General features: G+C 42.7%; 1 protein-coding gene across 1 annotated transcript; it reads left to right on the top strand.

The window, feature by feature from the left end:
- The first annotated feature begins 14,247 nt into the window (after positions 1–14,247).
- Positions 14,248–60,257, top strand: LOC130473314 (polymeric immunoglobulin receptor-like). The gene is made up of 16 exons (XM_056844837.1): positions 14,248–14,314; positions 14,453–14,794; positions 15,816–16,121; positions 18,391–18,496; positions 20,524–20,642; positions 21,631–21,762; positions 22,203–22,334; positions 48,952–49,287; positions 49,871–50,200; positions 50,424–50,756; positions 52,018–52,332; positions 53,616–53,736; positions 54,148–54,263; positions 56,366–56,494; positions 58,112–58,164; positions 60,168–60,257. Exons 1-16 carry the CDS (start codon positions 14,248–14,250, stop codon positions 60,255–60,257), a joined length of 3,027 nt encoding a protein of 1,008 aa, XP_056700815.1.
- Positions 60,258–72,089: the final 11,832 nt, after the last annotated feature.

Below are 72,089 nucleotides of genomic sequence, written 5' to 3'. Positions count from 1 at the left end.
GCCCTCCAACCTCGAGACTCTCATTCTCCACAACAGCAGAAGAGCTGTCAGCATGGGAGTGGGACTGGCAAGTCCCTGGAAGTCTCGTTCCCGTCCCAAACCTCTTTCTCTGCCTCAGGTTCTCCACGTTGACAACCTTAGCCTCAAGAGAATGAATCTGCTCCCTGAGAGCCCAGAGATCCATGCATGAAGCACACACCCATGATTTCTGCCCAGTGGGTAGGTAATCATACATGCTGCACTCCCTGCAAAACATTCGATAGCCCCCACTCCCCTGCTGGCTTTCTAAGTCACACTCTCTCAGCCTAACCCACCTCACACAATTGTGAGGATAAAATGGAGGAGAGGAGAATAATGTGAGCTGCCTTGGGTCCCCATTGTGGAGAAAGGCAGGGTATAAATGAAGTAAGTTAGTGAGTGAGTAAGTAAGGAAATAAATAAATAAATGGTTTCTCTTCAAAATGTTTGAGAACTACTGACTTATGCTGTACAACATTTTTTAAGAAAGGAAGAAGGGGGAACTTTCCTTTTTCTTTGTCCCTTCCCTTCCTTTTCTGGCAACTGGCTCTAGGTCTAAAGCCGCCTGTTATTTCAAAGACTAAATTATTTTTTGTGTCACGCATAAGACAAGATTTTGGTACATGTTACTGTAAAATGTTGTCTGCTGTAAAGCTGAATCTGGGAACTGAACTAAAAAAACCAACCCATGTACAAGATGAAAAGGGAACCACACATCCTTTCTAACTTCTCCTTTTCTTTGGTTATTTTCCCTCATTTGCAGTATTTAAAAAAGATGAATGTCAGAATTTGGTCACTTGGTATTTTGTGGGTTTTCCCACCCCAACAAGCCAACTGTCTTTGGAACTATGGAGAAACCTGTGTGACTTGTCAGGAACTGCTTAAGGCATGGGCAAATAGGGTTGGCAACAGGCCTGGATTAAAATGTCTTTCCTTTTTAATAAAAGCTTAATATGCGGAAATAGGTAGCTGAAGTTTTTCATGGCATGAAGATAAATACCATCACCTGTTAAACAACATCCCATGAAACCTGTCTTAAAAGAACAGGACTTTTTCTCTCTCCACACAATTGGCAATTGTAAATATAGCACCACCCACTCTCTGCTGGACTCTACAGCCAGTTAAAATGGTCTACCTGTAAAGACTTATGGGTCCATTTGGATTCCAGCATATTTGGGGGGATTTTAGGATCCCAAAATGGCAGTTCTGCTGAGCTCACATTGGGAGTTTGGAATACAGAGCAAATATAAGCAATTGACAGTATGGCTCCCTGACATCCCCCTCCCTGAAGCAGAACTCAGTTCAGTGGTTTACTACAGAGTGAAGAGGACTGGGAAACGTCTAGAGTGTTGTTGACAAACAACTTAAATTGAATCTGACATAGCTTGCTACAGAGCCCATTTCAAGGCATCTGAGATGGTAGTGACAGCAGCAAAGAAATTATACTTCTCCACTACCATTGTGTCAGCTACTTTGTATCTAGCTCAGTTATTAGGGTACAATGTTTCAGCACTTATTGACTCCTAGGACCGAGCCTTTAAATTCTCAGAGATTGGTAATTGATTATGACACATTTTCAAAGGCTGTTTTTTTTTTGGTGCTGAAATAAACTCTCATTTGGACCCCAAATATAATACAGCTCAGGCAGTAGAGACATCTGGTACACCAGCTGGTCTATTTATGGATATGGTTGCCAACCTCCAGGTGGTGGCTGGAGATCTCCCGCTATTACAACTGATCTCCAGCCCATAATCAGTTGTGGTTAAGCATGTAAGTGATTCCTCTCTAGGGCTGCCAATGTCCAGGTGGTGATTGGAGATATCCCTCTATTACAACTGATCTCTAGGTGATAGAAATCAGTTTCCCTGGAGAAAATGGCCGCTTTGGCAATTGGACTCTATGGCATTGAAGTCCCTCCCCTCTCCAAACCCTGCCCTTCTCAGGGTCCACCCCCCAAATCTCCAGGTATTTCCTACCTTGGAGCTGGCAACCCTATTTATGGATCATTTCAACTTGTTTTCCCAAATGGATGTCAGCTGGATCTTGGGGGCTGTGAAGGCCATCACTTCTTGACCCTTGTGCAGCTTGATTTAAGTCCAGTAGCACCTTAGAGACCAACAAGATTTTTGAGGTATAAGCTTTCAAGAGTTAAAGCTCCCTTTCTTGCCCAGCTTTGTTACTGTGGAGCAGATTAATGGGCACCTACCTGGATGGCCCAGGATAGCCTGATCTTGTCAGATCTCAGAAGCTAAGCAGGGTCAGCCCTGATTAGTGTTTGGATGGGAGACCACCAAGGAACACCAGGGTTGCTGCGCAGAGAAAGGCACTGGCAAACCACCTCTGTTAGTCTCTTGCCATGAAAACCTCAAAAGGGGTCACCATAAGTCGGCTGCGACTTGAAGGCACTTTACACACACATGATACCAGAAGAGAAACGTCTATGCCCAATTTACTAGATAATATCACCTTATCTTGCATATAGTCTATCTGCTGGAATTTAAAACTAAATTAACTCTGAATTGCATCTCTTCCTTTTATAGTGTGATCCACTACTATTGCTTTCCCAACAGTTACAAGGGTTCAAGGGATAAGTGATATCTTGAATTGTTTCTAAGCATATTGCACCATTTGATTTCCTGACCACTTCTCATTCATTGCCCAAAGCCAATCTTTACTTTTGCAGGTATTTCATGATATGAAAGAAAAGTCTGAAGCATACATACATACACACACATTCCTCATCCAACTACTACTTCCTTCAAAATTTGTTGTTGTTATTTCTAGTAGTACAATAATCAGCAGTATATTCATACAAACTGTAATAACCTGCCATGCAAACCATACAGATAGCTATATTCTGGCACTCACCTTGTTACTGGCACGTGCCTGGCACAATGTGTCAGTTTGCTCTATTGGCTTGGCTTTTTAGTATGTTGCTGCCCTTGTCAAAGGCTGTTGAGCATTCAATTCAGCTTATCATGGGGTGAGAGGGGGTGGATTCCTCTGGTCCCACCACTCTTTTCAGCTGTTCCTGCTGGTAACAGAATGGTTTTGTCAGCTAACGAAGGCTTTGTCTGGTAGAGACTGCTCCCCAAGCTACCTTTTCTGTCCAAGTCTTCTCCTACTTCAACGGGCTGCAGTGTATACTATTCTCCTTCTGTCTTCCTTTGCTAGCTTATGGACCCTCTTGATGACTCCCAGGTGAGTGCTATCATTGCACTCAGGTGGTACTGTTGGCAAAGCATCACTTGGCCAAGCAAGGCACCTTGTGTATATATCTGGGTGGGAGGGTGGCATTGAGGGGCTGTCAGGGTTCAACTCCTCAAGGCACAGTCAGTGATTGCTCATGACACAAAATCTCATGGCTTACTTTCAGGAATCACCAGAAGATTGCTTCCAACTCCAGTAAACCTCTCACCAACCTAGGGAGGTTGGCAACCTTAGCTTTGACCAAGAGTTTCTTGGAGGAGTAGCTGATCTAACCAGACATGTCTGATCAAAAATCAAAAACACTCTGTCCACTCTCTGGGATATAAATCTTTAGAAATTTCAAATTAGGCCAAAGTTTAGTAAAATGAGTTTGTTCTCATTTGAGAAAATTGGTTTGTACTAAGGAGTCCTGATCTGTGAAGGAAACAGAGCTAACAATCCCAGAATCCTCTCTCCCCTTCAAATGGTTTCCTGGAAAAATGCAGGGTTTTCTGGGACTGAAGGAAGGAGAAGGGGTTCAGTTCAAGTTCAGGGTCAGGGCAACTGAGAGAGTTATTTGATTTGGGTTCAGTTCTGGCTCGCTGAAAAGTACCTCTCTGTGTTGTGGTTGCAGGTTCAGGTATGGATAGATCCATTGTTGGGAAATCTTATGCTGACTGTCCAACAACCAGGTGGTTTCCTCTTCAGATTAGGACCACAAATGCGACCTCTTATCAGTCAAATACTTCATTGTGTTAGTGTCATCGTGACTAAAATATAACTGTGGCTAGACTATGAACTTCCTGATTTTATGCAGTTTCATTCATGATGTGGTCTAGTATCTGAAGATAGTACAGTATGAACGAGACATTTTTTGAAAGCTGCACTGAATGAAACAGTGAGTACATATGTAGTGTCTGGATATTTATCCAAAACAGTTCAGTAAACATCAGTTGGATTTCAAGGGAGGTGAGCCAACTATCAAAGCTACTGAAATTTGTGAAATTTGGGAAATGTGCACTGAATATTCACCATAAGGTAAGTAACAGTCCATTTGTTATAGGAGATATAAGGACAAAATTACCCATGTGAAAAGACTTTTTAGTCCAGTCATCATATGCATTGCTTGAATGACATTAAATCCAGTTTGTTCTCCACTGACAAATATCAGCTCAGTAGAAGAACAAGATGTCATGCTTTGCCAACTATATAACACATAATAGTGAGAAATTATTAGTGCCAAAACATAGAGATTTCTCTCTACCAAAGATGGTTTTATAATTTCTGGGAGACAAAAATTGACTTTGGACATCTCCATGTGAGACCTTTTTTGAGAACAAAAACAATTTGGTTTCCAACTACCACTGTATGGAGCATAATAAAAATCTCATTTGAAAATATATATTGACTTTTAAAAAATTAGTTTCTAAGATTGCAATGGAATAATGTTTTTTATCGTTATTAGCCTAATGGGTTGTGTGGATGCTGTGGGCGTAATATACCTTGTTTTCAGCAAAGAATTTGATCAAATCCATTGGGATTTTTGGCTAACAAACTGGTTACATGTGGACTAGATGGTAGTGTCATCAGGTAGACTCACAGCTGGTTGGAGAACTGTACTCAAAGGCTACTTATCAGTGAGTCTTCATAAGTATGGATAGAAGTTTTGAGTGGGTTGCTGCAGATATTCTGGGCCTGGTACTGCCCCCATAGCTCCTGCCCCCATAACGGTCGACTGTGGATACAAAACTCATCCTTTTTCCATTTGGGGAACCACACCGTTAGTCCCTTATATACAGCCCATGAGTCAGTATAAGTATACACGGCATCTGCTTTTTGATCTACAACATGCTCAATAACCATTAGTACTGCCATCAATTCAGCATACTGGCTGGACTTGCCCCTCCCCCCATGAGTTAATGTGATCTGCTTCCTTGGATTAATAGCAGCTGCACGCCATGTCCTCTCATTTCCCTTATATCTATATTTCTCCATCTGTAAACCAGACTTCATTATGGGATACTTGTTCATAGGGAGGGGCCTCTTGCACTGGGGATATTCCAAGCTCAGTAATTTCTCGTATTTCTTCTCCAGTGGGTGTTACAGTTAAAACTTGTTCCTGCAATGCACTGACCCCTTGAGGTCCAACTTTGGCCCTTTCTGCAATGTACCATTTCCATTTAACAATAGAGGATTGCTGAGCTCTCCCCATCCTGGGGCTTGCAGACTCATCTTTTACCCATGTCATAATTGGTATAGCAGGTCTTAATACCACAGGATCTTGCCCTGTCAGTTTTTCTGTATAAACCAAAGCCCAATAACTTGCTAAAAGTTGTTCCTCAAAAGGTATATAATGTACATTGGGTAACTTACGTGACCAGAACCCTAAGGGAACTTGCCTTCCCCTGGGTCCTTTTTGCCACAGACTCCAAACGGCTACCTCTTCATTCGTGGAAACCTGCAACTCAAAAGGCAATCCTTTAACATAAGGTCCTAGAGGCATTGCAGCAGCCACTGCTGCTTTGGCTTCAGACAACGCTTTCTCTTGCAATTCTCCCCATTCAAAATGAGCTTTCTTACGGGTTACATTGTAAATGGGTCTTAGTATTTGAGCTAAATGAGGTACATGTTGTCTCCAGTATCCCATTAACCCCACCAGACGTTGAGCCTCAGTTTTCGATGTAGGGGCTCTCAAGGTGGCAATTACATTTAAGATCTTGTCAGGTATATGTCGCACCGGTCCAGCCCAGACCACCCCTAGGAATTGCACTTGCTGAGCAGGTCCTTGAATCTTTTTTGGATTAATTTCCCACCCCCGAGACCGCATGTGTTCAACTACAGTGGTCAACCCCTGCTGCACTTCCTCCTCTGTTGGTCCTGACAACAAAACGTCATCAATATAGTGAGCCATAAATAGAGCACCTGGCTCACAACCCTTCATTACTGATCATGCATATCACCTAACTCTTGAGCTAACGTAATGGTAAACAACTTAGAAGCCTATTATACCTGGTACACAGTTCTCCCGTCTCGTAAGGAGGAAAGAAAACAAACTATGCTTAATAGATCCGGATTCTTTACAGACGGGTAAGGGGAAATGAGACATGTCGTACTGAACTCCTCGCAATACAATAATCTTCCACATGTTTCCAGTACAGTAGCTTCCCATGCTACTCAGGCCTCCTCTGAAGTACAGTGTCCTGTTCTGAGCACTGCACTTTAAGAATGGTGTAGAGAAACTGGAACCAGTTCAGAGGAGGGAAACAAAGATGGTTGGGAGTCTGGAAAACAAGTCCTGCAAAAAAGGAAAATGTGATCTTAGGCTGTATTACTAGAAGCATAATATCCAACTCTTACAAAGTAGTAGTTTCCCATGCTATTCAGGCCTCCTCTGAAGTAGTGTCCTGTTCTGAGCACTGCAATTTAAGAATGGTGTACAAAAACTGGAACCAGTTCAGAGGAGGGAAACAAAGATGGTTGGGAGTCTGGAAAACAAGTCCTATGAGAAAATATTGAAGGGTGGTTAGTTTGGAGAAATCTGAGGGGAAATATGATGATACTCTTGAAATACCTAAAGAGTTGTCACTTAGGGTGGGCAAAGATTAGTTCTTTGCTACATCATAAGGTAAAAGTAGATCTGATGGGTTTAACTTATGTGTGTGTTAAGTGCCGCCAAGTCGCTTCTGACACATGGCGACCCTATGAATGAAAGACCTCCAAAATGTCCTATCTTTGACAGCCTTGCTCAGATCTTGCAAATTGAAGACTCTTGTCGTCTCATGATGTGACCAAAATACGATAGCCTCAGTTTAGTCATTTTAGCTTCTAGGGTCAGTTCAGGCTTGATTTGATCTATAACCCACTGATTTGTTTTTTTTGGCTGTCCACGGAATCCGTAAAACTCTCCTCCAACACCCCATTTCAAAGGAATCTATTTTCTTCCTATCAGCTTTCTTCACTGTCCAGCTTTCACACCCATACATAGTAATAGGGAATACGAAGGCATGAATTAATCTAGTCTTGGTGGCCAGTGACACATCCTTATACTTCAAAATCTTTTCTAGCTCCTTCATGACAGCCCTTCCCAGTCTCAATCTCCTTCTAATTTCTTGGCTGCAGTCACCCTTTTGGCTGATGGTGGAGCCAAGGAATAGAAAGTCTCGAACAATTTCAATTAACTTATAGGAGGACAGATTTTGGTCAAACATCAGAAACACCTGAAAACATGAAGCAGCTTTATACAGAATCAGAACATTGGTCCATCAAGGTCAATACTGTCTACTCAGACTGACAGTGGCTCTCCAGGGTCTCAGGCAGAGGTCTTTCACATCACCTATTTCCTGACCCTTTAAACTGAGGTGCCAGGAAACTGAACCTGGGACCATCTGCATGCAAATGAGCTCTACCACTGAGCTCTACCATCTGCTCTACCACTGAGCCACAACCCCTCCTCTTTCTCAAAGGACTTAGGAGAAGCTTTCATATTGGTGTGAACAGTTCAACAATGAAACAAATTACCTGGGATTGGAAGGCTCTCTCTTTTTCTCACTGGAAGTATTCAAACAACTGTTGTAGCTATCCTGTAGTGAGAAGTAGCTGGACTAGATGGCCTGTAAACCACCTTCCAACTCTAGCAGTGCAACTTTAGGTTTCTGAACTATAGGTTTCTGAATATATTTAAGATGGTCTGAAGAAACCTTCCACAGCTTCTTCTCTCAAAGCTGACAATCCAGCTTGATGTCTGGAGCAAGATAAATCCTTGGGCAGAATCAGCCTTCTGTGAACACATCCCTTTGCTGCATCAGGATATGGTGCACATAGCATCCAGCTGCATGCACAGAGCTTGTCTGTGGTTGGATGCCTGCAGGAAGTTCTTGGTGCTGGATTAGGAACTAAGCTTACAAGTTTCCAACACATGGAGAACCAGGCTGGATGTGCAACACTTCACTGCAATGCACATTCATTTAATTTATGATAGAGCAACTCTATATGTGTGTTATTGCATCTGTTAATAGTTGCTTGTTATAGAATCATAGAGTTGGAAGGGACCACCAGGGTCATTTAGTCCAACCCCCTGAACAATGCAGGAATTTCACAACTACCTCGCTAGATCAGGCTACCGCAGAAAATATTTCTTCTGTTGTGATGTAACATGCCTCCAATGTTTGGGTTGGATCCCACCAAACATTCTGTGGATGGAAGTGTGGATGATTTTCACCTATTTCCCCTTCTCCATTCAGACCTCCAACTCATGCTGTTCCTGGGTGGGTCCCCACCCTCAAGACCAGGATTTTGGGGGGTCAGGTTGGACTTCAGCAGGAATGAGGAAGTGAGAAAGTTGTGCTCTGCTGATCAGCAGTGTAGCTACATAGCCCAGCTGATATTCAAAGAATAAAGATGCAGATAGTCCAATTAATCAAAATATCCAGAAATCGAAGGCAGATAAGGTAGCCTTAGTTTAAAATGTACTCCAGGTGCAGCCTGACCAATGTGGTATACAGCGGGACTATGATATCTTGCGAATTGGATGCCTCTGTTGATACACCTCAAGACTGTATTAGCCTTTTTTGCCACTGCATCATACTAGCTGCTCATATTGGGCTTACAGTCCACTCATACTCCAAGATCCAGTTCACACACACTGCTACCCGCTGCTACATTGAGACCACCAAGGAATTCCAGGGATGCTACATTGAGGCAGGCAATGGCAAACCACTTCTGTTTGTCTTTTGTACTGCAGACCCTATGGGGTTACCATAAATTGGCTTTGACTCAACAGCACTTTTCACCACTAGATGTAGACAAGGCCAAAAACGACTTTGCTCCAGGACCAAAAGACAGGAGGGAGCCACACTTGTTTATTCATGATGTATCTGTCTCTCATATTCAAATGTCCGTATGTATGTAGTGTCTGTAGTATATGTAATGTAGTGTACATTAACACAATGTAATGTAGTGTACATAACACAATCAAAATCAAAAGGGTTATTTATTTAGCTCAGATGATGGGGAAGTGGTTTTATGATCAACCAGTCCTGAATTCCCCGGTTAGAACCATGAACAGAGTAAAAGCTACTAGTAATAGTTCCCAGAATCTCTAACAAGAAACAAAATAGAGAAAGAGTTGTTTCCTACAAATTATGTTATTTTGGGGAAAAGGAAAATTCCTTACTAAAAGGAAGGTTGCTTCTTTCTGCAGAAAATATTTCATTATCTTCTGTGTTGCTGCTATTAAATGCCAGATAAATATTTCCTAGCAAGTTAGCTACAGATATTGAATATCAATTGTGTTCTTTTTATTTCAAATAGAGATAGGTTTTGCAAGATTATTGTGAGTCTCAATCCCAGCACCTGGTTCAGATGCCTTTGCCATTTTGAATGTTTCTGAATTCAAGCATGATGATAACCACCTTTCTTCTTTTGCTCATTTTGCCACAAGGTGAGTAACCAAAATTACACATGTCTGATCTGAATCAGTTATAGACAAATTAGTGCTGAAAGCCTAAGCAGAGTAAGGGTACAACTGGGTCGGCTTAAGTCAATCTACAAAAAAAGTGTTGTATTAACTGGAGTAATACACACGTGCTATTGTGAGAAATATCTGTAAAGTAATGTGATTGGCTTGCTTCACAGTGTTGTTTTCTGACTTGCCTAAAGTTAGTTCCACGCTGGGATGATTTCCCACAAGCCAGCCATTGTGTTCCCAGCATTATCTGCATGTGGGATTCCACATATCTTTGGTTATTGTGCTAATATGACCATTCACCTCTTGGATTTCCTGTCCACACCAGGGTGGTTCAGTTCTGACCACGGCTCCACTCCATCATTCTGTTCTCCTCCATCATCAGAGGTATAACAATGTAACCTTTTTTTTGAGCAAAGGGATAGGAGAAATTATGCCCTAGAGGAGAGATTAATTCTTAATAGTAATAGTGCCAACAAAAAACTATTGGTGCACAGCTCATAACAGAGATCACACTTCAAGTCTGCTTAAACAGGAAAACAATGCCACAAACAAGCTCCTGAGAAAGCTGGAGTGTTACTGGGGAAAAACAGGAGAACAGCAGATTGTTCACATCATCTAAACCCTTGTTATAAATATGTGTATGAATAAGGGCAGCTATACCATAAACGACTAATAAGGAACCAACCTAATTCTCCATTTTGGAGTTGTGACCAGATTACATTTAAGCATGTATCCAGCACAAATGACTCATGACTAAAGACTCAGATGTTGTATCTTCTCTGTATCCTAGACATCTCTTCAATTTCTTCTCTAAGTTTGTGGCAGAGATGTGGAAGAGTTTCCTGGTATAAAACTGAACTTATGCAGTTGCAAGGGGAAACAGATTTTATGCTTTACTTTGTCCCACTTTGACACCACTGCATTTTCTGCCACAGGACCCCATGTTTATCAGTCATACAAACCACTCCCTCGGGTTCAAACATCTGCTTGGTTCAACATGGGCTCATTTCCATTTTTGGTCCATTTCTGCCTCTATTCATCTTGGAGTCAGGCTTAGATTTTTAAAAATATTTTTTGCTACTGGAACAAACTCATATTTAGGCTTACCCCCAAATGATGGAAAATCCAGATGTTTTTCTTAAAGGAAAATATGACTAAATGTATATTTAGCATCTGTAAGAATATTTCCGTTTTCAACTCATTAAAGATTAATATTTTTATTTTTAATTGAAAGGTTTAATTTAAATACTTTTGCACATTAACAAATCCTAGTTGAGATAGCGGTGCCTTATTGAGATACAGAAGGAAGTGTAAACAACTAGGTCCGACAAATTCCTCACTTCCCTTGCAGACAACTTCATAGTCCAAAAAGTGGAAGAAGCGACAAGGGGAACAGCCATTTCGGATCTGATCTTAACCAATAATGATCACTTGGTTTATGGGGTAGAAGGAGTGGGATCTTTAGGTGGGAGTGACCATGTTCTCCTGGAGTTTGTTATTCAGCAGAAAGGAGAAGCAAGAAATAGTCAAACATATACTCTAGACTTTAAGAAAGCTGATTTCAATAAATTTAGGGAACTACTGGGTGTGATCCCGTGGGTGAGAATATTGAATGAGAAGGGAGTACATGAAGGATGGGAAATTCTTAAAAGGGAGATATTGAGGGCTCAATTTCAATCAATTCCCACGAGGAGAAAAAAAGGTAGAGGTTTGAAGAAACCAGGGTGGTAGACTAAAGAACTTTTGGTTGAGATAGGATTTAAGAAGGGCATGTACAAGAAATGGAAAAAGGGAGAAATCAACAAAGAGGGATTCAGACAAGTAGCCGGCACACATAGGGAGAAAGTCAGGAAGGCTAAAGTGCAGAATGAGCTCTGGCTAGCCAGGAAAGTTAAAAACAACAAAATAGGGTTTTTTGGTTATGTCCATAACAAAAGGAAGATCAAGGTAATGATCGGGTCATTGCGTGGAGAGGACGGTGAGTTATTAACAGGGGAGGCAGAAAAGGCAGAATTACTTAACTCCTTTTTTGTATCAGTCTTCTCCCAAAAGGGGAATAGTGCTCAACCTGGGAAAAATGGAGCAGAGGATGCAATAGGGGAATTACAACATAGTATAGACACTGAGCTAGTACAGGAATACCTGGATACTCTTAATGAATTCAAGTCTCTGGGGCCGGACAAACTGCATCCAAGGGTGTTAAAAGAACTGGCTGAAGTGATTTCAGAACCACTGGCAATAATCTTTGAGAATTCATGGAGAACAGGAGAGGTTCCAGCAGACTGGAGGAGGGCAAAGGTGGTGCCCATCTTTAAAAAGGGGAAAAAAGAAATCCCAAACAATTATCTCCCAGTCAGCCTGACATCAATACCAGGTAAAATACTAGAGCAGATAATTAAACAGACGGTCTGTAAGCACTTAGAAAGAAATGCCGTGCTCACTGACAGTCAACACGGGTTTCTCAAAAACAGGTCATGCCAAACTAATCTCATATCTTTTTTTGAAAGAGTGACAAGTATGGTAGATGAAGGGAATGCTGTAGATGTAGTGTACCTTGATTTCAGTAAAGCCTTTGATGAAGTCCCCCATGATCTTCTTAAAACAAAGCTAGTAAAATGTGGGCTGGACACTGCTACTGTTAGGTGGATTGGTAATTGGTTGACCAACCAAACCCAAAGTGTGCTCATTAATGGCACAACTTCATCCTGGAGAGGAGTGACCAGTGGGGTACCACAGGGGTCTGTTCTGGGACTGGTACTATTTAATATTTTTATAAATATTTTATAAATACTTGTATGATGGAATAGAGAGCATGCTAATCAAATTTGCAGATGACACCAAGTTAGGAGGGGTAGTTAATACCCTGGAGGGAAGGGTCAGAGTTCAGAATGACTTCGATAGACTGGAAAGCTGGGCCATAAGCAATAAAACTGATTTCAATAGGGAGAAGTGTAAAGTACTTCACATAGGCAGAAACAACGTAAGGCACAGGTACAGGATTGGAGAGAGTTGGCTTGACAACAGTACATGTGAAAGAGATCTGGGAGTCTTAGTGGACCACAAACTGAACATGAGTCAACAATGTGATATGGTGGCTAAGAAGGCCAATGCAATTCTGGGCTGCATCAATAGGAGTATTGTGTCTAGATCAAGGGAAGTAATACTACCACTGTATTCTGCATTGGTCAGACCTCACTTGGAATACTGTGTCCAGTTTTGGGCTCCACAATTTAAGAAGGATGTTGACAAGCTGGAGCGTGTCCAGAGGAGGGCGACCAGAATGGTCAAAGGTCTGGAATCCATGCCCTATGAGGAGAGAGTTGGGTTTGTTTAGTTTGGACAAGAGAAGGTTGAGGGGAGACATGATAGCCATGTTTAAATATTTGAAGGGATGTCATGTTGATGAGGGAACTAGCTTGTTCTCTGTTGCTCCAGAGACTAGGACATGGAGTAATGAATTTAAACTAATAGAAAAGTGATCCCACCTAAACATTAGGAAGAACTTTCTGACGGTGAGGGCTGTTCGACGGTGGAATGTGCTGCCTTGGAGGGTGGTGGAGTCCCCGTCTTTGGAGGCCTTTGAGCAGAGGCTGGATGGCCTTCTGTCGGGAGTGCTTTGATTGTGGGATCCTGCACGGTGGGGGGAGGGTTGGGGGCACTGGGGATGTGGGGGGAGGTAGTTGTTAATTTCCTGCATTGTGCAGGGGGTTGGACTAGATGACTCTGGTGGTCCCTTCCAACTCTATGATTCTAAGATAAAACAATTTAATGAACAAAATATGCCACTCATTGGAGGCCCTCATCTCCCTTCCACTACCCTTTCTCTTTTTCCTCACAACTTTTCTGGAAGTATTGGCAATATCTTGCAAAGGGGAAGTTTCACTGTGAGGCCTCAATCTGAACTGATTGTGTCCTGGTTGCAAGCATCCATGGGAGAGGTGATGGATCCTTTGACAGAAGCATCAACGGGAATACATTTCTTATGGATCCTTGCTAATGAGATATTGCAATAGACACAGGCAACCAGGGTCAGCTACATCGTAGGCAAGCTGGCCTAGTGCACCCCTCCCCCAGCCATACTGGGCATAACCTGAGCCAGGCAGAATGCGGCAGAAGAAAATTAAAGGAGGAATTGTGTCTAAACTCAGAAGTGACCCTACTTCCAGGCAAGGCTCTATGAAATCTGAAATCACTATGGTAAAGACCACAGAGTTGTGGGGATTCCTAGAGCATCACCCATCACTTCCGGATTCCAGTGCAGACCCCCCACTTTCTCCCACTGCATTGGTGGCCAAGTGAGTCCCAAGCCGGGTGGGTGGCCAGGGCATGCCCTGACCTAGTGAGTCTTCAGCTGACAAACAGGCACATGAGTTCTGAACTGGCTAGCTGGACAGCCAGCTGTCTGGGGTGGTAGCAGTGGGGCTGGAGTTGCCCCTAGTGCCCCTGCCATCTGGTGTCCTAGGCAATAGCCACCCCTCCATGCTGTTAAGGAATGCTGGCACCAGGCCAAGCCCATTACAAACTTGGCTCAAACTTTGGATGGGGTTTGTGACTGAGATTATGAACTGAGGAAGATGGTTTCTGAACACAATTGCAGACTTTGGTGCCATCACTACCCGTATCCAGAACCAAAAGAATATGGTAAAATAAGGGTGTCCTTAACATACAGCCTCACCAATTAATCTACAGAAGCATTACATTGCAAGATTAAATGACATTATATCCATCGGTATACTGCTTGGATAATATCCTGATTGTATTTTTCTCTGTTCAAAGTAGTTTCCGGCAATATATATGGTCCAAGACAGCTGATAAGCCATGTTGGAGGATTGGTCACAATCAAATGCTACTATTTAACCACAACGGCCAATAAACATGACAGGAAATATTGGTGCAAAGAATCAGAACGCTCCAGAAATTGCCAAACTCTTATTTCTACTACTGGTTTCATCCATGAAAATTACAAAACAAGAGTATCGATGGAGGATATCAATCAGAATGGGATTTTGTTAGTGACAATGAGGCAGCTGGAGAAGAATGACTCTGGTAGATACAGATGTGGCATTGGCAAGAGCAACAACATTGGCTTATATTATGGAATGGATCTAAACATTTCGGAAGGTAGGCAAGATGAGGAAATCTGGATAAGTTTTTTCAAAGTGTGCACAAAGTCAAAGGAGAGAGTCTTTTAACACATCAGGAAATCAAGCGAAACACAAATACACCTAAACAAATCTGGCTGTTCAGGATCTTTCTTTCTTTCTTTCTTTCTTTCTTTCTTTCTTTCTTTCTTTCTTTCTTTCTTTCTTTCTTTCTTTCTTTCTTTCTTTCTTTCTTTCTTTCTTTCTTTCTTTCTTGAAAAAGCTGTTTCCTTTCCTCCACCACAAGAAGTCATCTAACAGTGGAAGAGATTCCACTGGTGCAAGATGTTGGGAAAATTTTGACCACTTCCTCCTTTCTCCAGCCACCCATTTTGCATGGCTTAATATGCATTCCTATAAAGAGCTGCATTACTGGAGTAACTCTTACACAGGAGCTGCATTACTGGAGTAACTCTTACACAGACCATGGGTCTCTTCCAGTCTGGCTGCTGGGGGATGAGGATGGCAAGAAAATATCTTTCTCCACCAGAAACATTTACTGCCCAGCCCACAGAAAATAGTGGCAGCGGCTCTATAACATCGCTTATTTTGGAAGGTTTAAGGAAGATCCTGTGTGTGTGTGTGTGTGTGTGTGTGTGTGTGTGAGAGAGAGAGAGAGAGAGAGAGAGAGAGAGAGAGAGAGAATGAACGAACGAACGAACGAATCTAGGTAGCCAGAATTGACCACTGATGAATTTGCAGCCCCAGTTGTACATGTTTGGGGGAATGCAGCCCCTTGTGCTTCTTAGCATTTTATTCATGAGGCTTCCCTGACCCCCAACATTGACTTTTCTGGGGCCTTAAGGGCTGGGGAAGGGAAAGCAGAAAAATATTTGCCTCGATGAGCACCTTGTACTTAAGCATCGAAGGATCCAACCCACCTTTTTTCCTATCCAGAATGTAGACAGGAATGGTGACTTTTTAAAATGCTTCGTATTTTTTTTTTAAAGTTTTGAAAAGAAACCAGCACTAATATATTGTGGTCTATTCTCTCCAAACAGGTCGTAATTTGCCTAAATCACCAGAAATTTTTTTGGGGAAAGTCAGCGGATCAGTGGCAATAAAGTGTTCGTCTGAAAGTCACAAGTTGAGCGATAGGAGGTTTTTGTGCAAACTGGGGAGAACTGGCTGTTCTCTCATTGCAGATCCCAACAGGAACACAAGTAGATTTGTTTTCACTGCTGAAGATAGCTCAGGAAATTTCCAAGTCTTCATAAATCGACTGAGAAAAGAAGACTCAGGAATGTATAAGTGTGGGACAGGAACTCCTGAAAGTATGAGAGCCAAGCAACTGCTGGTTACAGAGGGTAAGCAAGGAAATAGAATCTACTTACTGCATTTATATCTGGTACCTTCTACAAGGTGGCATACATGGTTCTGCTGCCCTCCATTTCCCCCCTCATATAAGCCCACGGAGGCAGGTTTTTTTTTTTTAATTTAAAACATTTATATCCTGCCTTTCTCTACCCCTCAAACAAGGGCCCAAGGCAGCTTGCAAAAAAGGTATGCTGTTTTCTACCAAAATTTAGACAATAAGCTCCAAATACAACTACTAGTTTAAAAGGAAAACGATGATATCCCAAACCCTTTGATGCCTTCTCCTCTAGGCAGCAGGCAGGCAGGCAGGAATCCAATCCAAGCAGCAGGTTGTAATCCAGCAGGTCAGGATCAGGCACCAGGATCCAGGAATGGAGAGGGAGAATCAGTCAGGCACTAAAGCCAAGCTTTGTCACCAAACTCTCTCAAACCTTTGTGAGGAATGGCCTGCTTTTATATTCTTTGGCCAAGCACAGAAAAATTTGAAAATAATTCCAGCCAAAAAACACCTTCTGTGTTGGCCAAAGAATACTGTTCTTCCTTACCTGGGTTCCTATTGTCCACTGAGAATTCCTGGCCCTCCTCCCTCCCCTCTCTAGGTTGATCTCTATTGCAATCTAGGTAGACTGCACAGCTGGCTTTGCAGCAATGCAAAATGCATTGCTGCCATTGACCACATGGGAAAGCTCCAGTGAGCCTTTCTATTGGCCACTCCAAGATGCCTGCTCCCTCCCTCCTGCTGCCCTGAAAACCAGCCAAGGGGCAGGAATACAAAAAAAGGAGATAGCTCTCCTTTAAACACAACAAGGGCCACGAAATGGAGAATCCACAAAAACTGAATAGCTGAAACCACAAAAAAGGAATCACTTATTCGGCTTCAGGCAGATAACCCTAACCCCAGGTTTTGGTATTCGGCTGAAACAAAACCCAAATATTGTTGAAATGGCTAATTTCAGGTTTATTTTCAGTTCGGGTTTATCAATATGCACAGCCGTAATACATACAGTTTTACAAATATGTGATTCTAAATAAATTTATATTTTAAAGAAACAATGAAATTTCATTTGTTCTGCTTGCCTGAGGGGACTGTCAAATGCAAAAGGCCTTTGCAGCCTTGCCAGAGCATTTACCCCTATCTTAATGGCTCATCTATACCTCTAAAGTAATAAACTCTGCATGTCTAGACTCTTTAATTTTATACATTACCACAGATTCAGATAATTTTTAGCACATTAACTTTTGGCTAAGGCTAAACTAACATCTTTAATTGGTCTAGCCTAGGGTTGCCAATTCTAGCCTGGGAAATCACTGAAGGTTTGAAGGCAGTGCCTGTGGTAGGAGGAATTTGTTACTCTCAAAATTCCACATAGTTTGTGAATATCCTTGGTGTATAGTTTCCATATCAGAAAATAGTAGCCCAAGAGGAGGTCTTGGAGTGTTCAGGAGAATGATTCTACTTAGGGCCTTCCTTCTCACAGTGGCAGTAAACCTGTGCCTTGGCTATAGCACAACAGACTGCTGGTGAGGTCTCTCACGATCCAATTTTCAACCTCACCCTGCACGTAGAAAACTAAATGTCAGGGTTTGACTAAAACCGTCTCAATATCTACCTTTCTATGAATTTTGTTTGCACGGATGAGCTTTCATTCATACAAGCCCCCCACTTGCAGTATAAAATACATGCAGACACAGGTTTACTGTTTATTTGGTCTTGGAACTACACAGGTTTAGCTGGTGTTCACCTGTTGCTTCAGAGCCTTTAGTGTTATGCTGATAGTCAGTCTAGGCACCTACTATTATGTATCGAGGGTAACACCAAGAGGCCAGAGGCTCAGTTAACAGATAACTCCTTTATTAACAGTAACACACTGTAACTGTAACTGCATTGAACTGAGAATTCCGGCTCCCCGCCTGGCTTATATACTGTCAGAATGCCCGCCTTCTTTCTCCCCCCCCCACTCTTGTGATTGGGCGGCTCAACGGCGGGCCGACAGGCTCTTACTTAGTGTTCCATTCTGTCCCACATAATACAACAACATATTCAACCAATACATAACACCTACTGACCTCAACAGCATCATGTATATTGAACCCTAATTCTAGGTGACTTCACTCTGACAATGCTAGTTAATAGGCTTTGGTTGCAAAGATGATATTATTAAAATGGTTAAAAATATAAATCCTGACACAGAAACTTCAAAACGCTTATTGTTTGTCAATGAGACCCAGCGAAAGCAACCTTCATTATTTTTCTTACAGAATCGGTCTTCTCCAATATCTTAAGTTATGCACAACCTACTTATGAGCCTCAAACAAGCTTGGCTTCCTCCCAAAGTTATGTGACAAATGAATTCTACAAGGACAGGTACAATTCATTAACATGTTCTCTAACTCAATCATCTTCTTCAGGTCCATACCTTTCCTTCATTCAACTGAAATGTAAGTTTAGAAAGCTTCATCTAATCAGTCCACAACGTAGGCATCAATACCTCCAGGAGATAGAAGGTAGAATAACTGAGCAGTTAATTGGCAGTTGATGCTGGGAAAGAATAAGAAATGAGGTTAAATAGAATTTTAGAGAGTTTTACTTGGTAATTATATTGGGAGGGTCTTCAAATGTTGTGTTTTACGACAGCTAAATGCATTGAATTTTGCTCTTGAAATATTCCTTCTTTAAAAAAGATATGTAGGTCCCTAATGAAATAGTAACATTTTGGCCAAATGCTTGGAAAGAAAAATTCCAAGAGTTTTCTATTTCAGGAAATAAGGATGAACCAGCAGATGGCACTATTTTCTATCACTAGACAGAAAACAAGATAGCAAATAAAAACCAAGCTCTGGGTTTGAAAATTATGTTCTATCAATTCTAGTCCTACTGTGGTCATAAAGTGTGTGTGTGTGTGTGTGTGTAAAGTGCTGTCAAGTTGCAGCTGACTTATGGCAACCCCTTTTTGGGGTTTTCATGGCAAGAGACTAATGGAAGTGGTTTGCCAGTGCCTTCCTCTGCACAGCAACCCTGGTATTCCTTGGTGGTCTCCCATCCAAATACTAATCAGGGCTGACCCTGCTTCTGAGATCTGACGAGATCAGGCTAGCCTGGGCCATCCAGGTCAGGGCATGGTCATAAAGAGCCCTATATAATTTGGTAGCAAAGCCAGAATTGAAATTCTCACCACCATTATGGGACTTGCTTTTCTGATCATTGTTTCAACCAGCTATACTCTGCACTTTTAACTGTTATTCCCTGTATTTGCTTTTGTACACTTTATCTTATGCCAATAAAGGCTACTTGACTTGACTTGACTGTTCTTCCTCACTTTCTGTCATGCAGATAATTAAAACAATTACAGTAAGCTTCTGTTTTCAGTATAAAGAGAAAGTGGGATAAAAGAGGCGTTAACACAATATAAAGACACTCTCGGGTTCTGCTTACTCTTAATACCTTCCTCCTTTATTCCTTTTTTCCCTGCTGACATCTTGGGCCATTTCTGGAGCTCTCAGCTTCAGTTCGTCAGATGCCAGTGACAGTCTGCTCTGAGGCTTGGGCATTTGTACATGCTCCTGGTTCTTGCTCTTTCACTGGAAATGACTGATACATGCTGGGCACCGGCATTTGGAAAGGATTCCCACTGACAATACAAATTGCCAGAAATTTAGTCTCCATCTCCACAAGAGCAACGCTAAGGGCACCATGCTCTAGTCTGAAACTGCCCAGAAGACCAAATGTAAAGAGTTATGATAGAAACCTCATTTCTGCTATCATCTTTGATTAGACAAGTTCTGCGGATTTTTGAAGCATTGCAAAATCCTACAAGCGGTTGACCAGAGACAACAATGAAAGAACAAGTGTGGCCATTTTTATATTTATAGAAATAATATTAAGAAAGCCCTGTTGTGCCTTGAAAAGTAATGTTTTACTTACATAACAGAACTTCCCTAGGCTGTTCCCTGTATATCAGACAATAGTAGGACTATAAACTAGGGAAATCTGTTGGTGGAATGTTTTCTAAGAACTCTGAAAGGAACATTTATGAACAAGGATGATGCATGCAGAAGTCAAAAGCTTCTCTCAGTTCTTATAGTGTGAGGAGAGACCTATATAATTTCTTAATCAATAGGACTGTGCATACCTTGGGCAACAACCATTAGGTGGAGCAGTTCTAATACCCTGGTCCTGGCAATGCCAAGTCTGTGGCCAAGTATCATACACTTGATCACAGAGCAGAGCAAAATGCAGATGTTCTTCCAATGTTCCCTCACCTGCAGAGGGAAGTGTGCCCTGGCATGGTATCATGGTGCCAGCCCATAACTGGGATGCCAGCATATCTCATAAGAACATAAGAAAAGCCATGCTGGACCTCTTCTGGATTCTGATGCTGTGTTTCTTTTCAGCTCTTCACAAGCCAAACCAAATCTACTTTTGATTGTGATGCCAGTTCTTCTTGTTGCTCTGGTACTTGCTGTCATTGTTATCGCAGTATTTGTTAAAGTAAAGCAGCGAAAGAAATATGGTAAGTGCAACCAGCTATATTGTTTCCAGGATCTAAAATGCAAGCTAGCCAGATCTTGCAGACTCAGTAAGCAGAGGACATAAACAATGAAGCTAAAGCAGATGTTCACTTATTTAATTAATATATGTGTAACCTCCTTTTCATTTAATGGAACCGCAGGATAGCTATCCGTTATAATAATACCATGCAACACTAAAATAATGAAATCCCAGTTTTTATTCCATAATGCCTACAAGATACAGTCAAAACCCAGCAATTCTCACAGTGTGTTCTATGTGGTTAGCATCAATTAATGATTGTGTAGTCATATGTTGTCCCAAATGAAATTTCTGAACAGTCTCCAGAGACAATCTCATAAAGAGCTCATTACAGTAGTCTAATCTGTAGGCTACCGAAGTATATGTGCAGTATTTTCAAGCAAAGGGTACAACTAGAAAATCAAACATAGCTGAAAAACGGAATACCCGACTGGAAACTGCCACCTGTATATCTAGGAGCAGCCTGCCCCCAAAATTGCCTACCTAGGTTACAGTAATGTGAATTATGTAAAGCGGGCTGCCTTTCACAACTGTCTGGAAAGCTCAATCTAGTGGCCAAGTTAATGTCAGGGTCTGAATACAGAGCTTGTATCATCCCTGTTCAAAACGCTTGTTCTTACCTGGATTTGGATTGAAATACCTGAAAGATGGACTCCTCCTATACTGTTCAGCCTGCTCATTAAGATCCTTTCCTCAAGCCTTGCTTTCTGTGACTTCACTTGCAGTGATGAGATTGGTAGCTACCAGAAATGGGGCTTTTTCAGTGGTGGCCCTTTCTTTTTGGAATGCCCTCTCCACTGGGGCTTGCCTGGTGCCTACTTTATTGTCCTTTCTTTGTTTGAATAAACCATTCTGTTAGAAACTACAGACATATTTGCACATCCATAGAATTGTAGCTAGATGAAATTCTGAAGCATATGTGTTGTGATTTTGCATGATTATTTTTTAAGATCCAAGGGATGTTGACGCAAGAAATCCTGAAGTAGTAATGGAATTAATTGAACAAAAATGTAAAGGAGAGCATCCCAAAGAAGAAAACAGAGGCCCAGGTGAACAAGTATATGCTGTGGGGCCCACTAAAGGTAAACTGTTTGGAAACCTCAATTGGTGCACACTGTAGTGGCTAAGTAAATGTCAGGGTCTGAATACAGAGATTGTATCACCCCTGTTCAAAATGCTGGTTCTTACCTTAAAGGCGCTAACTGGATTTGGATTAAAATACCTGAAAGATTGACTCCTCCTGTACTGTCCAGCCTGCTTATTAAGATCCTTTTCTCAGGCCTTGCTCTCTGTGACCTCACTTGCAGTGATGAGACTGATGGCTACCAGAAACAGGGCTTTTTCAGAGGTGGCCAATACTTTTGGAATGCCCTCTCCACTGGGCTTGTCTGGTGCCTACTTTATTGTCCTTTCTTTGTTCGAAGAAACAATTCTTTTGCACATCCACTGAAGTCAAAGAAGTATCCTTTAATGGTCACTAAATTCAGAATCATATATGCTATGATTTTGCTTTTTTTTAAAGATCCAAGTGATGTTGATGCAAGAAATCCTGAAGTAGCAATACCATTAACTGAGCAAAAATGTCCAGGAGAGCATCCCAAAGAAGAAAACAGAGGCTCAGATGAAGAAGGATCTGCTGTGGGGCCCTATGAAGGTACAGTTGCCCCCCTAGACTCTGTGATTTAAATGTGCTTTATTAGATTCACATTCCTAGTATGTTGGCCACAGTCTACTGCAGTTAAGTGTACTGATGTCCATTGGGAATCCATAACTGAGGTAATGTCTGTGGAGAGACACTTCCAAATACGATTTAAATGCTAATTGCATTTTTATTTTTTCTTCCCAATAACTCTAATGCTTGCTCAGTTTGAGACCCACTATCCCCAACTTCTTACTCTCCTTTCCAAGGTATTTGTAATATTTGTTTGTGTGTGCAGGGGAAATGGCGACCTGAGCAAAGTGGGTGATGTTTTTTTAATTATTAGCAAGTGCGAGATTAGTGATGGAACAATGAAATAGTAAGAGGCCAAGTGAGTGTTCTTATGTCCCCTGCGGTGAGATGGCGAGAAATGTGTAATCAAATGGTGCATTGGTGTACTTTTCTTCTTTTGGTCATTTGGGGTAATTCTCTGCTTCGGTTGAAATTGGCTACTCTGTTCACTTCAAATGAAAGAATCCCACTGCAGCAATCGTTGGGGACTGGTGACGTTTCTCATGCAATACAGACAATCACAAAGCGGTATTTGCAGGGGGCAGGGGAGGGGGGAGTCACACATGTGCTGTAGGTGCCTTTTTAACCCTCTGTCTAGAAATTTATCACTAGAGCACATGTGTGAACCAAAAAACAGGGGAGAGGTGGGAAGTGACGTGAGTACAATGACATTGGTGGTTACCACTCCCCTATTTTTGCTACTTATGCATAATTGAAATCCAAGAACTCCAGAAATTTCTTCACGGAAATTAGTTCCTGTGCATATATTTTTTTTGAGAATTTGAATGCTAATACTGTGCATGAAGAGAGCTGCAAATCCAAGGCAAACTTCCCATGCATAAAAGGCCTTTATCTGCTGCCATTTTTTACTGGTAAAATGTATTCTTGGGGGTGGGGGGTTCGGGTTTACTGAATGCACACCCCTAGTTACTACTTTGGAATAATATCATATTTTGCAACCCAAAGAGTATTGAAGCTCATGATGGGCACAAGATATCTGGGACTGGACTCAGTGGGTGTTGGAAGTCGCTGAATAAAATTAAGTTACATATTTAGAGCTTCAGAAAATACACGTGCTTTGTAGAGCTCAAGCATTCTGTTTTCTGTAATCTTCCAGTGCTTCTAAATAGTTTAGTCAATATGTCAGCTAATTTCTTTCTTTCTTTTTGTTGGTAGAGATCCCAGCTACAAGTGTCTATTGTTTGCTCGGTAAGCCAGATTTTGAAGAGTCAAGAGAAAAAGACTGACTGCTGCCCTCAAACCTGTTCTCATGTATTAAGTCGAGAATTTTCAAGAATAGCTATCACATTATGTTTTACAGTATTTAGCAGTCTGTCATTCTGTACCACATTTCTTTGTTATGCTAGCATCTCATTAAACCAAATCAAAATTCTAATGTGTGGGATCCAAAGTACCATTAGTAGAGCTTCCTTTGGGGAACAGAACTTTCCTGCTTTCTCTTCCACTGTATCTCGCTGCCCTCCTCAATTTACTGCACCAGGAACCAGAAAATGCCCACTGAATGTAATGTACAAGTCTGTACTGGGAGAGGTGCATTGGCAGAAATCACTTCCCCCACTGGTGAAATTTCCATTTGCTGATGAGGGAAAAAGAGCTTTGGATCCAACACATTATAAGGTAGAATTCTTCTTTTCTTTAAAATCATGACCAGAATTTAACAAACTGCACTACTGGTTCGATGTGTCCAAAGTGGCTTTGGGCTTGTGTGTCTTCCACAGCCGTCCTTCATGCCCCATAGCACAACCATTTGGAACATGAAAGCGTTTCGAAAGCAGTTTCTGATATGGCATGAGAACCTACTGTTTAAGGAAAACAGAAGTTCCACTAGGCTTGCCTAAGATGTCGGGCATACCTGAAATAGCTCTGTGTACCTTGGCCTATGTAGTCTGCAGTGACCTGGATGGCCCAGGGTAGCCCAATCTTGTGAAATTTTGGAAGCTAAGCAGCATTGGCCCTGGTTAGTACTTGACCACCAAGGAAGTCCAGGGTTGCTACACAGAGGCCATGGCAAACCACCTCTGCTCATCTCTTGCCTTGAAAATCCTTCGGGGTCACCATAAGGCAGCTGCAACTTGACAGCATTTTCCACCATCATCTATGTGGTTTGTATGAGGCCTGATCCACATCTTACTTTTTGTAACAAAGTGTTATGAGTTTCCCATAGTGACTATGGTGCATAATGTACTCCACTAGGGTGACAGTTTGTATGTATTACAAAGACAAAACCATTCTGGATGGCTTTGAACCATCACAGCAAATTCCATCTCTCATCCCGTTTCTGTTTCAATTGCAATAGGAAAAAACATCATGGGATAAATCCAGCATGTCCAAATGTTACAGTAGAAAGTAGTTACAGTTTGTAATTCCTGTAGATGTTTAATCTTCTGTAGAGTAAATAATTGTTAGTGCATTTTTATCACAGTAGAAATGGGCGCAGTAATGGTTTAGCATGTAGTTGCTTCTGCTCTGCATGAGGGTGTTTTTTTTTGTGGGGGGGCCAACCAGCACATTCCCATAATGTATCCATGATCAAAAGCAACATGGCTGGGAGCACTGCGGGAAAAAGCAGTAACTTGGCTATGGAGAGAAGGGAGAGGGTGGAAATCAGCAGTCATCTAGTACCACTGTTAGGGTTGCCAACTCTAGGCTGGGAAATTCTAGAGATTCAGGGATGGAGTGGGTAGGGTTTGGGGGGGGGGTGGAGGGACCTCAGTGGGGTATGATGCCATACAGTTCATCCTCCAAAGCTGCTGCTTTTTCCAGAGGAAGTGATGATCCCGGTAGCCTGGAGATCAGTTGTAATTCTAGGGGATCTCCATGCCCCACCTGGAGGTTGGCAAAGCTAGCCCCTGTACTCTTGCTTCATAGGATCAAACCCTCTCTAGATGCTTGTCAAGAAACTCTTGCTTGCAGCTGACAATTGAGTATTTTTCATGATAATGCTGTTAACCCTCAGACTAAAGGCATCACACATAAGCTATAATTATCTATGTAGTGTGCAATTATTATTATACAGATAATAACTGCTAGCTTTGCTGGTGTTTGCTGGCTTAGCGCTTAATTGGGGAGTATCTAAAGCCGGCTACCAGACCCTGATTCCAACCCTTCCCCGGCACGCAACACCAACCCCCTGCCCAATAAACTACTGATCCTGGCATGCGACTGAAGACAGATGTTGGATGGAAATGGCCACAACTTTATTGGTTACAGCAGCAGGCATTGGCATGGCATTGGCGTGTGATGCTTGTCATCGACCAACCCGCATTGCTGGTCGATGCATTTTTCTTCCCAGCCTGACTGCTGGGAGCCATATGAGATGGCAGTATGCGGAAACCACATGGACGGTCGTCAGCTGAGTGGTCCCCTGCCACTTGGCGGGAGGCCATTCTGACAGCCCCCAAGCTGGGCATGTCCCCTGACAGCCCCCGAGCTGGGCTTGTCCCAATCCAGGCCTCTCCCAAAATCCCTTATTGGGACCCTCCGGGTGGGGAAAAGGGGGCACACAGGCCAGCTTTACCCCCAAACTGGATCCGGCCCCCATGCCAAGCTGAATACCGTTGGGGATGCAAGGCCTGCTTTTATGTTGAAAGGCCCGCCTTGCAACATGCGGGGGGCTGATTGGCCCATTTATCTGGAAGGCAGGGCAGCAAACGGGAGTGCGGAAAGACTCCTCCACAGAAAAGATGCTGTGGCTCAGTTCCCTGCCTCCCTGATAGCCGCCATTTTATTGTGGCATGCTGACTAGCTTCGGAGGCCCGCTGAGCCCTGGGATGGCCTCTGCCAGGCCCCCGATGGTCCCCTGCACCCCCCCCCCCCACGCCGGCTCTGCCCTCTCCCCAGCGCAATCCAGCAAATGAGGCTCGTGTATGAGTCAGAACCTGTGCTTCTGTAGGTTTGAATGAGGAAAGGCATTTATATAGCAGGCTTACCTTTTCTCATGTAATTTAAAAATATGAGAAACACAGAGAAACAATATTTAAGTCAGTTGTTTGGGCCTGAGATATTTTTCTGTTCACTCTGGATGGATAATGCAACTCTTCTGCATATACCTAGATCATGAAAACTGAATCTTAGCAATCAAAAATAAGGTTGATATTGCCAGTGTGTGATGTGGAACCTTTCTGTTTTTAGATACAATAAAGGTCAAGGAGATGAAGCAAGATCTCAGTTTTTGTTTCAGTAGATCCTTTCTTTCTTTCTTTTTTGTGCAAAATCAAACAATGGCAGAGGTTGAAATTCAAGTTTCCAGAGCCACTGTAAAAGGCTGTAAAATTGCATGTACTATACTATTTCAGTATACTGTAAAATTGCATGTACTATACCCTAGATAAGACCTTTGGTTAGAGTTCCATTGTAATATATTCAGTTTTGTTGCCACTGTTGGTATCATTCACAGACTAGTGATTGTACTTTTTTAAATATTGATATTTCAATAGTTTATACAGTGCTCTTTTCACTGTACCATAGCTGTTTTAAGGCATTACATTTCTGGCATTCTTGTCTCATATACTGGGAGACTGCATTGTGTGCAATTCTCTCAGTATGCAATTTTCATTTTGTCTGAAATGGGCAACATATATATTTTTCAGCCACCATACATGTGACCTAGCATTGCCAAAAAAAATTTTTTTTTTAATGGCTGTTGGGCCAATGGCATGTCATCTCTTCAAGGGAAAACCATAGAATTTCTAGTGATTTTACCATAGAGTTTTCTGCAATTACTAGGGAGGCACGATGTCACTTCAGGGTTTCCCTGGCAGTGATCTCACAGTGTTGTCAATGGGCACCCCCATGTCCCTGTCTACTTGGTCTCCCACTGGTTGCCAGGCCATGCTTGGCAACCCTAGTGCGCCCTGAAACCCCGAGTTTCAGGCATTTGCATATACCAGATGAAAAATATGTATGTTACATTACTCTTTTCAGACAAAATGGCAATTACACATACTGAGAGCATCACATGTAGCACTCTTTGTTGGTATGGGGGATAGGAGCTCAAGAAATACAGGAGCTCAAGAAAGGCCTATTGTTAGTCCATCTTTCTTTCTTTCTTTCTTTCTTTCTTTCTTTCTTTCTTTCTTTCTTTCTTTCTTTCTTTCTTTCTTTCTTTCTTTCTTTCTTTCTTTCTTTCTTTCTTTCTTTCTTTCTTTCTCTTCCAGTTACGTGTAGAAAACCAAGCCATTCCTCTGAACATTTCTCAATTTGCTTTCTGAAGAGAGAAGAAAGGAAGCAATTCAATAACATAGCCAGAGGACAGCATATTCCATATTATTTGACAGATCTGGCAAGAAGCATCACTCAGTGACTAAACATCGCAAATGCACTTTTTTGAAACTGCTTCTGAGAACATTGGTGTTAATAACAAAACAAAAAGGTAGGCCACTACTGCAAAGCAGGGGGAACACCAATGTGTTCACCTCTCCAAGGCAAGTATCCATTGGCCCAGGGGCTTGTCGCTCCCCAGGGCTGGATTGGGGAGGGAGGACTGGCGGAGCCCAGGGTTGACCCTCCCTTGGGGAAGCATCTAAAGGACATGACTAGCAGCAGCCAGGAGAGAAGAGCCAGACCCATTTCAAGGCAGCTGGGAATAGGTAAATGGCTGAGCTGAATGGGGAAATTGGGCGAAGAGGAACCTCCTCTTCTTGCTCTACCCTGAGAACATAAAAGGCTCTATCCTCAGGCACTTGCCTAACTAAAAGCAACCTTGGACTGAGATCCAGCAGTAGCAGAACCTGACACTGTTCTTCAGGCACCTTTCCCAAAAACAGTGGCTTTGGCATGTTTATGTGCCTCACATTTTCCACAGTGGAAACGGATGCAAAGAATTCTTTCAATTTCTCTGCCATCTCCCCATCTTCCTTAAGCAATTCTTTTAGTCCTTTGTCATCTAAAGGCTCAGCTGTCGTCTTTGCCTGTTTCCTGTTCCTGATATAGTTGAAGAAATTCTTAGTTGTCTTGATGTTTTTGGCCATCTGCTCCTCAAATTCTCTTTATGCTTACCTTAATGCCAATTTACATTTATTTTGCCAGAACCTTTGCTCCTTTCTGTTCACCTCAGTTGGGGAAATCTTCCCCCTTTCAAAAGAAGCCTTTTTGCCTTTTATGGCTACCTTGATTTGAGTTGTTAATGATGGAGCCATTCTTTTAGACTTGTTGATATCTTTCCCACTTTGAGGTAAGCATTCTATCTGGGCCTCAGTCAGCATAATTTTAAATAGTTTCTAGGCATCTGAAAGGAATTCAACTTTCTTAATTCTCCATTTTAATTTTCTTCTGATTAATCCTCTTATTTGAGCAAAGATTCCTCTTTTGAAATCAAAAGTGATTATTTTGGACTTTGGACTTATATCTTGCACCAGGTCTTGATCTCCACTCAGAATCAAGTCCAGAGTTGCTACCTCTAGTTGGCTCTGTGATCAGTTCTCCAGTTAGGGTTGCCAAGTGCCTGGTGGTGACGTGTAAAATCCTGCCAATCCACCGAGCTGCCAGCCGACCAGCTGAAGGCCAGTGGGCAACACGTGCACGAGTGCCCGTGCTATGCGCCCACGTCACTTCTGAGTTTACCCGAAAGCGACGAGGACGCTCTCGCAACCTCTGCAGAAACTCTATGGAAACCATAGAGTTTTGGCAGAGATTGATAGAGCGTCCGTGTCGCTTCTGAGTAAACCCTGAAGTGACATAGACGCGTCGCACACTGCTGAAGAGCTCCTGCAGATGGAGCAAAGAGACCTGGTAAGCCTATCTCCAGTCCACAGTCGTTTATGATGCCTGGAAACCTTGTCTCTATGGTATGACTTGAGCACACATTTTCCCAGTCAATGTGAGGGTAACTGAAATCATCCAGTTTTACAGCATTCTCCCTTTTAGTCACCACCCTTATTTCCCTCTCCATCTAGAGGTCTATCTCCTAATTTTGGATAAGCCAAAGATATCAATGTGTAGTTCAGGTTAGTACATAATTCAGTGAGATTTTCATTTTTAAAATGAATTTTGTGTATGCTAACAAGTTCAACTCCCTTCAAGTTGGGTTCACGATGAATCCCAGCCTCCACATTCCTCAAAACAAACTTTATCCTGAAAGATCCCATTTCCAAACTAATTGCATATTAATATTCTCCATTATCATTATTTGTGCACTACTGAAATATATTTGCACATTTCAGGCTAAAAGTAGACCTTCTATCCAAATGTGCTGAGACTAGAAGAGCAACAGTTGCAAATGCATAGCTGTTTGTGTTTTTTTTATGATGATATTCCTTTAAGAAGTCTCAACAGGTGGATCAATATACAAGTTAAGAGGAGGACTTAAAACACTTTCAGTTCTTATGAAATCCACTCTTCTGCCAGCTGCACTTAGGAAGTCTGAGGACAAAGAGCCACTGAGTCTCAGGGTTCAGAATTTTGACAGAAGAGAAAAGGAGAGTTTGCACCAGTATTCTGCTTTACACAGCTAGCCTGGAATGTGAGTAAAATTTTATCACAATTCCTTAGATGCGTGAAATTATATTGCTATATCTTTTATGAAAGCAAAACAAAAAGAAAAGAAAGAACTGAAATGTGGAATTCCATGTCTATAGGTTAGACATGATTTGATTATAAACAGTCAATCCTGATGGATCCTGTATACCAAGGAATGTTTGGCTGTTCCATATATTCACTATGGTTATTTTGACATTTTGCTCCTATATACTGTCCAGCAGGAATAACTTAAAACCATGCAATTTATCACAGTGTTCTTGAAACACTTTGTAGTACCGTAACCAAAGTATTTTATACTAAACACATTTTAAGCCTATATCTTAACCATGTGTTCCTGAGGGTCAGCCCCTTTGATTTTGAAGTAACTTACTTCCTGTATGTGTTCTTAGGAATTCAGCCTAGGTGAATACTTTATATGTAAATAACTATTACAAAATAGATGCCATGTAAAAATGGAAAATGGAATATTGTGTGATCTTTTTATTGGTTTAAAGTTACAAATTTTATGATCAATACGTATTTTAAAAAGCCAAAAATAGACTTTTATAGAATTCTATCACCCATTGTTTTGTTTTGTTACATATCTCTCTATCTGTGGAGTGAGGGGAAAAGGGAACCCAGTTATTACTGGACAGTCAGTGCAATCCTAAGAACACTTTCCTAGGAGACAACTGTATTGAATAGGCCTGAGTAGGATTCAGAGTAGATCTGCTTAGTATTGCACTAGATGTCAGTTAGTAGTCATGGCTGGAGCCTGACCAAGGCAGGGATTCACCGGGCTGTAGCATGCCTTAAAAGTGCCCAGCACCACTCTGCTTTTAGAATTTAACCGATGTTTTATTGGAGCAGGAACTTTTAATTTCATTCCAAATTAATATCAGATTCTGGCACAGGAAACAGAATGACAGTCTAGGGAAATTTAAAACACACCCGAGGAAATTATTCTTAGGCCATTTATGCAGGACTGTTTCCTCGTGGTCACCCTGTGGAATACTTCGGTGCTTTACTTTGATTATGCTTGCCTTTTCCGACAGTTACCTCACTCTCCCCACATGTTTCTGCACATTTTGCCTGCGCTTTCTGGAAAATGCTGGGGAAACGCTGGGGAAATGAACAGAAATGTGTGGGGAGAGTGAGGCAACCTCTGACGGTCGGAAAATGCAAGCATAATCAAAGTAAAGCCCCGAAGTAGTTGGCAGGGTGACTGTGAGGAAACAGCCATGCAGAAATGGCCTTAATGATATCCTTTTTGCTTCCACTGAAATTTTGACAATATTTTGTCAGAGCAGGGATCTACAAATACATCTTGCAATTCGGTGCTAGCTGAAAGTCAGTTAAATTTTTAGGAGGTGGAAGAAGTAAAAAACCCTTTCTGGTTTCTTATAATGAAGCAAGTTCATCTATTCGGCAACTCCACACAGATATTTGAAAAAACTTGAGAAAGAACTTGAAAACAGAGAAAAGCAACAATAATTCTGTACTGGAAATCTCTTTAAAAGTGCTGCCAGAACCCTCCTTTTGTTCCACTGGGTAACATGACCACTCGAGACTTGATAACCCTTTACTAAACCAATGCTGCTCCATTCTCTGCTGGTGACAAGGGCGACCTTTTGTTTGATGGACATGTTTCAGCCAGAAAGAGGAGTTCTTCAGCTAGGATTGTTTTGTCTACCACATTAGCGATAGCCATGCATTTGCAGGATTTTCTACCTCTCCTTTAAGAGAGATTCACTAGGCCTATGGGGAGAGGAAGTCTACTATACCATCTAACCTCTAGATCACTAGACTCTAGTTTAGGGTTGCCAGGTCCCTCTTCGCCACCGGAGGGAGGTTTGGGGGGCAGGGCCTGAGGAGGGTGTGGTCTGTGAGGGAGGCTGGAGCCTTCCAAGCCCCACTGTGTGCGTGCTCCAAGTGCGTGCACAGTGGGGCTGGGACGGGGAGGAAGGCTACAGCCTTCCTCTCCATTTTACAAGCCCAATCGGGCTTGTAGCATGGGGGGGGGGGGAGGCTGGAGCCTTCCAAGTTCTGCTGTGCGCACACTCTGAGCTCATGCACAGCAGGACTGGATGGAACGCTGCAGCCTCCCTTTCCATGCTACAAGGGTCCCTCACTGCTGTCCATAGTCCTGCCCTCTTTTGCTGGCTGGCTGGCATTGGAACAGGTGAGAGGTGCGGCAAGGGGGGCTTCGTTTTGGTGTATGCCAGATATAGAGATGATTTGAATTGTCATCCTCTTTGCTAACAATCCTACCCTCTCTCCTACCTAGGTTTTAATATTCTAATGCTGACATTTCTAATTGTCATTGCTATGGCGTCAGGGTAGCTGCTGTTTAACAGGATGGAATTTAACCAAGGGTTGTGATTTCCTGAAGGGGGGGGGTCCCCTTAAGAGGCTCCAGTGGTGAGAGGCCTAATGGCCAACTCCAGGGCTAGCATGCCGACCACATCCTCAAGAGGCTGGTGACTGGCATAAATAGCAGCTTTTGACACTCTTTTTCTTATAACCTGTTCTCGTTCCCTGGTTATCCCCAACAGGCAGGTTGGGAGGGTCACTGCCAGCAGTCAGTAGCACCTGTTGCCCCTCACCTGTGTTGTGCCAAGACCTGAGGAATCTGTAATCAATAAAGTTATTTCTTGATTCTGCTGTATCTGTGTTGTCCTCCTCTCCTTGCCTTTTCGGCTTATAGTTTAGATGACTAACCCATAATGGCTACAGGAAGCCATCCTAGCTGAACATACTGAAACAGTACAAAGCACACTGAATGACCAAACCATCCATTCTACCCACATAACCACTCAGCCAGCATTTTTAGCACAAATGGTAAAGTTAAAAATCACCACACCCCAAGCACATTCTGGAGACATGCGAACATTTCACCTTCTTGTGTATCATAAAATCTCTTGAGCATGTGCAAATGATGAACAGAACTACTAATACTTTTATGGATTTTGCAAAAAGTGGTATTAGAAATTGGGCCTAACTAGCTTACAGCTTGGTAAACTTAATTTTTTATGAAACTTTATGAGAAATACGATAGATAGATAGATAGATAGATAGATAGATAGATAGATAGATAGTATATAGAAAGGACACATGGCAAAAGTTACTATTATAAGAAAATCTGCATGAATAAGGATTAGTCTTTTCTCCAAAATTACATATAGCATAGAAGGTTTAATACATCTTTAAAAATAAATTTATATTTTTAGGGCAGCACAATTTCCGCCTGTTCATCAAGTATACAAAACAAAAATGAACAAAGCTATGTTGTCACTCATGTTGTAAGACACATGAACATAGATACCCTGTCTGATAAATCTAAGAAATTTGCTGCAGGGAGCCCATGATATCACATCATCCACAAGGCTTTCCTCTTTTGCCCTGTAGCAAGAAGAGCTATCCTTAAAGTGAATGGTAAAGTGTACATGTGCAGGCATTTTCTGCCTACATTCTGAAATGCTCATGGGGCTCTAGCAAGGAGAACTATCGTGGTAGAGTGGTAAGAGCGATGGGCAAGGCAGACCCAGGTTTAAATCCCCACTCAGCCATGAAGTTCACCGGGTGACCTTGGACCACTCTCTATCAGCATAATCCTTCATTACAGGTTTGTTGTGAGGATCAGATGAAGGAGGGGCAAATCATGTACGCTGCTGTGACCTTCTTGGAGGGAGAGAGAATAAAAAACATGATAAACAAGGGTAATGTGATATTATTTGACTCACTGGAACAGCAAAGCTATCAGGATTTAGTCTCTGGACCTGTATCTGTTGTTATGAGGAAACTGAAGAGTTGCCAGGAGTGGTACAGAGCCTGGAGCTTTCTGAATTTATCAAGCTTTAGATCTAACCTTCACGTCTGGACAGAAGGAAAGCTGTGCAAGTTGTTAGTGTAGCTCGGTTCCAATGCTATAAGAAGATTCCATGGCCAATCTGCCTTCCAATGGGTGGAGACCATCCAGGTTGAATGTCATTCACAATCAACAACTCTAATAAAGCAACCATTTCACTGTGAATGCTTCTTATTACTGCAGCTACTAATAGTCAAGAGCAGATTCAGCAGTTACACCTAGATAAGCCAGCTTCTCATATGCAAACTCTTATTGCATATTCAGATATGCATTATCTTAGCATTTAATTATATGGCACGATACTATCACTCTCAGACTTGAATAGCTTGAATCTACTGGAGTGTTTCCATGGATGGAAGGATTTTAAACCATGGAGCCCTACTTTCAATGCCCCCCGCCTGAGCTTCAAATTCCCTCAAATGCTGCTTCTGGGGGAACTCTTATGATCAAAATTTCAGAGGAGAGAGCTGCAGTGGGAGGAGAGAGGCAAGAGCAGAAATCCCTCATCTGTGGAAATCCTCCAGTGTACTGTGTACAAATACCTGTACTAGTCTAATATAGGAAGTATTAATATATCTAATTCTCAATGTGGCCAAATCTATGGATACCGTTGGCTATCCCTCCATTCAGGGAGGCCCATCTGGCATCGACCTCAGCCCAGGCCTTTTCCATCATGGCTCCAGCTCTGTGGAATAGGATCCCTGAAGAGGGGAGGGGGGCCTCCTCCCTGGAGATATTCAGGAGTTACTGCAAGGCCTGTCTGTTTGCCAGGGCTTTTGAAAGGGTTTAAATGGCAGACATCTTTTAAAGGAAGGAGGGGAGGGATTTGGGGCTTCCTATTTTATCTTTGGTTTTAGCTGGTTTTATCTTTGGTTTTAGTATTGACAGCCTTCAAGTCTTGGTTTCTGTCAAGGAAGACTCAGTGGGACCCAGCCCAGCAGCAACCACGAGGCAACTTGCTACCACATCACTTACATGATTCAACCAGGCCTGGCTGCTTACTATTGTTCAACAGCAGCCACCCCACAAAAGCCAGTGTGGTTGTAGTTGTTACAGTTTCAGATTAGGAAGTCTCACAGCCTAATCTAATTTATCAGGTTGCTGTGAGGATAAAATGGAAGAGAGGAGAAAGATGTAAGCTGCTTTGGATCCTTATTGGGGAGACAGGGAGTGGAATATGAATAAATTAACTAAATTATAAATACAGCTGAATATGGGGGCATATAAAAGGTAGATTGCTTAGAGGTTGGGAAGATGAGAAGGAAGCAAGAAAGGGGAGAATGTGAGGGAGGGAGTAAGAGGGAAATAGTATGGAGAGGGGGATACAGTGGAAATTGAGGTGCTCTCTGCAAGGCTTTCTAGGCTCCCCACTGTGTGTGCAACTGAGGAGAAGTTGAAGGGCAGATAAAGTAGGTTGGCTGGTGGGTGGGAAGAAGAGAAGGAGCAGGAAAAGGGGAGAAGCTATTGGGGCTTTCAGGGAAGGAACAGAGGGGATTGTAAGGGAGGGGAAAATGAGATGCCACTCCACCTGCAAGTCCTTGCAGAGGGCCACTCCACCTGCAAGTCCTTGCAGAGGGGGACCTGCAAGTCCTTGCAGGTCCCCCTCTTGTGTATATATAATACAAAGACGAAGATTAGAATGCACAGATAACAAGTAGAAAACAGTGTGGCTTTTTAGAAGCAGCAGAACACTATGTATGTGCTTTCTGAGTAGCATGTGATGAAGGAAGTCAATTAGGGAGCACCTAATGTGGAGACAGTCCATATATCTCCATTCAGAAAAGATGCACAAGTTCTCTGCACATGACTCCAAAAGCATGAGAAAGACTATCACTAATCTTCTTGCGTGGGCACTTTTGCTGAATGTGTGATGCTTCCCACAAGCTTCCAATGGCTCACAATGATAAGATGAATAGTCAGCTTACACTTGGATATCAAAATAACGTAAGATCTAACCCCTTTCTGTAATACTTTTATTCTGTACAATAATTTTTTGTTTATATCTTATGCAACTGTCATCGAACAAATATGGTTATGAACTGGCAGCTGCTAGCATCAGGTAAGGCTGATTAAGCCAGTATCCTTTATGGCAAATGTAAACCATCATGCTTATCAAGATCAACTTTTATTTGCTAAATGTGAAATCAACCATACACCATTCAGGTAAATATTGATGCATTTTAGCTCTTTCTTGCCATTGTCATCCTAGCAAACACATCAGTTGCATTCTCTGTCTTTATCAGAGCTGCTTATCAGAGTAAGGTCTGTTTAAATTGAACCAGACTTTTACAGTGCATTCCTGAGAGGACTGCCTGCGCCGGGCTTAGGAGGCAACGCGGCTGCGCTGCCTCCAAAGGTGGTTTCGGTGGGGCTCCTTCTGGCGCCAAAAATCTGTGCAGCCCTAGTTATGCCACCTAAAAGGTGGCGTATCTCGCCTAAAATTAAAAGGGGTGTTCCTGGGCTGAAAGGGCTTTGGAGGCCGCCTAAAGGTGTCCCTGCCCCAGCCCGGTGCCGTAATGCCCTGGGAATGCCTCCTGGGATGCCGCCAGAAGGCCCCGTCGGCATCTCTGGCCGGTGCTGCAGTGCCTCATGACCAGCATCCGGGTCTTCCCGCTGGTGTTCGGGCCACCAACGCCGGTGTTAGCTGCCCGGATTCCAGAGTGGAGGGTCGGACACCGGCGTGGCGCATTCTTGACTAGGGCTGTCGATTCGGTTCGTCCTGAACCGAAAAACCACATATTTTCACCCAGGCTTTTAATTTAGGGGGCTCAGCTTATCAACTTTTTAATAGTCTGCTCTGTTTTGTGGACAGTTTCATGTTGCTTATGTCTAATCACTTGTGTTTTAATGGCTTGTGTTTTATACTGTGTTTTTCAGTTTTAAGCAGGACTCTGAAGAGGCTGCATACAAATTAGGGATGTGCATTTGGGGGGAAAACAGTAGTTTTTGGATTTGAATTTCAGGAAGGGCATAATTACTGGCATTCGATGGCATTCATGTCTCCTGGTACCATTTTGGGAATCAGTTTTGGGGTTTTCTGGGATTTCAGAATTATTCAGGCTCCATTATGCCCTATGAGAGACCTTTGGGGAGGGGATTGGTATGACTGTTTCTCAACCAAATGATGCCAATAATACAGTGGAGCTGGTACTGCCTGTCCACACAACTTTCAAGTGAATTTGGGTCCAATTCTACAGAGCCCTGAACAAGGTGCCCCCAGCCCTCCTACGTGCAGGAGTGTGAACTAGGAGTAGGGTTGCCAGGTCCCTCTTCGCCATAGGTGGGAGGTTTGCATTTCAAGGCCTGCCACCTGGGGGTGGGTTAGGGTTGCCAACCACCAGGTACTAGCTGGAGATCTCCTGCAATTACAACTGATCTCCAGCCAATTTTCTCCAGTACACCTGGAGAAAATGGCCACTTTGGCAATTGGACTCCCCTCCCCAAACCCCGCCCCCCTCAGGCTCCGCTCCCAAAATTTCCCACCGGTGGCAATGAGGGACCAGGCAACCCTACGGTGGGTGGCTTATCTGATGGCAAGGCTGCTCTTGAATGGCAGACCTTTTTCTGTTGGTTCAGGCCACAGCCAGAGAGCTCCTATTTATCTTTTTGCAACAGTTATCAGTAAGGGGGGGGCTCTAAACAAATGAAGCTGCATCTCCATATATTGTGTTGTACCTTTAATGTACTAATACGACAAACCGGGTGGGAACTACGGTACATTAAATAACTTTCTCATAGAATGTGGCTAGTGACTGTAAAGAACTTTAAAAATACTTGAAACCTCTGTGTTGCTAGTCAGTGAAAGTACAGAAATGCCAGTTTACATTTTCAGCTTAAAAACTGTGTTTGCCACAACTTCCTGCTGCCATATACACACCAGTGATTTAGATCTGCGAGTCAAATTTCTGTTTGCACTGGCCACCTCTTTACTTCCTTTTGCGAAAAAGGATGGCAAACTTTGTGTTTTTGTTCTCGTCTTTTCTTCATGCTTGCATTCTGAACCTTTGAGACAGACACAGTGCAAGTTTAAGCTTTTCTCTGCCATCATGAAGGCTAGAAATATAAGGCAGATTCACATATTGTGGTATGCATGCACATGTGCCGATAACCTTTGTATTAATAGTCATCAGTCCATGCGTCTTTTTTTCAGTGCAGGAAAATGTACTTTCAGTCATGTGAAATTTTAGTCCGTTACAAGAAATAAGAGATTTCAACTATATAAAAGATTTCAAGAGAAATAAGAGATTTCAACTAAAGGCCAAACTACACATTCGTTTTTAAAACGTTGGGTCCTCCTTGTTCCCTGCAGCCACACAGCAGCCACATGGAATGGCTTTTATAAAATAAATGAGAGCCCAAATGGGTTCAGAATGTTTCTGTGGGGAAGGAAAAGTTCCTGCCTCTCTCCCACCCCAGCCATTTTTCCATGCTGGAACAGTCCTGGGCAAGAGTTATTTTCCCATTTTCACTGCTCTGTGTGCACAGAATACCCCATGTGGATCAGCAAAAACAGGAAAATAGCTCCCCTCCAGTGCCATTTCAGTGCAGAAAAACAACCAGCACAGTTTAGTGATTAAGAGAGGTGGACTCTAATCTAGAGAACCAGGTTTGATTTCCCTCTCCTCCACATGAGCGGCAAACTTTTATCTGGTGAACTGGGTTGGTTTCCCCACTCCTACACATGAAGCCTGCTGGATGACCTTGGGCTAGTCACAGTTTTCTCAGAACTCTCTCAGCCCCACCTACTTCACAAGGTGTCTGTTGTGGGGAAGGGAAGGGAAGGAAAGGAGATTGTAAGCTGCTTTGAGACTCCTTAAAAGTAGATAAAAAGTGGGGTATAAAAACCAATTCTTCTATTTCTTGTGGTGGGGAGGCAGGAGCACTTCAGCTGTTGTGTAGCTGTGGGGAACCTGCATTGGGTCTGGGGAATCTGGACCCAACCCTTTAAAAACCTGAATGTGTAGTTTGGTCCATTGAATTGGCATTTGCTGGTACTTTGTAACTTTTCATGAGGACTCGTGTTTAAATCTCAGAGAACTCTGAAGAGTGCTGATTAAACATTTGAGGCTGATAGACTTCACTGGTGCTATGGTGTGAAATGTTCATCAACTGAACCTTCCAACAGTTCTGGGAACACAGTTTACAGTAGATGCAGAGAGGGAAAGGAAAACCGTCAGTTTGGCTAGGGTTAAAATCTTACACAGATCAAGGGCAGCAGAGGTCTTATGGCAAAAGGTTCAGGCTGGAATGAGATCCCAGCAAACGTGAATGTTAATGGACAAGAATTGAAGAGGCAGGGTAGCTGAAGAAGGAGAGCAGAATGGCATGAGAAATAGAAACCTGGGGGAAGTAAGAAAAGGAGAAGAAGTGCTGAGAATGAGGCAGAAGAGATGGAAGTGGGAATAATGAGAGTATGAGTTACATAAGAACATAAGAAAGGCCCTGCTGGATCAGACCAAGGCCCATCAAGTCCAGCAGTCTGTTCACACAGTGGCCAACCCATTTGGGTTCTCTAGGAAGTTCATAATGTTTAAGATCAGAGGAGTGTCAGGGATGTGTGTGAAGCCAGCCGAGAAACAGGGCAGTTAAAAGAATAAGGCCAGGCGTGGGCAGTAGGCTGAAAAGCAGGGAACAGAGAAAACAGTGGTAATAGAGATACTGAGAAGAAGCCAAGGGCAAAAATTGTATGTTTCCAGGAACAATACAGGTGTGAATAATTAGTAGGAGAGTTGAAAGAACGGGGACTATGGAGACGTTTGGGGCAGAAGTTTGTTAGGTCCAGAGTCTACTTCCTGATTAGGCTGTTGTACCTGAAAAAGTCTACAGGGAGGCGTTACAAAAAACAGCAACAGCCATACAAAATTGTACATACAACCTGATCCAAAACACACTGCATTAATTTTAAGATATTCTATGAAGTATTTTGTATGTAACAATTGTGTTTTTTAATTGAATCTTTTGGCCGAACCAGACATAATGCAGGATAGCCAGAGGATTTCTTTACACTCTCAAATAAGTACAGAGGGCTTTACATTGGATTAGTACAGTGGCACTGGGGATGAAGTGTTTAATCCCCCCCTGTGCTCTTTTCCTAATCAAAATAGCCTACTCTAAGCTGCTGTTAGCCCCTTAGGAGAAAAAAAAATTACAGGTATATGCAAAGATTTCTTTGATCAGTTAAAAAGCAACAACAACCTGTGTTCCCAAGAACCAAACCTCTTGGTTTGATGTTCTAAAATCAAGTCTGCCAGATTCATAGTACTTCAGTCTCTGCTTGATGAGTTTACGTTTAGAGTAAAGGCCACAAATCTGAAAGTGCACTTTTTCCACCCTCCAGGAGTTAATTAATAGCCCAAAACAAATATTCATTGGCCAAATAGAGATCATAGCAAAATGAACAAACAACAAAGCATCTTTTATGCAAAGGAGGAAATACAAGATCTTAGTTGCTGGGAATTACCCCTTCTAACATAAAGTCCGTCACCTGATGCCCAGAGAATAAAGCCTTCAGGTAATTTGCACAACACTTGGCATTCACCATAGTTTCTGCCTGAGCGAACAATGTAAAACACCATTTCCTGGATCGGATGAAGATTAGGCAAACATGGATCATACAGGGTTTCCAGATTCTAGCTGGAGATCTCCTGCTATTAGAGATCAGTTCACCTGGAGAAAATGGTCACTTTGACAATTGGACTCTATGGCATTGAAGTCCCTCCCCTCCCCAACCCCCACCCTCCTCAGGCTCCACCCCAAAAACCTCCCGCCATTGGTGAAGATGGACCTGGCAACCCTTCCCTCTGAGCACATTACAGTAGTGAAGACAAGAGGCAACAAAGACATAAATAAGAGTGGCTAGGTTACTCTTCTCCAAAAGGATACATGGCAGATATGATTGATAAAAGCCTTTTATCAAAAAGGAACTCTTGGCACTGTTGACTAGCTAGCATCCAGGAGCAGGATTGGACCCAGGAACACTGCTAGAAGGCAATGCTCTTTCAGGGAAAGTTTGATCCTGTTGGTAGCAAGCATCTCCGCCTTCCCTATGACCATAAGCCACCAGCAGTTTTATTTAGTTTAGTTTTAGTCTCTTCCCCAGCCCTTCTCAGATGCAACATCCACATGTAGGAGAAACTTCCCAAGGGAATGCACATATTTTGCAGGTGTACAGCATCAGTACATATAAACTGAACACTGGATTTTTCAGGGTTTTAGTTTGCATATACTGAAGCAAAATACACATGTTCCATACACTGAATAGACAGTGGCTCCCTGAACAATGGGTGTGCCCCCTTTTTATAGCTTTCTCTAAATTCCATACATGCGTACATTTTCAAGCTTATATAGGTTTTCTGCTTATTAGTTACTTTCTTTTGCGCCTGTGTTAGCCCCGTTCATTGCTGCACCTTCTGGAATCATTCTCTCCAAGGTCGTAAATGCTGATTAGGAAATGGCTTTACTACTTCTGTGGTACTACTTTGCTCCTTTGGCAATAAAACAATTAAAGCACAGCCAGCCCATTAAGGCATCAAACAGTCTTTCCCATTGGCTTCATAAAAATATCAACTCATATGGGTATTTAATAGTAGCATGTGAACTCTGGATATTTGTCTGCATTAGCATCCTTTATCATGTTTCTTTTCATGCATCCCCTTATGTTTGTGCTGTTCTTCACAAGGTATACATGCATGTTTCTTAGGGTTGCTAGTTCTGGCTTGGAAAGTTCCTGGAGATCTGGTGGCAGAGTCTGAGGAGGGCACTCAGCAGGGACATGATTCTATAAATGCCCTCTGAAGGTGCCATTTCCTCCAGGGGAATTGATCTCAATAGTCTGGAGATAAATTGTAATTCCAGGAGAACTCCAGGCCCCACCTGGAGGATGGCAACCCTAATTGCTTGTTGCGATGGTGAGATACTGTTGGGGTAAATGTGTAGAAATACACATAGACTCCCTGCAAAAAAGATATTTTCATTTTTGTATAGCTATGCATGATCTCAGAAGCTAAGCAGGGTCGGCCCTGGTTAGTATTTGGATGGGAGACCACCAAGGAATACCAGGGTTGCTGTGCAGAGGAAGGCACTGGCAAACCACCTCTGTTCGTCTCTTGCCTTGAAAACTCCATAAGGGGTCGCCATAAGTCGGCCGCGACTTGAAAGCACTTCACACACACACGTGCATGAAATAAATTCTTTAAAATGGTTAGTGAAAGGAGGAAGGTGGGATGATGGCTGGAATGAGAGGCATTCCAGAATGTATATCCAGACCAATATGTATGATATTGCAGGAAAGTTAAGGGGTTGGACCCAGTCAGCTTTTCACTAAATCTTGTCCACTTGCTCTCTTTAATATGACCCCCCAAGACAGGTGGTTTCATTAGTGCAGGTCCCAAAATCCCCAGCATAGCATTTTTAGAGGCCCCCCTCCTCTCTTTTGCACTTGTGGAAAAACTGGCTGGATCTAACCCACAATTTCTTTAAGAAGGGCCAGCACCAAGGGTTGGCATTGCCAAGTTGCTGCTGAGATGGTGCTGTAGGATTCCACTGAAAGGCATATTGCGCAGGGCCTCCCAAAAAAGGGAACTGGCCTTGTCATTAATGACATACCTTCTTTTAATGAAAACCAAAGTCAGTTCTCATAAAGGATCAGCCTTCAGCTATTGGGTGATATGTTCAGGTATGAATCCTCCGGAAAGCTGACTAAGATATTTGTCCTCTTAGGCTCAGCTCAGACAAAATGCAAAACCATGATTTAACTATGGTTAGTTTGTGACACCAGGATTCTGCTCACAGGCCATCACTACTAGTTTGCCTCAGCAATTGGTGGTTTCATTTCCTTTTCTCTGTTGCCTGAGAGGATGTCACCAGAGAACAAGACAGGATGTCTGCATTCAGACATAATACAAAAACATTGGCAAGAAGACTAACTGTGGTTAATAAACCGGCTTCAGACCCTGGCTTCAGATCTTGGTTTGATGGACACTAACTAACCATAATTAGTAGAGTGGACTCCATTTAGACAATCACACTAACCAAAGTTGGTTTAATTAATAGAGCCATTGATGTCTCATCTGTAGGTGCCCTACCACTGACTCTGCTCCTGAAAGCACATTGTGTAATACTGCGTAGACCATCAACTGCTTTATATAATGCTAGCTAAGCCATGTTTGCAAAGATGTTAAGGCCTTGCAACTTTTATGGGCTCTAGTTGTTTCTGAACAAAATCCAAAGGCAAACACTATCCTTTAACCTTTGTCTTTTCTGATGGAAAAGGATAAAGTGGCAAAGGTCATGTCAGATGCAGACTTAAAACTGAAAGACTAACTGGATTTTAAGGAGTGTTTTTTGGCAGCTGTTAAGATTCACAGCATGCAGCCTTTTTTTCCTTCCTGGTAAGTAAGAAAACCAGCAAGGGCAATGCCACAAAACGGGGAACAAAGACACAGCTGGCGAAGGCTGGTACTGGACAGAGAATTTGGAGAGCATAGTGGTCAATATCCTAGCATCTGAGTGCAGAAGGCACACAGAATTTTCCCATGTTCCTTTCCTTTCCGGCAGCTGTCTCCAATCCCCAGAATGATCTTTTCAGGGATTGCAGGATCCTTGCAGAGGAAGAGCCATGAGGGTTGCTGGGATGGAGTGAGGAGGGACCAGGGGATAAAATGGACACCTTTCCTTAGTGGAGCTGCAGTTGCAGAAGAGGAGCAATTTTACCTCCTTGTCCTCCTCACCCCTGCCCCCCCAAGATGTATGGCTGTTCCTCCTTGCAGTCCTGCCACCCTGGGAATGATCTTTCCAGGGGGTAGAAGGGGCTGCAAACTCAGAGAGGAACACAGGGAAACGAGGCATTATGTGCACAGAGTGGTAGGATGCTGCCCAATGTGTTAGCAAATCTGAGTCATCCTATTCAAACTGAATATGCTAGTGAATGGAGGCAATGGACAATCCCTAGGGTTGCCAACTCTCATTTGGGAAATACTTGGAGATTTTGGGGGTGGAGCCTGGGGAGAGACGGGTTTGGGGAGGTGCAGGTCTCAGTGGGGTATAATACCATATAATATACCCTCCAAAGCAGCCATTTTCTCCAGAGGAACAGATCTCTGTTGCCTGGAGATCAGTTCTACTCCCAGGAGGTCTCCACCTAGAAGTTGGCAACCCTAGCAATCCCTGAAAGGCAGACAGGAAAGACAGCAGATGCTGGAAAAAATGAAAGGGTTTTCAAAGGGTCTAATGTGAGATGGGCAGAACTGATTCAGATTCCAACAGTGTTGAAAACATCCAGGGAGAAACTAGGACTCATATCTCAAAGACTGCCTTGGGTCAGTGACTGTAAGAAGGAATTGCCTCAAGGTATTCCCCCCAACCCACCAGATTATATGTTAGCTACAAATTGGGGTGTTATGTATGTAGCACAGGAAACCAAGTGCACGTAGAACTTGGATTTCTCCAGGCTCCTGAGTTGTGTGTTCCTATTGGCTACTGGGGTCCAACCGCCCAATCCCGGACTTGGGGGGAGTGGCCACAGCCGGCCGAGCGGGCATATAAACAGGGATCTGAGTACTGTTCTCCAGTTCTGTTTTGCCTGTTCATAATGAAGCGTTTTGCCTTTGGAACTCTGTCTCCAGTCTCGTGTATTGCCCACGCGACATAACATGGGGATAATGTGAAGGACAAGGGGATATGGAGAGAAAGCAGGGAATTCTCTTCTGTAAGCTTTCCTAATAGTAAAGCAAAGCGTATGCCTTAGAAATATTGATGGGCTGTGTTAGAGAAACTTTGTAGAGAAATACGGTAGTAAGGAAATTATTATAATGAAGAAGCAGATACTGAGATCTTTCCACACATCTGAGAAGTTTATAGGCTTCCCTCCCCTGTGCACATCTAGTTTCTATCCCAGCCCAAATGAAGCTGAATAGAAAATGCAAAGACTAATGACATAGGCTTATTATGAGATGCCAGAGAAGGTGGAGTTGCTAAATGAACTGTCTATTCTTTAAAATCGTGGTACTGACTTCAAAGTCATGAGTTTTTGAACTCGTCTTCTGAACCTTACAGCACATCACACATACCTTTACAAGCTTTTATATCTGTAATAGTATGTTATGAATGAGACTGGCTAGAAGAATTATTATGCATGGTTGGATAAAATATTAACTTCTGGTCTCTCTGAAAGAACTAGTCTAATACAATACTCTTCTGAATACCTGGCATTCTGGTAGCGCCTGTTTCCTTAGATCACTTCTAAGCAGGCCAACTAGAAACATCCTTTCTTGGCCTTGTAACTTTGTCATACATTTTAGAAACAAAAAATGTCAGTCCTATCTTGATGACATCAATGACAAAGATTTTAATAGAAGTGGATTACACCTCCAATGCCTTGTTAACAAAGCTGTCTTACATTCTGATGACATTATTTGTGGCTTACAGTAGTTATTATTGACAATAAAACAGAAATAAAATGTCACACAATATTGTGTGGTTACTTTCTCTCCCCGGGGTTAATGTTACCACATTTACAAATTGCCACTGCCCTCTGGTGGATCAAATCAGAACACAATCAAACTATAAGCCTTTATATATATATAAAGTAGTAGCCAATTAGCTGATTAACAAATTAGCTTTAATTGGCTACGAGAATCTCATGAATGAGGAAGTTTAATGAGATAAACAGTTTGTGCATACAACACAAAGAAACAAAACAGTTTTGTGGGAGGAAGGAAAATCATTCTAAATATATACTTGGAATCAAGACATACACATTGACAATCCCAGCAGAACTGACAGCTCCATTAAAGGATGCAGGTTCAATTTTTGAATTTAAAACTAACCCCACCTTATTATGGGATACTTTTACACATTCCTTGGTGTATCTTTTCTATAAAATAGTGGCTAAGGCTACCATGCCCTAGGAAGTACTATGAAATACCTGGAAGTAAGACCAATTGAGCTCAGTGTGGTTTACTTGTAGGGTTGCTAGCTCTAGGTTGGGAAATTCCTGGAGATTTTTGGGGTGGAGCCTGGGGAGGACAGAGTTTGGGGAGGGGAGGGACTTCAATGACATAGAGTCCAATTGCCAAAGCGGCCATTTTCTCCAGGGGAACTGATCTCTATCAGTTGGAATAGCAGGAGATCTCCAGCTAGTACCTGTAAGTTGGTGACCCTATTTACTTGCAAGTAAACAAATGTAGGATTGTGTGGTGATAGCAGGGAAGGGATTGTGGGCCAATGGTAGAGCGTCTGCTTTGCATGAAGCCCCATGCTCAAACCTTGAGCATATCTAGTTAAAAGGATTCAGTCAGGAGAAGATTGGGAGGTGAAAATGGCCCTGGAGCAAGCCAAGTGGCCCTTGTGGCGCTACAAGTCAAGATTGAAGCTCCATTCAGCTCAGCAGAGCCAACAACGGGCATCAGGTCACCCAACTTCTGTATTGCAGCCTCAGTCCAAATTGCCCCCCCCCCAACAAAAACAAAACCCCTAGCAGGTTTGTTCACAGATCTCTTTTTAACTGGCAGGTAGCCATTGACAGGTCTAATTAAGCTCCTAGATGTCATTTATTTACAGGTGTATTTGTTTATTTGCAGAGTTCAGTCTGTAAGAAGAACCTGATAGCTCAGGTATAGGACCCTCTATTAAAATGACTCTCCTGGTATTCATTTTTTTGTTGGCGTTTGTCCAAGCTGGATCTGCCTATGGTGAGTATTTTACCAACCACCAGTTGAACCAAGAGCAACAGTAGTGCATCTGCTCAAAACATTTGTGCATGTTAGTGTATCTACATTCTAAAATCAGCAGAGAAGACGTCTTCTCATATAAAATTCCAAAAGGTTGCAGGTGAGACTAAGCCTTAAGGATGGTCTTTTGACGGTAAAACTAAGAAAAAAAGGTCAATTCACCTGTCAAATAATGGTCCAGTATTTTCAAAGCATTAACTATTGAGAACAACAAATGAGACTCTTCAGCCAGCATGGTGTAGTGGTTAAGAGCGGTGGCTTGGAGCAGTGGACTCTAACCTGGAGAACTGGGTTTGATTCCCCACTCCTCTGCATGAGCGGTGGATGCTAAGCTGGTGAACTGGATTTGTTTCCCCACTCCTACACATGAAGCCAGCTGGGTGACCTTGGGCTAGTCCAGGGGTCGGCAAACTCATTAGTCAAAAGAGCCAAATATCAACAGTACAATGACTGAGATTTCTTTTGAGAGCCAAATTTCTTAAACTATATAGGTAGGTACACTATTTAATAAACTTTAATTAAAGTTTTAAGTCTTAATTAAACTATAGGTAAAACTTGATATCATACTTAATAGTGATCTTATTTATTGATAAAAATTTAATTGTAAGTCCCTGCCATTTCCCCCTCCCCATCTGGAGTCCTCGTCTGGAGGCCTGGTCTACCGCCATAAAAGCCTATTGGTAGACCTGGCCTCCGGCTGAGTCCCATTGGGAGGCCAGGTCTACCCATTGTCTTTCTTGGCAATAGACCTGGCCTCTGGAGGCCCTTAGAAGCCAATTGGTAGACCTGGCCTCTGAAGGGGGACTTTTCCCCCTCCTCGGAGTCCAGGTCTACCGCCAAGAAAGCCAGTGGATAGACATGGCCTCCCAATGGGACTCAGCCGGAGGCCAGGTCTACCAAAGGAAGCCCGTCTTGCCCAACAGCTGATAGGCGGGGGGGGGGGGGCAGGAACCGCTGAGCTGCCCGCCCAGGAATCACGCGGCTAGAGGGGAGGGGAGGCTTTAGCCTCCCAACCATTGAGGGCAAGGGAAAGGGGGACCCGGCCATTCTCCACGGCGGGGGGGGGGGGGAGAGACAGCGTGCCCGCTCGCCTGCTCTATCTCTCTCAGGCGCGCCGGCTCCGCAGCTCGGCTGCCGGAGTGAGCGGGCGCAAGAGTAGGGGCTCCAAACCAAGTTCGGAGAGCCGCACTCAATGGGCCAAAGAGCCGCAGTTTTGAGACCCCTGGGCTAGTCACACTCTATCAGCTCCGCCTACCTCACAGGGTGTCTTTTGTGGGGAGAGGAAGGGAAGGTGATTATAAGCCAGTTTGATACTTCCTTAAGTGGTAGAGAAAGTCGGCATATAAAAACCAACTCTTCTTCTCATTATCAAGAAGTCAGATAACACACTGTTACTGTGAAACAATGAAATAGACATTAAAGTTATCATGAAACACACCTTTTAACAACAAAAAAAGTTTCTGTAGATTTACAGTTTGATAAACAGTTCTCTCCCTTTGTCTTATATCCTGGAACACCAGCTCTAACCTACAGTTACAATTTTTTAAAAAAATGAAATAAAACTGAAATATAGGTCGGGTTGACAGGTCCCCACTCACCTTTGGTGGGAGGTTTGTGTGCTGATCTTGTGTTCGCGTGCGCTGACGCGGAACTTCCGGTTTACAACCAGAAGTGCCTCCTCGCAAGGAGCATTAGACCACTCAGACTCTTAGTCTCAAACTAAGAGTGAGTGGTCTAAGGCTCCTCGCAAGGCAGCACTTCCGGTTGTAAACCAGAAGTGCCACGTTGGCGAGTGCATGCACGATTGCCTGCTGGCCCTCAGCTGGTCAGCTGGCAGAGGGGCACATTACTGGGGGTTTGCCCGCCACCAGCGGGCACCTGGCAACCCTAAATATAGGTAAGTTATAGCAGCTATTAAAATGTAAGGTCTGTAGTTTTGATACAACAATAGTAATGCTTGATGCTTGAGGCAATTCAGAAAAATATTAGTACATTTAAATTGCCCTGAAACAAATAAGCATCAATGCAAAGCAATGAACACATCAGTCAAGAAAACCTGCACAGAGGTTGCCTGATATTAGGAATGTTCAAACATCCACCAGTTTGGCTCACATTCTGTTTGCCAGGCAGCCATTTTTTTAACAGACTGTTGATCTGTTTGTCACTGGTTTGCTGCTGTTCGCCTTCCTAACAGTGCAATACAGAGTCCAAAACTATCATAATGATTTTAGCAGTCATCTTTGAGAGTGAGCATGATCTAGTGGTTAGAGTCTTGGACTAGGATCTGGTAGGCCCATGTTTGAATCCCCACTCTGCCATGGACCTTGGGTCAGTCATTTGCTGTCAACAACCTAACAGGGTTGTTGTGAAGAAGGAATGGAGGAAGAACTATGTTGCAAATTGCTTTGGTTCACCATGAGGGAGAAAAGCAAGCTATAAATAAGTAATACAGCAACTGTCAGTGATATGCATTGTAATTTCTTATCAGTTTCAGCCTCACGCACCATGTTTGGACCAAGACAGGTGACAGGATTGCTGCAAGGTTCTGTCACTGTGAAATGCTTCTACCCTGCCACTAGGGTAAACAGACATGACAGGAAGTACTGGTGCAAGGAATCAACAAGGCATTGTTCAACCATAGTTTCTTCAAATGGCTATATTTCAAGAGAACATGAAGGCAGAGCCACGATAACCGACTTTCCAAATAATGGCATATTCATCATTGAGATTTCAGGGCTGAGGAGAAGCGACATGGGAACATACAAATGTGGCATTGGTAACAATGATAAACTGTTCTTTAGAGTCAAACTGGATGTTTCTGAAGGTAAAAATGTACCTTTAACACCTGTTTAATATAATAAAAAGGGGTTCTGAAGTCCCAAATGGTTAATGATATTTTGTTGAAAAATATTGATCATAAAAAATGCAGACATTTTATTCATTTGTTTTTACTGGCCTGAAAAGAGGGTTTGTTGATTTGTTGGTGCTAAAGAAAATAAGCAATAGTCAGGGCCCAATTCTTATTGGTTCAATTTCTTTTACACAGAACTCTTTATTACACAGAATAGAAACCTACCACTTAGTGGCTTGATTCCAATGAAGTGTTGGATCCAAGCCAGCATCTTCAAAGCTGGTATGCAATTTGATAGTTTATAAAAGTATTTTTTAAGGGTGCTGTTGCAATTTTAAATGGTTGACACTATAGTAAAGGCTACCTGCACAACTTATGAGTCAACAAGTTGAGTGCACGTCATCAACCATGTGTGGAGGCCCACTAGGAAATAGATAAACCTAGAACTTCTGCAGGCCCGGGACTGCAAAAACAATATATTTTACCTCACTATGGGATGGCACAATGGAAGGTGGAAAATTAGTACTGTTGTTCATTTGACATGTCATTAACACAGATTCAGTAGTGCCTGAAGAAGCTCAACTCTTCTACATTCAGCAGCATGGAGCAGTGACTATACCATGTGCTTTCGGCAGTCAGTATGGCACTGAAAGGAAGTACCTGTGTCGGATGATGAAGACCCAGTGCTCCACTGTCATTGACACCTATGGAAATGTTGACCCATCCTACAAAGGAAGAGTTCTGTTGGACCATGCCGAGTTTCCTGGATCATTCAATGTTTTAATGACCCAGCTAAAGAGGCAAGATTCAGGACTGTACCTGTGTGGAGCTGGGCAGTATGGGGAATCTGGAGAATCCAAGGAATTGAATATACATGTCTATGAAGGTGGGTAATGGTCAGAGAGTTCACGAGTTCCTAAGGGAGCAATCCTAAGCAGGTCTTCCCTGAAGTAAGTTCCATTTTATTCAATTGGGCTTACTCGCAGGAAAGTGTGCTTAGGATTGTGGCCTAAGTGACTCATGTTTCATGCCCAGAATCTGCTTAACTGTTTTTAAAACAAAGAAAATGTCTGATTGCACAGCTCAGTGTGCTCTATTTCTTTGTCCAGAGCCATCGCTGCCCGAAGGAAATGTTGAACAACCTCTACTAAAGGGAGTCCCGACTGGTTCTGTGTCCATCGAATGTTACTACGACCCAAAAGGAAATGTCACAGTGAAATACTTATGCAAGTGGAGACAATACGGATGCACTCAATTAATAAACAACTTGGGGGATATGCCAGGTTCCTATGAGGGAAGGATAGTGATGCACGATAACCCAGAAAATGGCACTTTTACTGTCATATTGAACCAACTGCAGGAGAATGATGCAGGATACTACTGGTGTTTGACAGACGGAGAACAGGAAAAGAAGTCAACAACAGAGCTAAAGATTATAGAAGGTACCAAACAATGCTCATTATGCTGTGCATCTCAGTGGAGCGTTAAGTTTCTTTTGCCTGATGTTGCAAAAATAGGTTATGCAAAGATATCTTGCATGAAATTAACCTGACCAGTTCCTCAGACCTAAATATTGTACTCAGTTTCAGAGGTGCTTAAGGAAGGATGTGATAAGAGTTTAGCAGAAACAATGGAAATATTGTGGACAGAGTTCCTGTGCTGTTTTCCCTCCTCCTTCAGAACCCCCCCCCTCAGTGAATTTTCACCATTGCATCCATGCACTGGTTCACTCACATACTTCGCTAATTTCTGAAGGAATCACACTTGGTCCCTTAGATTCAGCCTCTATTAATTAACCACATAACAGACCTATACACCCAGAAACCAGCTCTCCTTCTTATCATACCTATCCATGTCTTGTCAAGACTAGGGCTGTGTTTGCTTTACTGTTTTTACACACAAAAAATTATTGTTCTTTTTAAAAGCCATTCAGAAGCACCCCTTGATCTAGTGTGGTAGAGGATAGCTAGGACTGGCTCTTTGCTTTGAAGAAGAGGTGTTTGGAGGAAGAAGCAAACAGCACTAGTAAAGGGGTACCAGGAAACACACTGGTTTTGAAATATAAGTGACAAAGAACCGGAAAGCCAAGAGTCAGAGCCATGTTAATTGCAAACATTGACATAGGGTTAAAATCGGCAATCCTAAGGATGGTTCACATTATTTTTCTTCCTGGTCTGTTTCAGTGTGAAATGTGAACCAAGAAATCATGGGTGTGATTCATAGTATATTATCAAAACCACAGCTAGGAAAAAAATAATTATGGAAATGTGTCCTTCCCTGTTTGTAAGTACCTAGTTCAGGTACTGTGTGTATCTAACATAAGTATGTATCCTAGGAAAGTCAAGTCAGGTTAGGTCTGGTTACAAGGGATGATGGCATTGATGCAGTGTATTCTGTGAACAGTCCATTAATTTTAATAAGGCTAAAGATCAGATTAGAGGGACAGAGGGATGGTGAATTGGTATAACTGGATCTCATCAGATTTCAGTAGCTAAGTAAGGTTGGTACTTGGATAGGAAACCACCAAGGAAGGGTCTACAGAGGAAGGCAATGGCAAACTACCTCTGCTTCTCATTTGCCTTGAAAGCCCCTTGCTGGGGTCACCATAAGTCAGTTGCGACTTGATGACACATATGTATGTAAAGATCAGGTTATTTAATTTTAAGTGACTACATTACTCATTATTTTTCTCTTCTGAAACAGGGCAGCCCAGTTTAAGAGGAGCGAAGGAAATCAACGTTGTTGCTGGCTCTCCTTTGTCCCTGACATGCTCTTATCCATGCAAATATTATAGCTATAGTAAATACTGGTGCAAGTGGAAGAATACTGCATGCGATCCTCTCATCTCACATGAACAAAACCAAACTGGCTTGGTAGTTAGCTGCGATCAAGACAGTAGAATTTTGTCTTTGAATTTTGACCAGGTGACACTGACGGATCAAGGGTGGTATTGGTGTGGAGTAAACCATGAAGGTCATTATGGGGAAACCATGGCAGTATATCTGAGAATACAAGGAGGTAAGCTTTGGTTCTTATCACAAGGACAACCCATTAGATTTTGCCTATTACTATGACCACGTTTAAACTGAAAGCACCAAAAAGAAAAAGGGAAGAAGTCTTTGCAACAAGGAAATAAAGGAAGATGAAGTCAGGCCCTCCAACAAGCAATATGCAAGGAGAATACAAACAAATACACAATAATCACATAATTATGTCTAATATAGGATGATACTTTGCCACACTACATCACAAGAGAAGAAAAAATAATGTGTGTTATATTTGGCAATAATATATCCACAATTGTACAACCTCATACTAAAGGCCAAAACTTTTGGAAGATAAAACAAACTCCTGGGTATGACTCATTTCAATACTAGTTTAGATATTTTCTTCAGTATATATGACCAAAACTTCAAACTTCCAAAAATGGTGGAAACAAAGCAAACAGGCCATATGTTGTCATGCAAACAGTTGTGCCTTATAGGAAATCTTATATAGAAGAAAATTTAATCTAAATTAATTACTGTTGCTACAGACAGAAACATAACATGAGCATCTCCTCTATTAATGGCTTCACATCTGTGCAGATAAATCTTCCCAAAATAACATTCTTTCAGTTAAGTTTCCCAGTTTCAGCTGTGGAAAGGGCTGATACTTATATTTGCCTTTCATAGCTGACAGTGGGATCCAGCCATTAACATAGTTTGCTGGCTTGTAGCTACTTATCTTTAAACTATACAAATTTCAGAAGAAACATTCCTTCATCATGTTTTGCAAATAGCCTAGAATACAAGCCAACACCTAACTGTGTGTTGGATTGTGGTCTGTATTCCATCTTCATTAATTTGTTGTTACCTCTTTCCACTCATCAGCTATGGAAACTTTATCTCTGTTTCTTTTCTTTTTCAACTCCATCATTTGATTGTAAAAGTGCATATAAGTATTTAAGGCCAGCTGACTCTTCAATTTTTCCAGAAAGTTCCATCCTCTGTTGCATTTCTGATGTCGGGACTTTAATAAAATTAAAAGAGGGTGCAAAAACAAATGCAATTATAGATCCAGGTGTAAAAAAATCTTTTAATATTCATTCAATATCTGCAAAGTTACCTGGGACACATTTTAGTAATATTTAAAGAGTATGTTATATAAATGATTTCAGTGGAATTTCTCCACCTGAACTGTGTGTAGGACTGTAACTCTAGTTAATATCTTAGTTGTGTATAACATACTATTTTATTTCTTCCTTTCTTTTGCTTTCTCATGTGCTGCTGAATACCAATTAAACGAACGCTCCTAAATAGTATTTCAGGGCTCTGATGAAGCTCCCAATGCAGAATTCAACAATGATGTTGATATTTCCAGGATAGACTCTCGCTTAAGCAAACCCAAGATAGCAGCTGGAGTTGAAAGTCCAACAGAGAGGTGAGCTACTTACTGTAAAAGCTTCCAGCGATGATATCTGAATGCATCATATACTGAAAAGCAAAGGAATCTAAAAGGAAGGAGGAATTCCCATAAAAACATTTAACATTTTATCAACAAATACAATGACTGTTTATGCTTGCTGAGAACCAAGAGAGATGTCACAACTAAAGGCACTTGAAAAAGCGGATCCGGAATAATGTCAATTTTTTTGGCATTGTTCAGGGCTGCTTTGACCCTGCCACCATTTCCCCCCTTACTTACTTGAGCCAGATCCACGCTGATATAATGTTTATTGCTTTATTCTAAATTTGGTTGTGATTTCTGTCTCTCTGAAAAGTATTGGTAAATATTGGCATTTGGAGCTTTCGTTCTAAAATCACTATTGTGTAATTTCACCTTATTTTCCAGCCCTGCAGAAGATAATTCCAAAGTTCTTCTCTCAGTTTTGATCCCAATTGGAGTTGTTTTTCTGCTTCTTGCCACTACCTTTGCTTTTGTTAAGTTCAGGTTTTTCAAGATTTCAGGTGAGTATATTCCAGATTGCAGTTGGACACGATGTAATTTTAAACAATTATGTTTATTGCTTTAATATATTTCTGAGCACTAAAAATTTCACTAATTAAATAGTACATTCAAGGAATAGTTTCCTTTTCAAAACTGGAGAGATGAACTTTGGAAATGCCTCGTATTCACAGAAAGTCTTGGTGACTTGGAATCTGTCTCTCAACTCCTGTACAAACAACTGTCATGTCATGTCATTTATTTTATTTTAATTATTTAAAACATTTATTAGCTGCCATTTTACCTTGGGGCACTCAAGGCAGCTTACAGTATAAACAAAACAACAGTTCTAAAACACATAAAAGACAACAGTTTAAAATCTCAATTAGGACTACCAATGAATACAAATCAAATTAGTCAAATGCAATTAAAACTCTCTTTTGCTTTCTCCTGAAGATCACAATTGAGGGTGGGGGGCAGGTGCATGTCATGAATATCCAGACACATTTGAGGCTTGCATGCTTTCCCTCTTGTTTTATGCCTCACTCTGAAGAATAGGTAGGAATGGTTCTGATATTGGAGATACTAATTTGCCTGAGGAGCCATGGCCCAATGGTAGAATATCTGCCATGCCTACAGAAAGCCCCAGTTTCTGTCCCTGGAATCTCCAGTTAAAAGGTTCATATAACAGGTGATGTGGAAGACCTCTACTTAAGACCCTAGAGAATTGCTGCCTGCCAGGGTAGAGAATCCTGACAAATGTTATGACTCATTATAAAACAGCTTTATGTGTTCACATGCTTAAATCCAGACCAAAATATTAGTGTGACAAGAATATAAGGAGTAAGAGGGTACTGAAGTTAACAGCCCCCAATGTGCAAAACAGGAAAGACAGGGAGCCACAGTTGCCCCAGTGATGCCTGGCAAAACCATCAGTGTCTGTGGTCAACTAATACAGCGTTGTTGCTTTGTCAGTGGGGATGTGGTGAAGTTTGGAAGACCCAGATATCTTGTCAGCTGAACCATAGGTGCATAGGTATATTTCAGGCTCAACAGCCTGAAAGTGGATGAAGAGAAGCCTGGAGTGGCAAGGGCAGCTCCAAAGCTTGCCTCTGGAAGGGAAGAAAGAAGGGGCCTTCCTTAATCTGATGCCAGGAGTACTTGATTCCCTCTTGAGTGGCAACTAATCAAAGGTGAAAAAAGGGAAGGATTCTCCTTTGCCTGGTGCATGCCCCATTTCTAGTATGTCCTCCAACAAGAGGATATGAATACCACCATAATATTCATACAGTTTGTGTAGTTTTTGTCGATTTTTTCATTACACCTCACTCTTCTTTCTGAAGAATGTTCCTTCTGAAATGTTCCTTTCATTTTAAATATCCCTTTTCAGTTTTTATCTTCTTTATTTATCTTGGTTTTTGTAGGTTATCCGGGCTGTGTAACCGTGGTCTTGGTATTTTCTTTCCTGACGTTTCACCAGGAGCTGTGGCAGCCATCTTCAGAGGAGTAACACTGAAGGACAGTGTCTCTCAGTGTCAAGTGTGTAGGAAGAGTAACATATAGTCAGAAAGGGGTTGGGTTGAGCTGAATCATTGTCCTGCAAAAAGTATCCAAGGTAATGTGCTAATCATTGTCCTGTAAGTATCAAGATAATGTGCTAATGAGGGTGTGGTATTTTAATATGGAACCATTGTATCCTGAAGTGATCTGTTAATGTGTGAAATCCAAAGCTAATCTGCATGGCTATTGTTGACTACAGTCAACAATTTTTGCAGGACAGTGATTCAGCTCAACCCAACCCCTTTCTGACTATATATTACTCTTCCTACACACTTGACACTGAGAGACACTGTCCTTCAGTGTTACTCCTCTAAAAATGCCTGCCACAGCCTGCCACAGGAAAGAAAATACCAAGACCACGGTTACACAGCCCGGATAACCTACAAGAACCAATGAACTCTGACTGTGAAAGCCTTCTACAATATTTTTATTTGTCTTGTTTGTATAATATATTTCTCCTACATCCTGGAATTTAAAGAAAGTTATCATGGTTACCGAATGTATTTAAAACTGGTAATTACAAAAAAAGAGGTTTTTTTTACTGAGCAAATTCTCCTTCAAATAGATCGGGTTTCAGTTTCTAGCTACAGGACAAACATCAGCATGACAGACTTTGAGAATGCGAGCCAGTGTGGAGCAAAGGACAATGCATGTATGGAAGAATCTCATGAGACTCAACTAGGGGGGATGAACGGTAATATATTTTAAACACTGGTTTTGTTTCAGTTATTGGGCTACAGTTACCAGGTCACAGCACCAAACCCCTGGGAGAAATTGGGGCCTGCTGCACCAGCATGGCACTAGTGTGCTTACATTACATCACTTCCGGTAAAAACAGGAAATGACATGGGGAAGTGACATGGGGACTCTCTGACATTAAAAAAAAAACTCTATACCAACAAGCATTCATTGTCCCCCATTTCCTCTCGCTGGAGCCCAAGGAACAGCAGACCATGAAAGCGGATGCCAGGCTTCCTGCTCTAACAGGAAGCCTGGCATTTCTATCTGGACTGTAGTATGTTTGACAGACTCACCCAAGTGAGGGGATAAGAAAGATAAAGTATAATGGAAGCATACACTTTTTATAAAGTTTTATAACTTTTTTATAATGATAAAAGTTTTTATAATGATAAAGGCCATTGCCTTTTGTATGACATTGTAAGAAGCTGCTATGAGTAGGGTGACTACCCTATGAATATGGCTGTCAACTATTCAGAAGATAACAATCCTGGGGCTGCTTCATGCATTGTTGGATATTGCACTAGCGCTACACAGCAGCAGTCATTCACAACTCTAGCTCTTCCTCCTTGATAAACTGCCAGAGGCAGCACTATTGGATCTAGCTCGTTGTTTTGAAGCCACGATTTGTTGATTGAAGGAGAGTTGGCTGAAGTTAAATCCATCTAAGATGGAGGTTACGTCGCTGGGTCAACCTGGGTCCTCCGGGGGATCTTTGCTCCGGTGTTGGTTATTACCTTTAAAGCCCTACATGGTCTGGGCCCAATATATCTGAGGGACCACCTCCTCTTGTATATTCCCCCATGGTTGCTCCGCTCTTCATCAAGCGGTTTAGTGAGGGTGCCGGGACCCTGTGAAGCCCATCTGTCTTCTACCAGGTCTAGAGCATTTTCGGTGGCAGCAACTTCCTGGTAGAATCCAGGGGAGGTCTGTGCCTTGTTGGATTTATCTCAGTTCTGCAGGGCCTCCAAAGCAAAACTCTTCTGACAGGCAACCCTCTATATTTAGGATACTGGTTTGGGCTGTTATCCTCTGTGTAATTGCTGGTCAATTTGATGCCTCTGACTCACAGTGCTGAATCCTGTAATATTGGAATAAGTGTTGGTTTTAATTTTACATTGTTGTGATAGTCATTGTATTATAAACCGCCCTGAGCTTTGGTAGAGCAGTATAGAAATCTAATGAATGAATGAATGAATAAATGCCTTGACCACACCAGGAAAATCCAGTTGTGAATGGTTGCTACAGGGGAACCACAGTGCAATATCCAGCAGTATCTGTATGCAGCCCTGATAAACTCCTAGGCCTTTAAGAGCAGGTGGGTTTGCTGACAGAGCAGACCTCTGAAGGTATAATTTTTCATAGCATTCAGGATAAGCATGGTTACTCATTGATGCTTGCACATTAAGCTGCTCTTAAAGGTATGGAAGCAATAGCTGTTTGCTGTGAATTGGAATTATTCATCAGCAAACATTTAATAAATTAAATTTTGTAGTCCTGTGTAAGACTTGGTGAACAGATGGAATATTTTATTCTTTTCAAGCTAAAGTCCTAAACATTTCATCCTTTACAGAATATAAATCTACCACCGGGAGTCCCAAGGAAGCACCAAAGATAACAAAAAGGGTAAGAGGAAGCTATGTTAATTAAAAAGTTAAGAAGAAACCCAGTATTTAATTGAAGTTACAGAGCATGCATAACAAAGTTCCCCTCAATACCTTCTGGCACTCCTTATACAATTCCTTGTTCTTCTTAACTCCTTGTTAAGTACACCACTGCCGTGTCCAACTTCTGAAATGGTGAATTTAACATTTTCTTATGCTGAAAGCAACAGGTCTCATGTTCTTAGTTTTATTATTCTGGAAATATTAGCAGGGTATTCATTTCCTAGGAGCCCCATGGCGCAGAGCAGGGGTGTCCAAACTTTTTTCAAAGAGAGCCAGATTTGATGAAGTGAACATGCGCGAGGGCCGACCATTTTGCCTGACATTCTTAATTAAATTAATTAAATGCAAATTAACTATTTTGTGCAAAGTTTATTGCAAACGGCATACTTATTATGCCCATAACCACAGACTGCACCACAAAAACCATGGCTACATTCCTTCCTTTCCCCAAAGCCCCTTTCAGCTCACCGGATGCCCCCCAGCTTTTAAATCTTCCTTCTGTAGGGAGGGAGCAGGAACTCTTCCTCCCCCCCCCCACTCATGTGCCTCTCTGGGACTGTTGACTCTCTCCCTTCAACCATGCCGGGGGTATTCTGTCCTCCCCTCATCTGAGCCAGGAAATAAATTGGTTTTCATTCTCATGGAGTCCAAGATTCAAACACTCTGACATCTCCCGTGCAGGGAGGAATGTGGAGTTTTTCTCCCCATGAGAGCCAGCATGGTGTAATGGTTAAGAGCGGTGGTTTGGAGCGGTGGAGTCTGGGTAAGAAGGAAGTGGCCTCTCTAGGGTTTCAGACTCGCTGGCCTTCATTCCGGGGGGTGGGGCTGAGACAGCCAATCGAGGCGACCCTCTGCCCAAGCATTGCCCCCTCGGTCGGGGATGCAAAGCACAGGAGCAGCCCCCATGCACCCCCTTTTCTCTCTCTGCAAAACAGGTTGGGGGGCCGTATTAAACCGGCCCAGGGGCCGCAACTGGCCCCTGGGCCGGACTTTGGACATGACTGACGTAGAGTGTTAAGCTGCAGTACTGCAGTCAAAAGCTCTGCTCACAACCTGAGTTCGATCCCGACGGAAGTCGGTTTCAGGTAGCCGGCTCAAGGTTGACTCAGCCTGCCATCCTTCCGAGGTCGGTCAAATGAGTACCCAGCTTGGGGGTAAAGGGAAGATGACTGGGGAAGGCACTGGCAAGCCACCCTGCAAACAAAGTCTGCCTTGGAGACGTCGGGATGGGACGTCACCCCATGGGTCAGGAATGACCCGGTGCTTGCACAGGGAACCATTACCTTTACCTTATTCATTTCCTAGGAACCAAAACCCAAATGATGGGAAAGAAGCTGTACTTATGGGATAGTCATAAAGTTTTAGGGCTTGAAAAGCAAGTTTGTAAAAAAAAATAAAAAATGTTACTGGGTACCAAGGAAGAGAGAGCCCCCGTATCTAAAAGTAATATAGAAGAGTGAATTCAGCAGGTTCAATTTTTCCTAAGGCTAAAATAAATGTGATAATGGGAGATCTTGTATGAACTACTTCCCATGGAAAGTAGACCTGGCCTCCAGAAACCAGGTTTACCTGACTATTAGTTGGCACCTCTCTTACCTTTAAATTTTAGAGGGCCATTATATTATCTGGAGTTCAGAGGTCAGGTCTTCTAATAGAAAATAAAGGTTCTTTAAAATTTGAAGGGAAGAGACTAACAGTTGTTTGCTAGAGTCAGCTTCCTTGCTCTCCCTCCCCACTCCTCCTGCTGCCTCTGGCAGAAAGTTAGCAGATCATGGGGAGGAAAAAAAAGGTCCTAAATTCCGGAATATGGAAAACAACAACACACAGCATGAAACAGAATCCCAAACAAGTAAGGACACTTCTAAAAATTCAGGCTAACAGAACCAGTCGCCTCCCCAAAATCTGGATCTGAAATGAATATGAATGCACACCTCTAACTGTGATCTCTGTTCATTCTTCTAGGGCTCCAAAGAGGAAGTTGAGATGGCATATACCACCTTTCTGCTTAATTCAGAGAACATTTCTGCTACAAGAAGCTCCCAGGAACAGTAAATCTTAATGAGCAGTCCAATCATGGGCACTTTCAAACACTATGGAAATGAATCATATAATAATGATTAAAAACAAAAAAATCAGTGAGCCATAAAAAAATGCGTTGGGAGCGCCTAGTATTTTCATATAACAATCCTATAATTGCTTAAATAATAAGACTTCCGTTAAAAATATTGCTTTAAAAGTAAACAGCTCATTTTTGAACAAATCCAAATCAAATCATAAAAAATTGTAAGAAAATCCTATATGTGACTATAATTATGGAATGCTAACAAATTTTAAATTGATTCAGTTAATTCACTGACATCTATATAACTGGAAATGTTTAATGTGTGCTACAACAATCAGTCTATAAATGAGCCGCTGTAATGCAGGTGTTTTTATGAGAATATGGTGTAAAGTGCCATCAAGTCACAGCTGACGTATGGCGACCCTGTAGGGTTTTCAAGCAAGGAACATTTGGAAGTGTTTGCTGTTGCCTGCCTCCATATGGGCTGAGAGAGTTCTGAAAGAACTGTGACTGGCCCAAGGTCATCTAGAAGGTTTCATGGGGAGAAGTGGGGAATTGAACCCGGTTCTCCAGATTAGAGTCCACTGCACTTAACCACTACACCACGCTGACTCTCTCTTAATGAGAATATATTGATAAATGGATGATTTTTTTTCACTAAAGCAAAGAAATCTAGTTAATAGCACATGTGGAAATTACTTTATCCTGTTACTGATTTGTTTTTCATCCTTCTTTCAAGGACCTCAGAATAACATAGGGTATCCCATTTCATCCTCTTAACAACCCTCTGTCTATGATAGTCTGATGGATCATGACTATGCCAAGGCCATTCATGGAGTGTCATGGTTGGTCAAGGATTTGAACTCAGATCTCCCCAGTCCAACTTCTAGTGCAACCATGAAATGTATTACCAGATAAATGTATTTAGGAATGGGGTTAAAAACATATATATATTTTTTACTTTCACAAAATAAGTCTGATGAACTGATCTGTGTTCTTTTGGGATCAGTGACTTTCTAGACTAAGTTTAGATGGCTTTATATCATTTACACATTAATTTTTGCAATTTGTTTGATTATTATGAACTTTTGGCTAATAAATCCTGATTAATGTAAAGGAACAGAGTGTGGCAGTCTTTACTTTCTTCACACTTTTCAAAAAGAAACTTATTGCCAAGCACTCTACATTCTGTGGTGTTGTACAGTGTAAGGCCAGCAGACTTAAAAGAGGTTATGAAAAACTGGAACATCCTTGGAAATATGAAGAACCTGTAACCTTGCAGCTTTCCAAAAACACCCAGTGGTAGGGGTAATAGTAATTCCACTTGCCCCCATTTTGAATAGGCAGCACACCAGCCCTGCAGTCTAATTGGGGTGGGTGATTTGATGATGCTCACTAACCAAAGCAGACAAGATGTGAAAGAGCACAGAAGGATCTGATCTTCTGTCTGTGTGTAAGAGAACTACTGATTTAGGATATTCCAACTTTTATAATTTCCTGTGAAAACACAGCCCATTCCTGAAGGGGGGCCGGAGCTCTTTAGGAGCCGGCATGATCCCACCCTGGCATAGGTGCCACCTCATCACGGTCTGGGAGTCGCGGAACTCTGCCAGCCCCCGCTGCAAATGCAGCTACGCCAGCAGGAATTTCCTGGAAGGGAAAGCACACATTGGTGTGTGTGTGGGCATTCCTGAAGTGTTCCTGGGGGAGGAACTGCCGTTAGTCTGCTTCCTCACCCCTTTTGCCCCAGGAATGCCTTCTTGCACTGTAGTGTTGCTGCACCACCTTTTTTAGTGGCGCAGCCCTGCTGGAGGTAATGGGAAATTTTGCTCTATTTTGTATTTTAAGTACATTAAAATTCATTTTCAGTGGTCAGGAAGAATGTGAGGAGGCAGCACAACTGTGCCACTCCCAGCTGCCATGGATCTGACCCCCCCACTTCAGGATTGGGCTGCCCGCAGCTACACCATTTAACTAATACAAATTCCCTTACGAAACTGCTGTTAACTTAGGTAAGGCTTGCTTCTCCAACACATTTCTGGAGTCCTTTGACAGTGTTAACAAGCATGGGATCAAGATGATCTGGTAGAGAGACAGGTAATATACTTGAGCTTTCAAAAAGATTTGGACCAAGTCCCCTCACCAGAAGGCCTCTGAACATGCATGGAGTAAGAGGACAGGTTCCCTCATGAGCTAGTAACAGAACAGGAAGCAGAAAGGAGCAATATATTCACAGTTCACATGATAGATCACATTAAGCAGTGGGGTTCCCCAGGGATCTGTGTTAGGACTGGTGCCATTTGTTCAAAAATGATCTAGAATCCAGATGAGTAGTGATGTGGCAAAGTTTGTAGATAGTACCAGACTATTCAGGATGAACAAAAGCCAAGTGTATTATGAAGAGTTTTAAAAGGATTTCTCCAAAGTGGTGTAAGTGGGCAGCATGGTACAAATGAAGTTCAGTTAAATAAATGTAAAGTGATACACTGACACTGGGTTAAAAAAAACCCTTCAGCTTTTCATGTACATTGACACCCTCTGAACTGGTAATGACTGACCAGGAAAGATATCTTTAGGTTAATGTGGATGGCTCAATGAAAATGTTTACTTAATGTGTGGCAGCAGTGAAAAGAGCAAATTCGATACTAGGTTTTATTAGGAAAGGGATTAAAAATTAATGTATATATTTCTGATCTTTCCATTTCAAAAATAATGTCATAGAGCTGAAGAAGGTGCCAAAAAAGGCCATTAAAATGATCGAGGGGTTGGAGAACCTTCAAAACAAGTTTGTGACTGTTCATTTTAGGGGGGAAATGTCTAAAAGGGCTAGAGATTTATGCAATTCTGTAAGGTGTGGCGAAAGAGATTTATGCAATTCTGTAAGGTGTCGTGAAAGTAAAGAGAGAAACCCCCCCCCTCGTTTCCCTAGAATATTAGAACGCAGGGTCACTGAATGAAATTGTTGATCAGTAGACTCAGGTCTGATAAAGGAAACTACATTGTCTCACAGTGAAAATTAAATTGTACTGCCATGGTGTGTACTGATGACTGCTAGCTTAGCTTTAAAGGAGATCAGATAAAGTTATGAAGGATAAGTCTATCAATAACTATTATTCACAATGGCTAAATGAGACCTCCATGTCTGTAGGCAATGCTAGCTGATGGGAACAGCAGCAGAGAGGGGCTTTAGCTGCAGGCATCCAGTTGGCCACTGCAGGAAGCTGGATGCTGGACTAGGTATAGATCATTGGTCTGATCCAGAAGGGCTCTGCTCATATTCTTATAAACCAGAAATTTGGGATGGAGGATGGATCCCTAGGGTGAGGGATGATATTCCTAAATAAAGAAAACAAACACATATAATACAATATAAAGAACAATAAGAAAAGCACTTACAACCAAAATGAACCATAAATGATAAACTTGATGTGCAAACCCTTAAAATCTAGAGCCCTAGAGTAGAGTAGTACGGGTAGAATATCCCTTATCCGAAAATTCAATAATTGTAATGCTTCAAAATCCATAACATTTTGAGCTGACAGAGCCGTGCATTACTTACCGTATATACCCGTGTATAAGCCGACCCACGTATAAGCAGAGGTGCCTAATTTCTCCCTAAAAATGGGGGAAAATTGGGCACCCGCGTATAAGCTGAGGGTCGGCTTATAACCCCTCCCCTCCCCCCGCAGGCTTACCTGACCGGGCTCCTGGTGGCGGGAAGTGGTGCGGGCCCAGCGGGAGCGGCCTTCCTGCAGCCGCAGGAAGCCCCCCTAGGCCGCTCCTGGCAGCGGGAAGTGGCGCGGGCCTGGCGGGAGCAGCCTTCCTGCAGCCGCAGGAGGCCCCCCAGGCCGCTCCTGGCGGCAGGAAGTGGCACAGGCCCGACGGGGGCGGCGGCGCGGCCTCTTGCGGCCACAGGAAGCTTCTGGAGGCCGCTCCCGGCTGGGGAAAAGCGGCGGGGGCAGCGGCGCGGCCTCCCTGCGGCCGCAGGAAGCTTCTGGAGGCTGCTCCCGGCCGGGGTAAGGCGGTGACGGCGGTAAGTTCCCCCTTCCTCCTCCCTCCTCCCTCCTCCCTCCCCCCTCTACCGTATTGACCTGCGTATAAGCCGAGTTCAGCTTTTTCAGCCCTTTTTTGGGGCTGAAAACTCGGCTTATACGCGAGTATATACGGTACCATGTTTTTGCTGCTGGCTGTGAGTCTTTACGCCCTTTAAAGACATGGGCTAGAAGCCCCTTAAAAGTGCAGCACTTCACTCTCTGCATCAAACCCCACCCCGTCCAGGCCACAGGTCACAGGGTCCTCTATGGGACCTGCTCGTGATGAAGCCCATTCAGTCTCGCAGCCTTGGGTTGAAGTGAGGATTCATTGGGGAGGAGAAGCCCCATTTCCCCACTCCTTGCTGCTCTTCCTCCCCACTCTGACATGCCCCCCATACCACTTTAAATAATTAGCTGCTATTATATTATAATCTATAGAAAACACAGCCTCTTAAAATAGATTACAGAGACAAACGCTGTACAGCTGAATGTAAAGAATTAAGCCATTAACAAGTGATTCAGAAATTGAAGGTGCCAGAAAGACTAGCAGTTCCAAATTACAGTTTAGACTATGGAGTCATTTCCTGTAATCCACCCAGCATGGAGAAAAAAAGTAGCATGGGTGTAACTGTGAAAAGGCTTATGAATAGAATAGGAGTATTTTAAGGTCTCTCTTTCCCAATTCCTGAACTTTTCTTTCATTCAAAAATTATCTCTTGAGCACAATTAGTCTCATGCTCATGTTCTTGAACTGTTAGAAGTCTGATGTATTCCAGATAGACACTGGTGCTTCCCCATGTCTGGGATTTTACCCAACATGTGTGTGCACCCTCTCTTCACTTCCAGTATTGCATCACTTGCTTCTTTCTGTTAAGGGAAGCAGCAAAAATGGGATTTATCAAGCTGCTCATGGGCCTGGTGTTTGCAAGTTATGCAAAAATGTTACAGAGGATGCCATAACCAGCTTTGATGTAATGGTGTCTGAGCCATTGTATCAAAATACATGAGGCTCAGAACCTAGAACCTATTCTGCATGAGACAAAGAAGAACCAGAATAAACCATTTTTTCCACCATTGGCCATGGTCTGATCCAATTTAAGCAATGACCAATCCAGTTAATTCTGCCGAAATACATCTGCCCTGACTAGATCTTGGAAGAAACTCTCGGCGTCTCTCTAGAAAGCAGTCAACCATTCTCTGAAAAAAATGATAATCAAGATACCCCACTTCAAAACAAATAGAGGTTTTTGAGGATTCCCCACCCCCAGTTTAGATTGGAACAATTAGGGTTGTGCATATCGATAAACCCGAACCTAAAATAAACCTGAAATTAGCCATTTTGGTAAATTTCGGGTTTACCAAACTCCAAAACCTGGTGATAAAGCCGAATAGGCGATTCCCAAAAAAGCTGAATAGATATTCGGCTTTTTGGGTTCGGCTATTCCCCCTTGCTCAGAGGCATGGCTCTGTGCTTTCTCCCCTTTTGCTTCCTTTTTTTAAGACTGGTTTTGTTAGGGCCCCGTAATTGGGGACCTTTTGAGATAGGGTTATTTAAAAGATGGGGCTCACTGAGTCCCGTCCGGAGGGATAAACCTCCCAACTAAAAAGAGCCAGACAGCTGCAAACTACCAGGCTTCTGAAGGAGAGACACTGTCCTTCAGTGTTACTCCTCTGAAGATGCCTGCCACAGCTGCTGGCGAAACGTCAGGAAAGAAAATACCAAGACCATGGTTACACAGCCCAGATAACCTACAAGAACCAACTTCTGAAGGAGGTTTCTTCATCCATGTGGATGAGCAATCTTCTTCAGACAGCCCCCATGGTCATTACTTCAGTCGGCCCCAATATCAACCCCCCCCCCCCATGAAAACCTGCTTTCCCAAAAAAGTTTGTCCTGAGTAGAGGCTTTGTTTTCCGGCACGGTGACCATCTCTTTGAATCAGATTTTTCATGACCACAATAAAGGACTGCTCACAGGTTGTCATTTGCCACCAAAAGAATTTTTTTCTATGCCTTATTTCTTTTGCATTTAAGCCTTTTCCCTCCGTTTGGAAGCTCATTTGCATGGACATCATGCAAAGTGACCCAGAAACGAAGGCAGACCCCAGACTTTGAGGCGCCAGCCTGGAATCGGCTCTTTCCGCCAGTCCTTGGCAACACCCAACTTTTGAACCTGATGGACAGCTCAGCTTGCAAATGCTTAGAGGATGGGGGCAACCCATAAAGTTGGACCCCTTGTCCCAAAGTTCACCAAACTTCGGTGACTGTCAGAGAGTCCCTTGCAGCCATGCTGCAAATTCAGGGCCTCTACCTCCAAAAATGCCACCCCAGGAGCTTTGAAAAAATCCCCATTGACTATAAAGGGCCTGAATTTTTCAGGAAACCTGAAAATAAGCTGAATACCCATATTTACCAGTATGGGTATTCAGCTTATTTCGGGTTTACTGAAAAAAAATCAGGCCAAAAAACCCAAGCCCTAAATTTACTAAAAAAATTTTTTTGTACAACCCTAATAACAATCTTTAACAGCTTCTAAATATGACACCTGCCCTGATCTGAATAGCCCAGGCTAGCCCAATCTTGTCAGATGTTGGAAGCTAAGCAGGGTTGACCCTGGTTAGCATTTGGATGGGAGGCTACCAAGGAAGTCCAGGGTTAATATCCAGAAGCAGGCAATGTGAAATCACTGCTGAATATTTGTTGCATTGAAAACCCCACTTGGTCGCCATAAGTCAGCTGTGGCTTGATGGCAAAACAAACAACTTCTCCTCCTACCACCACACACATGAAGTTTACAAGAAGATACAAGTTTAGATAACATTCCCTGGTCTAATCCCTTGGATCTGTTCAATAACTAACCAGATGGTGAAGGTAACAGAGGCACTTCACCCTTTTGACTATTTCCTCCTCCACTACTGCCACCATAGTCCTCTCCTTTTGATCCCCATTCTAAAGGCAACATGAGGGGGGAAATGGCCCATGCATAGGGCTGCCAGCTCCTGGTTGGGGAATACCTGGAAATTTTGTGGGTGAAGACTGAGGAGGGCAGGATTTGGAAGAGGGAGGGACTTCAATGCCATAAAGTTCAATTGCCAAAGTGGCCATTTTCTCCAGGGAACTGATCTCTGTCGCCTGGAGGTTGGCAACCCTACCCATGCACCATCCAAATTACTGTTTGATCTTGGTGAAGTACTTGCTTAAGCATCCCATCACAAACACAAAGTAGTTCCACACACCTTTGTAAACTAACTTAATGTAGGGTAAGAGGTGGTACACTGAATCTGTGCATGATAAGTAGTCAGGTCACCTTTGCCAGGTGTGTAGCAAAATGTAGGTTGATGAGAAATCAGCTGATAAATCAGTAGCCAGACCACATGTATTAGCTTTAAGACTTCACTTGAGAAGCAGCATTTTTGTCATAGTTTTGCTGACCTTCTTTACCTCTTTTCACGTTCTTTTTTAGAGTGTTGCAAAACACCTTGTGCTGCAAAGCAGCAGTTTTCGGTGCTGGCTACAGACATGGCTGCATTGTATCCATGCAGTTCTCATTCTCATTTTTTCTTTGCCCGTACAATCCCCAGCCTCATATACTCTCATTTCTGTTTAATTCTATCAGTGGTAGTCTCACACCATTGTACTGATGATGCCATAATGCTATGTGTCCAATGATGACATCTCAGGCACAAATCACATGAGTCATCCCAGCCAATCCCAGCCAAATGGCAGAATGGGCATATAAGACCAAGGACTGTGATGGAAAACAAGAAGGAAAATGGTGCCAACAGGAAGCAGTAGCCAAGAATAGCAAAGGATGCCAGGCAGGAGCAAAACAATGAGAATATTCAGCAAAATAAAACTAAGTAAAACCCGTGGACTATCAGATGTGCAATTTTCAAAGTGAATAGTAGAACAGAAGATACTCATTGCAGCCCTAATTTTGACTGATTTAATTGTTTTGCATCAGATATGAACTGAAGTAGTTTGGGTTGATCTGAACTGGAATCAAAACCAGTGAAAGGGAAATGGGAAAAAGCCAAAAATAACAAATGGTTATCCCTCCCCACATTATAACTACAGTTTACTGCTGTCTACTCACTAGAAATGCCACGTGCTCCTTGCCTTAAGCAGGTAGCGTTAGGGCACCACACCTCCCTGACACTGAGGAAAGATTTGCTTTCTGTTGCCACAAGAGGAAAGTCCTCTGCCTCCACCTCCTTCTGCAAAGGTATGATGACATCCTTCAGTTCTTCGAGGGTAAAAGTCACCCATACATGTATTTGAATAGAAAAGAGATGATTCGACATGAAATGCTCTTGCCTTAGGCCAGGAAGCAATTATGACATCCTGCAACTTGTTTGGGACCATCCCGTACAGAAAAAAAGCTTAGTTTTGCATAATCCGTTTAACTATTACAGTACTGGTGATTTGCAGATTTACAGGAAATTACTGCAAGGACAGAAACATAGCAATAAAACTCCTTTATTTTTAATTCTTTTCTCATGGGATATGTACTCATCTATGGATAGTACCTAGATTTCTCTGTTTTTCAATGCATGTTTCCCCTTAGTACTAGTAATACACATTGGGTCAGATGTTTCACACTGGCTTCAATTATTGGTGGTTTTGAGGGTCCACGTTTTCCACTGAGTTGAGAAGATCTATTAGATATATCACCATGAGCAGACCAATACAATTTTAGACCTGTCTGTGGGGATATTCTCATTAAATTAGATAGCTATGACTTTCTATGATAATCTGATTGAACTGTAGGGGAATGGTTAATGGATGGTTTGGGGGTTGGATCTTCCCCAAAGCAATTTTACTTGGCTCTATTTATTCTACCAATTTTTAGTCACAATGTGACAAAATTTGCCCCCAATTTCTCTTGTAAGAAAAAGGAAAACAATTTGAAATTGTAACAGAGATATTCCACATTTTAATGTTAATTGTTTCTCTGTGATTTTGCATTTAATGACTGGCCATGTATGGACACATAACTCCATGCTAGATGGTACTAATTTTGTGCTAGATGGTACTAATTTTGTACAGAAGATTACACTGTGTGTGTGTGTATGCACACATGCACATGTAAAATTCACTTTTGTCCCTTAGATCCCATCTGAATAACAGAATAGCCTCCACAAATCCAAATGCTGGCCAGACCTGAACTATAAAATAGCAGACTGGCTTTGGTCATTCACACAGGGCATTTTCATTCTTGGGACTAAACTCATTTGTGGCTTTGATCACTTTGTGGCATGAGTGTAAGCTTATGTATTCTTCCTTTTCCTTTCCTACATTAGTAACAACATTCATAAATTGGTACAAATAGCACAAATAAGCACAAAGTCACATCTCCATATGAGTGGCACTCAGGCAGACTCTGTCGATGTGGTGACTAACACAGGCATCCTAGGTATTTATTTATTTACTTCATTCAATCCCTTTCTTCCCAATGGGGCCCAAGGTAGCTTACATTGCTCTGTCCTTCAGTTTATCCTCACAACAACCCTGTCAGGAAGTATTGTCGAAGGCTTTCACGGTCAGAGTTCATTGGTTCTTGTAGGTTATCCGGGCTGTGTGACCGTGGTCTTGGTATTTTCTTTCCTGACGTTTCGCCAGCAGCTGTGGCAGGCATCTTCAGAGGAGTAACACTGAAGGACAGTGTCTCGTCCTTCAATGTTACTCCTCTGAAGATGCCTGCCACAGCTGCTGGCGAAACATCAGGAAAGAAAATACCAAGACCACAGTCACACAGCCTGGATAACCTACAAGAACCTGTCAGGAAGGTTAGGCTGAGAGTGTACCATGGGCCAAAGGTCACCCAGCAAGCTTCCATGGCACAGTGATATATAAGGCTGCTGAAACAGGAAGGCAAATCATTAGCATTCAAGTGAGACCTGACTAGAACACAAGGACATAAGCAGAGCTTGCTGGATCAGACTACTGGTCCAACTAGTCCAGCACACTGTTTCACAGAGTGGCAAACCAGTTTTCTTGGAGGGCCAGACTAACAGAGCATAGAGTATGAGGCCCTCCCCTGCTGCTGCCTCACAGCACTATTATTCAGAGGTCTGCTCAACAATGCTAGTAGCCATTGATGGAGCTTTTCCCCCATGCATCTGTCTTAATCTTTCTTTAAAGCTATCTGTGCTTGTGGAAATCACAATCTCTGCTGGAAGTGAATTCCACAGATTAATTACTCATTGAGTTAAGTAGTATTTCCTTTAATCTGTTCTGAACTGATTTGCCAACAATTTCATTGGGTGCTCCCAAGTACTAGTGTTATGGGAGATGGAGAAAAAGTCCCCTCTATCCACTTTCTCTACCCCATGTATAATTTTATAAATCTCTATCATGTTGTGGCTGCTCAGACAACTCCCCCAGGGCTCTCATGGCATCAGTTCACTCCTGACAGCCCTGCAGGAAAAAAACAGGGCAGAAGGAGCACAGGGCCCTGGGAGTCTGGCACCTCTGGATTTCAGTTTACTATTCACAAACCAATAGCTTAGCAGAATGCTTTAATCAAACCCTCCAAATGATGTGTCCTGGGTGGCAGCTGATCAGAGGGCCAGAGGCATGAAGCATAGTCAGATAGTCGTCCAAGTCAAATGCTGGGTTGTTTGTAGGTCCAGATCCAAAGTGCTCCAGATCCAAAGTGCTAGTATCATAAGCATAATCAAAAGGAGAAGTAAGAGTTCATTCCAAGGTCAGAGTCTCAGGAGTAGCCAGAGTTCACAGCAAACACAAGATGGTTGCAACAAATTATTCGCACACTGAGCCAGACACGGTGGCCTGCTTAAATAGGCCTGAAGTGGACCAGCTGTTGCTCGCTACCCTGTCTCAGCATTCCCTGCCTGGTGAAGCTCATCAGTCTCAATACTGTCTCCAAGGAGAGGCCTTCATTAGGCTTGTAATTTAGCACTCCTTCTCCGATTGTGTAGTTGTGTCCTGAATCTTTTGCGCCTCTGCTCCAGCGATTCTGGTGGGCTCTCTGGTGACACTGCCTGAGGCTGAGCTTATGGCCCCGGTAAGTCCCCTGCGCTGGGCAGCTCTAGGTATGAAAATTGCCCTTCTGCCTGTAGTTGCTCAGCCTGCTGCTGCTTCTCTCTTTCACTGCCTTCTGCTGCAAGATCTTCTTCATCCAAGGAAGCCTCAGCTGGCTGACCCACGATACCATGCTATGCCACTATGTGGGAGAGAAGCTGGGGAACTGGGACCTGATGTTAGACTGCCTCATGCTTGTGATGAGAGAGGTGCCCCCAAAACCCACCTTTTCCACTTGGTATATTGGAGACTGCCCCGCAGACCCATGGACATATTGGTGGAGGGTAGGGAAGGACAGATGGAACCAGCCACCCAGGAGGAGGAGGCCTATGTTGGAGATCTGCAGCAATCCTTACAGGTAACCCAAGATTGGACTGAGCAGCACTTGACAGAGGCTTAGAACAAGCAAAAGAAGCAATATGACAGGCAATATGGCAGGCAAAGGAACTACCAGTGAGCACAGCTGTTGGTGAGGGCAAATGCCATGGGGCAGAAGGGGGAAGATTCCTGGGTGGGCCTGTCCCCTGTGGTTTAATGAAGGGGGACCAACTTGCAAGAAATCCTGCAAGATTCCCTGTCACCCCAACAGTGCCAGGAATTGGAGCAGGTGCTAGAATGTCACAGCAGGCTAATCTCAGCCTGAACAGGAAGAACTATAGTTGTCATGCACACAGTTAACATGGAATCAGGGAAGGTAGTGTGGGAGCCCCTGAGACCACTACCCCAGAAGGCCTGGGAACC

The sequence above is a fragment of the Euleptes europaea genome, chromosome 2, assembly GCF_029931775.1.
Source record: "Euleptes europaea isolate rEulEur1 chromosome 2, rEulEur1.hap1, whole genome shotgun sequence".
Classification (NCBI taxonomy): Eukaryota; Metazoa; Chordata; class Lepidosauria; order Squamata; family Sphaerodactylidae; genus Euleptes; species Euleptes europaea.
This window is presented reverse-complemented; position numbering and strand designations above follow the sequence as displayed.

Coding starts and splice junctions, on each gene's coding strand:
- LOC130473314 (XM_056844837.1), top strand. CDS start 14,248: ATGGTTTCTGAACACAATTGCAGACTTTGGTGCCATCACTACCCGTAT. Junction 50,757..52,017: donor AGAGCTAAAGATTATAGAAG/GTACCAAACAAT, acceptor CTTCTGAAACAG/GGCAGCCCAGTTTAAGAGGA. Junction 52,333..53,615: donor ATATCTGAGAATACAAGGAG/GTAAGCTTTGGT, acceptor GCTCCTAAATAG/TATTTCAGGGCTCTGATGAA.